At 41.8% G+C, this 72,089-nt stretch overlaps 1 protein-coding gene across 4 annotated transcripts; it reads left to right on the top strand.

Annotated features, from left to right (window-relative positions):
• Nucleotides 1-24,047: 24,047 nt before the first annotated feature.
• On the top strand, nt 24,048-67,446 carry GATB (glutamyl-tRNA amidotransferase subunit B). 4 transcript variants are annotated; one of them, XM_075421557.1, is made up of 14 exons: nt 24,048-24,179; nt 26,249-26,399; nt 39,232-39,345; nt 42,106-42,304; nt 43,299-43,421; nt 47,380-47,493; nt 48,525-48,609; nt 48,963-49,007; nt 51,058-51,247; nt 56,281-56,412; nt 58,285-58,418; nt 58,819-58,897; nt 64,398-64,532; nt 66,986-67,446. In XM_075421557.1, the coding sequence occupies exons 1-14, from the start codon at nt 24,076-24,078 to the stop codon at nt 67,112-67,114; spliced, it is 1,734 nt and encodes a 577-aa protein (XP_075277672.1). In that variant the 5' UTR covers nt 24,048-24,075; the 3' UTR covers nt 67,115-67,446. The 4 variants fall into 4 exon arrangements, with proteins under 4 accessions (XP_075277672.1, XP_075277673.1, XP_075277674.1 ...); XM_075421558.1 differs by lacking the exon at nt 39,232-39,345; XM_075421559.1 differs by lacking the exon at nt 56,281-56,412.
• The last annotated feature ends 4,643 nt before the right edge of the window (nt 67,447-72,089 follow it).

The raw sequence follows: 72,089 nt of genomic DNA, 5'->3' as shown, positions 1-72,089 counted from the left end.
GAATAAACCCATGTACCTATATATGCTGGGAAGCAGCTGGGTAAATTTCAGCCCTGTTGAAAAGAATCTGTGAAATACAGCAGACACCCAGCTGAACATGAGCTACAAATGCTCACTCACAATGGCCAAGGCAAACCAAGTACTGGACTGTATCAGCAGAAGCACGGCCAGCAAATCAAGGGGAGCTATTATCCCCCTCTACTGGGTGCTGGTAAAGCATCAGGAATCTGTGTCCACTTCCAGATGGATATGGAGAATTTGAGAACATCCAGAGCAGGATCACCAAGGTGGTCATGGCCTAAAGAACATGATTTGTAAGGAGCAGTGGAGAGAGCTGGACTTCTGTAGTTCAGCGAAGAGGTTAAAGGTTGCTAGAACAGGTACAAAGCTAACAGAGTCACATTCGTCTTGACAGTAGGAGATGAATCAACAAGCTGTCTTGACCACAGTATGCAGCTTTGGAGGTTCCAGCAAATTTGAGTCCTAGAGCTGCCTAATTTATGCCCTCAGAGGATCAGCACGCCCCCTGATCAACCCACCTTGCACCTAAAGTGCAGACAGGTAATACTGAACTTTGGCCTGTTGAATCTAACAGCCAGATAAAATATCTCTAACAGAAATACCAAGAAATTTAAAAAACAGGAACACCCAGACCAGTACGAACTCCATCTGCATCCTCCAAAACCCTGTACAGACTTACCCCAAAAACTTTTTTTGCGTACGGGATGACATGAAACAGGAGCAGAGACTGAAGTAGAGAGCGCGTCTCCCTTTCCAGGTATCTAGTATCCTGTGAAGTTATCACAAAGAGGGCTTTACAGGCCTGAGCTGTCATTGCATAATGTTTTAAAGCCATACTTTTTGTTCTGTGCTCCCTTCTAGCCCAGATCAGTATATTTTCTGCTTACAGAAGGAAAAACCCAAGGCACTCTATTTGTAGCTACTTTGTACGCCTGCAGTAGAACTGTCGACATGTAAACGTTAATGTAAACAGGTGAATATTTTAGTTTTTTCTCCCATTGGCATAATAAGTATTATTAAGACTAGGGCAGGCGGCAGATTTTTTAAAAGGCTTTAGTTATATCAATGGTAAGTTTGAATGGATTTTTAGTCTGCTGTAGTAAGGCAGTAAAATATAATACCCTCTTAACTGACACATTGTTATCAGTCTTATTATGGCTTTCTTCATGCCTGTCAGTGGATTATGGTAATTTTTTTAGTCACGGGTCTAATCAAAGTAGAAGACTGAGCTACTGACAGCTCAGAAGAGATATAACTGCTTACATAAGGTCACAAAATTCTAACACACGCAGAAACTTCAGCATCTCTCCTACCCAACTCTCCTCCTAGTAAAACAAAGCAACTTTTGGAACAACAAGTTTCTTTTCCACATGAAACAAAGCAACAAAGTTCAATGATTTCCTCCAAATTAATACAGCATTCAGAATAGGAAACTTTGTTCTTCCAGGCAGCTGCTGTGGTACAATTTAGAAATGGTTCTGTGATCACTACTGTAAACTCATGTTAATATCTATCTGTCCAAAACACTTCCTCTGCTTGTTTCTGAGGATCTGGTCAAATCAAACCATTACACTGCATAGCAAAAAGTCCTACGAAAGGTCAAAATACCATTTTCTCATTCAAGCAAGCAAGCTGCATTTACTTTATTCTTCGAAGCACCAAGGAATAGCTTTGCACAAGCATTATACAGTGGCTTAGAAGTGGAGCAGCCAGAACTCTAAATACATGCAGGGTATGCAGTGTGTATGAGCAGGCATACATTACATGAATGGATATAATCACACTGCAGTTGTGGATTGTGTCACATGTGGGGGGATTTCCATTTTCCTCAAGCTTTGTGAGTTTCTACTAAAGTGGACGCAAGTCCCAGCGTTAAAACCCTTACAGAGCATAAAGCTTTTGTGTTTAAAAAACACCAGTAGTTCCAGTGTAATTTGTACTGAACTTGAGAGGGACAGATTAAAAACTGTGAAAGCTAAATTTATGCATAGAATGTAAACAAAACACTGCATGACAGCAGTTCACATCAGCTCTCCAATAAAGTTAAGTAGAGGAGCTTCCACTTTCTGTTCCCTTCAGGCCTACCCCACGTGCCAGCTGCAGTGGTGGTCAGTGATGCAATGTATCCGTTATAAACATCACTGCAGTCAGTAACATATTTCACATTTGAAATGAAGAACAAGATAATACTAGTGCTTTATCACAGCTGATGTGAGCTTGAAACACTAACCTAGAAGTAAAAGGATTGACTGGAGAATACAAGCCTGAGATCCCATATACTAGACTGTCTACTGACCACTAAATTTAAGAAGTGGCAAAAAAAGACAAACCAAACAAACAAAAAACCCAGACAGCAGACTGGTGGCCCATATTATCTCACCAGCATTCATCACTACTGATAGTACAACAGAAAATGTGAACAAACAAAACAGCAATCCAGGAGAGTAACATGCCCTGCTGCTGAAGACAAGAGCAGCAAGTTGTTTCTGAAGTTACTACGAATGTTGCTACAGCCTGTATTTCATTAATAAGCCTTTGCATATATTGTGAATGTCCTGAAGCTTGATCTGATGGCGAGTGGCATTCCTTCGGTAAAATAATTTCTTTCTTTCTCACAAACCTGTGGGATGTCAGAACACTGAGGCACAGGAACGAAGCACTATGAAGGCATCTAAGAGAGAATCTATACGCAAAACATAGCCTTTCCCAAACATATTGGTCTGCAAAGAGGACTTTTACATTTGAGTATTTGGAAGTCTTCTGCTCCTCTTCCCCCCACTTTTTTATTTTACATGAGGTAGACTGCTAAAAAGACTATTATCAAAAACAAACTTGTGCAAGCAAGCTAAGGATTTCATCTCTGCAGAAAATAATGTGGACAGGTGCTGAAGTTCAAGTGTTGCCTGATACTACATTTGCATTATCAGCAATGGTATAAATCATACCCAAACAACATCTTTATAAAGGCAAAACATTTTTAAAAAATCCACATTTGTTTTCTACTGTGTGCAAGCTGAGGAGAGTTTCATTTTTGAAAATCTGTTTAAATTCCTAGCTACTTGAATGTCCACTGTATTATCAGTCAAGTGCCATAATAAGAACTCCACAGAGCTTCATGAGTCATAGTACTGGATCCAAAGCCAATTGATGCAAAAGGTGAAATACTATCTTCTTATTGACTTTAAAGGGTTTTGGCTCAAGCCTATAGCAAAAGACATGAAATGAAGCATTGCTAAAACACTTGAAATAAGCTAAAATACTTCTTCAGATTAAAGACAATTATGCAATACAGAATCTTCAGCACTTACTGGTTATCATTTTCGGATTAAATGGTATTTTCCACAGTTTCTATTCTGCAATGAACTAAAGTTATCTGCAATACAGACTTCTGTAAGACATTTCACCCTGCTTTTGCAAATGCTTAATCTTTTCCACCAGTTTTTGTTACAGACTTCAACCTCATCAATCCTTTTTAACAGCATACTAATTTCAGAAACTACCGAATCAAGCTTTAGGATAAGCAAGTCAAAATGTAACTGGAGGGCAGAAAGCCGTGGAATCTGAACTATCTTCCAAATAAGAGTAATATGGAGTTAGCTTTTCGTGCCTAACTCTGCACCGCAAATAGTATAATGGGGTTCAAATTATACAGGTAAACAAATACCTTCTACTAAAATTCTTCCTTTTATAGGTTTCAGAATTTACTGTCCTTTCTGCACCCATCATACAGTTATCTCATTCACTATCTTGAGGCATATGAGAGGGAACTCTACTTCATTCAGTAACCAAATTCTAACTGACCAGCGCCATACAGAATGAATTCTAACTAGTGTTAATGAAGCATCTTGAAAGTATAGAATTATAGTTTTCAATAGGTCAGTGACAGGCTCTGGGCAAATACTAATGAGTTGGTTTTGTTCTGTTTGTTTGTTTTAAATGTTTTCCTTGTAAATAAGAAAACCTAGCCAAACTGGAAGAAATTTTTTCAAAGCTCATATCAATACTTATCTTTTGTTTAATGCTATAAAAATCCATCTCATATGACAGAAATACATATATGTTACTGGTATTACAGACTAGCAAGTGCCCAGCTGCGATAGGCAAGATCTCAATATAAGAAAGTATTGCACTTCTAAATGAAAGCCATGGCAAATACCAAAACTGCAAAATACTGAGATCTGGGATTACCAGGGATAAGAGAGTCATGTGCCATACCGTAACACACACTGCTTACAAGTTCTGCTCTGGCTACACTGCGCCCCTAACTTTTAACTACACTTTTCAGCCTGGCACTTCAATTATTATTTTACATAGACTCACCTACAACGGGTTATCAGCTTCACCGACAAGTAAGTATTACCACTGAACAACAATGCAGCAAAATTAACATTTTAAGTTTGCTTTCCCTATGAACTATTCCCTACCTTCCTAGTGGTAGGCTTCCTGTGGAGGCACCTGCTAATTAAAGGTGCTGGAAGGTTTAGCGGATGGCATAACATGTACTTCTTGGTGGTATGTCTCACTGCCACTGCAAGGACAACTAACACGTCTTTCAGATTCCCTGGAACAGGAACTTATTTCTGCTACCACCCTATACGGTTCTGCTTGCAAAACTAGCATAGAACAGGAAACACAATTTATGCTGATTTTGGCCCAATAAAGGAATAAAAGCTAATAAGTAGCTGAGGGGTGAAAAGTATACAAATTAAATATGGATTCCTTGACATCAACTTCGATCAATGTCTTCAGGGGATCCAAGATTTACTCTTAAGGTATTGAGGGCTGGGTTTTTTGTTTGTTTGTTTTGGAGTGTTGGGTGGAGTGGGGTGTTCTCTTTGTTTGTTCTACTGTTGGGTGTTTTGGGGTTAAGATTCAGTAATGCAGATCAGTCAGCTGTGAAGGTGACAAGATAAGGACATGACACTAGAGTGTTTTTCTTCCTACTGTTTTGCCTGTACAGTGCACCTAAAATAACAACATCATCATATGCTACTTAGTGGAACTGAATCAATTATACGAGATTGCTGTGTTGTGTTCAAACACATGAAGCCAAATAATGAGCATTTGGTTCATTGTTCGCCCTTTTCAGAAACTCAGTCTTGTGGGAAATTGACAATCAAAATAAAACACTATATTATAGCCTGTGGGGAGTGCTTCTGTTCCAAAATCAACGATAAAGTACCACTGTCTTTCATTGTGGAGGTATCCCCCACCTGCATAGGCTACTGCTGATTAGCAAATACAGAATGAACCGCCTGTATGCCACATAACAGATTTCTGAACAATAACACTTTCAAAAACCCAGAAGTATCAGGCCACAAATGGTGCTTAAAAAAAAAAATCATCACTAGGGCAATTTACTGCATCTCACCTCAGTCTTTATTGTTGCAATTATGCAACAATATTTTCTAATCAGTCACTGAATTTCACAACAGCTATAGTTCTTTTTCACAAAATCCATGGGATCACAATAATAAAAGTAAGTATTAATAATCCACATCATAATCTCATGATCCTGTATCACCATCACTGACCTAGGGGGCAGCTGGACAGTGAAAGTCAAGATGTCACACATCTTTGTTCATTATGGAGGTCTTCTAAAAATACAAAAATAACAGCTTTCTAGTACCCAAGTATGCTGATGGAAATACCCAAGTTACTGAGAAAGGAGAAATCATTTTAAGTTTTGGGCAGTTCCCAGACTCCTGTGACAACCAGCATCACTTCAGACTTTCCTCTTTAGTTTTTTTTATTGTTATTTGGGTTTTTGGTTTTGTTTTTTTTTTTTTGTTGGGTTTTTTTTTTTTTTGGCAATTCCCTGCTTAAAGGATTAAAGATTTGCTGCTCTTCTTTCTGTTTTTAAAGTTGATTCAATGAACAAACACAGTCTACATATGCTATGACCTGGGAGGAGGTCATATTCTTTCCATCTAGTCAACCATACTTACTAGATTGCACTGTGATGGTTTCTCAAGAACTTTGGGCAAAGGAGGCTTTAAAACCTATTTATTGTATGCAGTTTGAGTGCCCCAGTCAGATGGACAGTTTGCTTTCCTGCACAAATTTCTCTCCATCAGAGCCCTCTTCGCTAATCATTTCCACCTTCTTGTTATTTTCCATACAAAGGATTGATTCTCTGTAAAAACAGCTCTTTAAACACATGCATATTCTAACATCCAAATCTACATTCATGTTTCAGTACTATACGGGAATATTATGAAAATGAAATCACAGAAAAATTAGCTAAAAAGACCCCCACATCCCTAAAATTCTATAGGTTTTTTGAATTCTAACAGACAATTTTGGATCTGACAGGACAAACTGTATTGTGGTTGCTCCATATTGTGGAAATTGTGTGATCATCACCTCTGACTGTAAGACCATTGTAAGTTTGCAAAGACAGATTTTCCAAAACAAGTCTCCTCTTCCAACTGTTTCAGAGTAGAGAAAAAAACCCCAACACACTACTTAAAAAAGAAATCTTAATGTGCTACTGAGGATTCAAATGGACTACAACAGCATTAAATTCCAGAAAAATCCCCTAGAGAAGACTGACTCACCATCTAATTTTTTTCAATTACCATCATCAAAATTATATCTGTATTGCAATCATTTCTTTTACAGGGAAAGAGGTAGAACCTGCCTTCTCTCAAGGAGAACAATTAGTCTGCTAAGAAAAACTACATAACTTCTAATAGTAATTGGAAAGTGTTCATATCACAAGTTTGAACACTTAAGCAGGAATATTTAACTGTTCAAAGCACACAGCGGAGAACAGCTTGCTAGTTATCAGTTCTGATGGAAGAATCTGGTGGTTACATTGAATCACAGATATGAATTATATAATTTTATGTTTCTTTGTTTTAGTACCATACAACAAGAAAAGCAGATGTGCCATTTGTAGGCATAAATGTAAGATGAAAGATAAGTGAAGTAACTCTATTCAGCACAAGTAACACAACAGCGAAACTATGGATTCACATCTGGGCATAACATTTCAGCCAAAACATAAACCACATGGAGAGAGAGTTCAGAGAAGAAGAGAGATAAAGGATCCAATAGATATCAGGTGTGAGTAAACACAGACACAGGACTATTTAGCTTTAAGAGACCAAATGGAAACAAGTTTGCTGACGACACCAAACTGGGAGGTGTGGTAGATACACCAGAAGGCTGTGCTGCCATTCAGCGTGACCTGGATAGGCTGGAAAGCTAGGCAGAGAGGAACCTGATGAGATTCAACAAGGGCAAGTGCAGGGTCCTGCACCTGGGGAGGAACAACCTCATGCACCAGTACAGGCTTGGGGTGGACCTGCTGGAGAGCAGCTCTGCGGAGAGGGACCTGGGTGTCCTGGTGGACGACAGGTTAACCATGAGCCAGCAGTGTGCCCTGGCTGCCAAGAAAGCCAATGGGATCCTGGGGTGCATCAAGAAGAGTGTGGCCAGCAGGACGAGGGAGGTTCTCCTTCCCCTCTACACTGCCCTGGTGAGGCCTCATCTGGAGTACTGTGTCCAGTTCTGGGCTCCCCAGTTCAAGAAGGATGAAGAGCTGCTGGAGAGAGTCCAGCAGAGGGCTACAAGGATGGTGAGGGGACTGGAGCATCTCCACTACGAGGAGAGGTTGAGGGAACTGGGCTTGTTCAGCCTGAAGAAGAGAAGGCTGCGAGGGGACCTTATAAATGCCTACAAATATCTGAAGGGTGGGTGTCAGGAGGATGGGGCCAAGCTCTTTTCAGTGGTGCCCAGTGACAGGACAAGGGGCAATGGGCACAAACTGAAGCATAGGAAGTTCCATCTGAACATGAGGAAGAACTTCTTCCCTCTGAGGGTGACGGAGCACTGGCACAGGCTGCCCAGGGAGGTTGTGGAGTCTCCTTCTCTGGAGATATTCAAGACCCGCCTGGACAAGATCCTGTGCAGCCTGCTGTAGGTGACCCTGCTTCGGCAGGGGGGTTGGACTAGATGACCCACGGAGGTCCCTTCCAACCCCTACTATTCTGTGATTCTGTGATATTGGTAAGAGTCTTACTGGATTATAAAGGACTGCTGCAAAGAGGAAGGGATTCATTTGTTCCGCCCACTCACTGTGCATAGGACAAAGTAGTAGTCTTAATCGCAGCAAAAGAGAGACATGGTAAATAATAAGAAAAGTTTTCCATTAGTAAAGATAATGAAGGACTGAAGTAAGTTGCCTGTGACGTAGGAAATATCTACTGCGAGTAGTCCTCGAGAACAGGGTAGACAAACACCCATAAGGAACACCACCAGAGTACAGACCCAAACACAGATGACTTCTTGCGATCCAAGAGTATTTCCTGATTCTTTGCACACTCCCTTCCTTTTTGAAGTGTTTTGTAACATGTAACTGTTACCCATTTTAGCCCATCTCCACTTGCTGGCCTAGAGTAGTGCAAGTGTTCATTCACTTACTGAAAGCTGTTGCAAGCAGAACTGCCAGGTTTGAGGACTCAAAACCAATGCATATTATTAGCTGAAAAAAATTTGTATTGGATAAAAATTATATAGAAAATACCCGAAAGTGTGAGCAGAAAAAAGTAGTCTAAAGAATAAAGTAATAACTTCGGAAGTACAATCCACCGTAAGATTTCTTGAGGGCTGGCAAAGGCCCGAGAACATTTTTGCTAAACCAAAGCTATGCATTACTGTGGCTGAGAAGCAATACATCAAAGTTGACAACTTATTCAGTGTCTTGTGCTTCATTTCTCTCTTTCAGAAAATTTGAAAAACTATATTGAACTATGAAAAGTAAATTCTAGGAGGACATACACATCATCTTGCACCTGACACATACATGCACATACTAATTGTGCTTAGGAGCTGAAATAAAGGAAATTAAGAAAGAGAAATTTCAAAAGTGACAAAGCAAGAACACTGAAATATTTGTGTGCCCTATCCTTCTCTGTGATCATTTGTCAAATAAATCACAGCATACCAAACAGATAACCTGACTTGCTTCTCAAAGTATTTAAGAATTATTTCATCCCTTACACATGATTTAGCAACTGGAGTATTTATTTGTGGAAGGAGGAGATGGTAGATAAGAGGGAGTTAATGAAAAGGGTTATTAATGGGTAGCACAGTAGCATTAATGAGCCTGGTGGCAGATGGAGCAAAAAAATAATATATATAAGTAATAAATAATAGAATTATTTGACGCGTTGCACACTGGTAAGAAGTCTTTGGGGGTCTTTCTCTTTATAAAAATAGCTGTTGCACCACTGCACTGATTAACCTCTTAGCTTCATTATGTTATTTATCTTCCACTAAGAACTGACAACCAACAGGATGCCTACAGGCTCCAGTAGGATGAACATTACAAAATTCCATGCAACTACACAGGACAAACATGGCAAGTTAATCAATATTATAGCTGGATTCCCACTTATACTTATTTTATCTTAAAATTTTTGCTACATTATAAGCTTACTTTTAAAAATATTTTGAGATATAAGTGTCCAGTTGAATGAATAGTCCCCATTAGTAAGAAATCAAGGAATGACCCAGGTTAAAAAAGATTGAAGGGTTGGACCCAAAATATTTTTTCCTCCATCCCTGAGATTTATTGTGAAATGAAGTAACAGTTCAACACAAACACTATTATCAGCATCTGGAACTTCATTTACTTTTGTGAAGGGCAGAGTCAAACAACATATTCATAAGGAGTAGCAATTTACACCTCAGTCTCACTGAATTGAAAGGATGAGCGTGCCATTAGTTTCACGTGCCTATGCCAAGGCATAGAATAAGCGAATAGCTTGTTCTGCTGCTGGAGCAAATGTAGAAGCAGCACAACTGGAATCCTAGACAGGATCACAAAAATCATGACTGCCTCTCAGCCAGCCCTCCTCACAGTCCAGCATGTCAGTACAAACCTACACTCTTGTCATGGCTTGTGCCAATACACCAAAGAACAGACACATGTCTCATTCTCTGCTGCAGGAGAGATGGTGTTTACGTCTGCCATACAGGTGGAGAAAACAGTAGATGTGATAAAAGTTGTCTGCCCCCCTGGTAGCAAAGGTGACAATACCTCTGTCGTCCTAGTAGAGACTCACTTGGTGACTATCTTCAGACTGGGTCAGACTATAAGAGACCATTTACTTCCCTCTTGCATAAGAGGGGAAGAACAGTTAGGGCATTCACTTCCCCTTTCCTAAGGAACTTCCCTGAAGGCCCACATATATATACACACACATTTCAATAAACCACATTTCCTCTGCTGACCGCATTTTCCCTCCATTTCCATTCCAACCTAGCTGAATGGGTTGTCAGCCACTGGCTAGCCCTGAATTCTCCTCATATGTAAATTAGACTCCCCTCTCACTTAAATACCCTAGAGAGCAATTTTCCTGCATTTAAATCATTATACCTCCCATTACATGGACAATGAATCCAGCCCCAAATGTTTGCCTACACTAATGAATATATAACTAATGAAGATTAAATAAATACTAGTGCAGTGACATAAGATAGGAAGTACAGCGAGTACTAAATTTCACTAATGATGTATTTATGAAATACGTGAACAAACTCTGAAACTGAAGGTTAAAACATCTTTGAATCAAAAACAAATATGCAACTCGCTCATTGCCAGCATGCAATACACAATTACGTATTACATCTGTAATAATTGCTGTGGCAAGTCAGCGGTCCAAGCAGGATGCAGCCCAAGCCAGAAGACGTCAGGCACTGCAGTCACCAGCTCAGTACTAGGCAGCAGAGCAGGTGCAGCCCGTTCATGAAATCCTCTACCCAATGAACAGACTTCCTGGGCTGGACACCAGCCTGGTCTACATTCATTTTATATGGCTGTAATGACACCGTCCTCATTACATCAAGGTTTGATTTAAACTAGCATTGATGAAAACCAGACTTCAACATCACCACAATTCTGTTTGCTGCCACTGATTACGTGAAGAAAACATCCAGCCATGGCTGCACTTTGCTAACATACAGGACCACTGAGAAGCAATCTGACTTCCATTGTAACTTACAAGAGCATCAGGTTGGTTTTAAATTACCTTTTAATGCAGTGGTACTTTACCAGTTTTTCTGAAGTCCTGAATTGCCAACACTTGGAGCAACAGTAATAATTCTTTAGTTCTTCAGCCAAAACCTTACCACTTCCTTCAGCTTTCTCCCACCAACTTTGGGACAATGTGCTTAAGACTGCACTACCTGAACATGCTTTTCTGCCCGGAAAATCCTCATAGGTTTAATGTTCTTTTGAAGGCCCCCAAAAATTTAGTTCTTTTGCATTGTTAATACTATTGTCACTGAAATTCAGGCCACGGGAGTTCGGTCTGTTTGCTGTCCTTGGGAGTTTAGGGAAGCTTTCTTGCCTCAGCTAAGTCTAGTTATACTAAAATTAGTATGCGTTTGTGTTATTGGTCAGCAGCTATCACATTATCTGCACCAAAACAGAGCTGAACAGAGGCATACCCTGGAACACTGTGCTTTTTGCAGTTATTTTCTCACATATAAGCAATGACGCAGGAGGGAACAATGTGAACCTGAACCCAGACCTACTGTAACTATGCTGAAAATAAAAGTAGAAACAATGCTGTAAAATCTGGGTGGAAGATTTATATTACTATTATCCTCTAGATAATTCCACAGTTGGATATGACAGCCAAAGTGATTTTCAGCTATCTCTTACAAAATTAGTCTCAGAGAAATAGCCCAACGGACAATACTGAAGGTCAGATTTTTTTGGTTTAGTAAACAGGTAGATAAATAGCATTAGACAAGCCATGTTTAGGAAGCCTAGGCCAATGGTACTTCAGTAGCAGTGTGTGGGATGAACATAAACCCAGAAACCTTAGGGTAGACAGGGTTTCTTGGCATCCTGAGCCACTTGGTAAGTTATAGTGGAGGCTCTTCTCCAGAGTGCAGAGCTTCTGAGAAAGTCAAGCTACACAGAGCCTGGGAACATGAATCGCTGCTGCTCACAGACTGCATTGCTGGGTGGCACTAATGAAACTTTGTGATAAATCCGCTGGACTCACCTGCCAATCATAGAAATCCAAGTCACATTCAAACTTTCAATTATCTTTCCCAACACATGCTCTTCTGTGATTCTGTGACCCTGCTTTGGCAGGGGGCTTGGACTAGACGACCCACAAAGGTCCCTTCCAACCCCTAACATTCTGTGATTCTGCCCCTCTGATGTTAGTGACTTCCAGCCATGCAAGGGAAAGCTAGGCTTTTGCTTTGTTCAAACAGGCATCAATGTGAGAGTTGCAGAATAGATATGAAATTCATCCAAATACGTGTGGCATGATACAGCCCTGTATCTAGATACCTGTGTGAAACCTGCTGTCAAAATCCATTTATAGCTTAAGTTTCAAAACAAACAAAGGAACTGATAGAAGTACTTAAGTCTTGACTGAAAAGAGCTATGTAGGTACCTGAGTCTGTGTGTGAGCGCCAATGTGAATTTAAGCACAAGGAAGGGGAAGGGGGATAGCTAAATCAATGTCTCTCTCAAGGTGGGGCGGTAGGCTTGCAAGAAGGCGGGGTTGGGGTGTGTCCAAAAGCATTGATCTAGGTTTTCTGTCGTGTCTGTGATGAACATGCTTCTCTCTCTTCTCTCCTCAGAGGGATTTAGAACAGCAGCCTATGAACTTCTGCATCAGCAGCAAAGAACCATGAAGGTTCAGCTATGCTCTGACCTCGTCCCATTACCACCGGAGATATTTCTGTGCAAGTGAAAAACAGGATAGACGACAGAGAGAAAACACTAGCTACCACCACTACTATACATCTTGCTGAATTTGCCTCACTAACACCAGGGCAGATCATGTAAATTACCTGCCCAGGGCCTTGTAAATTTGGTCCCTTGAGTTTTCAGTTTGGTATACCAGCTTGATTAATTGTGTGGCAGTTCCCTAATTCTGCTCTGCTCATTCAGAGGATAAGCACTGGATACTGATATTTTTTTTTAAGTCCTTTTTGAAAGCTTCTAGAGGCCAAAGTCCACTTTTAATGCATATTATTAGTTCACTACTAAAAACCAAATACCTGACTGATTGAAGCAGGTTACACATGCCCCTGAACCTTCTGAATAATCACAGCATGCTCTTGACTTGGTTTATTTCGACTTCTATCAACAGCAGTGAATCAACAGCTTCCATTATCAACTGAAAACACCTAGTGACATCCTGGGATCTCAAAGAGTCAATACTCCATACTTTTCTTCGCATTTACTTCATAACATTTACATAGAATTAGTAGTTCTGCATCTTCTAATTCTAAGGTACATTTTGATATTTGGTATTCCATTTAAAGTCCCAGCTTTGCGAGTCTGGTGGCTTCATGAGAAACCACACCCCTAAATTTGATTTTATATTATTAAAGTGAGCTTAAAAAAACCCTCACAATATTAATTTTAACAGCTTAAAAAGAGAGAGAAGCCAAGTAAGTAAGAAATAAACACTTACTATTATTTAAGAAAAGAAAAAGGAAAACATAGTCACACCCCTCTTGATTTAAGCCAGTCTTGTGATTGGGACTGGGGGGGTTCAAACTCTAAACACTAAGAACTGCCCTTTCAATGAATTCACATCACGTGGATTTGGACCCATACTTAAATGCATACTAGAAATTCAAGTCTGAACATCTAAGTGAATGCAGCCACGCTGTAAAGAGATAAGCTATGAATGAATAGCTTAGCTGGACACTTGCAAAATTAACTTGTCAAAAGTAATTACTCTATACATGATCCAACCAGAAATGTTTTATATCAACCACGACTTAAAATAGTATTTAAGCTATTCCTTGGCCTTTGAACAATATATTCACAGTGTGCTGCCTATTTACTACGCTACTACCACGGATTTGCAAATCTTTCAAGCACTCTTTGGTACAAACAGACAACAAATTTGTATTCAGTTCTGAAGAGGCTAGCAGATACAGCAACTATATTTTTCATGGAAATTTTCTCTTTCTTTCTTCTCCTTAAGTTAGAAGAAAATAATCCTGACTAAATGTATGTCTTCGCTTTCTGTGTATAACAAATATAGATTTTAAAGCTGGAGACTGGGAGACATTTAGTGATTGAGAAAGACCAAGTAAACATGACCACAAGCAAGACTCTAACTACAAGACATCAGAATTTGCACATAAACTACCATGGAAGGTAGTTTACCCATTTTCATCAAGGCTATAAGCTACTTTGCATTACCAAACACTATATACACATACTTACAATACTGTATGTCTAGACCTGCGTATTTCAGAGTACAGCTTGTATGGATCTTGTCATTTGTGTTTTCCAATCACTGAAAGAGTGCCAATAATAATATTCATTTTAATTTTTGTCCATTTTTTTCGTGTGATATTTTTTCCAATCAACATTCTGAATTCCACATTTCAGAACACTGTAAGAAAACAATAGACATACTTTGGGGAGGAGGACTCCAAGAGGAAGTTAAATCTTTCCCTCTCAGGACCTAAAAGAAATAGCAAGTTCTGCATGACTCATATAGTGGTAATAAAATGTTCCCTGAACTAGACAGTTCCTATCCAGTAGCATGAGATAGCAGATCATAATTGGAAAAATAAAATCTGTTGATACACAGATGTATTTCTTTCATCCATGCAAGGCAGCTGCATATCTATTCAAAATAGTGTCTCACTGATGTTCTATCTCAGTAACACAGGAAGCAGTAATCTAAAGTGTGCTCTTGAGGCCAGACGCACCACATAGCCTTCCAATACACAGTCACTACTGCACGGCTGGCCTAGTCAAAAGATTATTCTGTACATTCATTAAAAATATATGAATTGTCTAGTGACTTGGTAGAGTATCATTTCTCCTCATGCTGATACTACCTTGATGAAAAAAGGCTTCCCATGCAATCACTTACGTATTGCCTTAATCTACACAGTAGCAGAAAAAGAAGAGAAGAGAGATCAAAATTATTGTTAGAACAAAAGTCAGTAATGCATTCACATGCCGTTACCGCTACTTAGGCCACTGCAGTGAGCATCAGGAGAAAGAAAGTACTGCTAGGAGTAGATAGAAAGCTGTGTTACCATACTATAAATGTAAATATTTAGAGAGGACAGAGAAGAAGGGCATATGGTAAAGCTAGAAAGGTTGGTCTCTGAAGTCCCTTAGGCAAAGGCATTGTTGCAATTATCTAACACATGCTTATTCTTTAGGGTTTGCTTTAGCAGCAGTTTTGGGATCAATCCTAAACTCTTACTTAAGTCCCTGAGGGTTTTGTTTGAACAAGGCCTGTAGAAGCAGCCTTCTGACACAGTCAAACTATATTGTGCTGCTGGCTTGAACTGAATTCCTTGCACATACTGCTATACTGGACAAGGCAAGGAGGAAACATAAACTTAAAAGATTATCCAATTTATTAAAACTTAATGAGCCATTGCCCCAGTATGTGCAAAGCACACACCTCCTCTTACATTCTGGCTTCAGACTGCAATTTACTAATCAGTTACTGAAGCACCTCAGTCCCAAAGCAGTTACTGATCGATGGGTTAATAAAAGTTTTTACAGAGAGAATTTCACTTCCGCAACTGGAGTTTTAAGGGGCAAATCCAAGATTATGTTTAAACAAACAAAAAACAAAACACAAAGCCCCCAAAAAACAGCACTTCTTTTCCTTACCTGTAAAATAATAGTAAAAGAGGTATTCTACTATGAATGTATTTTATATGCTGGCATATGGCTTTAATACAGCTGTTGTCCACAAGACAGCACAATTAATTCACACTTTTTCTAAAGAATAAATTGGAGAACAGAAGCTTTATGGTATAATATGTACAAAATACCACCCCAAGAGTCTTCAATGGGGCCAAGTTATCCCATAAGCAACCACATCACAAGTTCAAAACAAAATAAAAACAATTCTGGTTGGTCAGTCACGTATGTGAAACAGGCTGTTGTTACTGGTGGGCAGCAGTTCACACCAGTCAGCATGACCTGATGGTGCCACAGAAAGCCCAAGCACAGTATAAATGACACAAGATTAAATACTTGATTCAACTTTGTTAACAGTCCTTTCCATTAGGACACGATACACAAGTAAACAAAACAGGAAATACATTTGCGCTGCTTCTGTGTGTTCTGCCCTGTTTTGTACCCAGAGGCACTCATTTCTCCAAGTTGTCACTATACGATTCTGTTTAAAAGCTCTCAGTTAACGTCTGCAACTACCATGCTATCTTTACCAGGTCCATGGAGAAATCATAACCAGGATTCAAAAGCAATGAGCCTTTCTCAGTCTGCAGAAAAAACAAACAAAAAATGAACAGCATCCCTCCATGTAATCTACTAAATAGTGGTACGTACTTTCTTCCATATTTTACTTGCCACTTTGGTATGTGATTATTTGGTGGTTATACAGGAATAAGTATTATTTAAATTGTGAGATAGATGAATAATTTCAAAAGCACTGCCATTCTCTTTTTATTCTCAGTAGGAATCAATGTTTACATTTTTTATTTCACTATAAGAAGAGTTACCAAACACATACGTATGGTATATATACACTACAGAGGGGGGAAGAAAAAACAAACACCACAAACGTTCTTGTCACTTATTAAAAAAAAGCAGAACATAAATCAGATTTTGCTTCAGATTCCACAGGTTCTGTGGGAAGATAAGGACAGCAGTGCAACTACGTTAAGTTTAAAAAAAAAAAAACAAAAAAACAAAACATTACTGTTGTGCTTTTCATGCAGTAATTCATCTGGTCAACAGTTATAGTTCAGATCCTTACTGCTTCAGACAATTAAACACAATACTTAGTGCTAAGAACAATAAAGGCAGCCCCTAGAAGCACTGTGCTAAGGCTCTACAACATATTTTTCTTTTAAAATATAACCTCTTCAAAGTGGGTTCAACTACAAGTAATCTCACATTTTAAATAAATCCCTCTCTGAAAAGCAGCACCTTGACAGGATTTAACACTTGAGACTCTCTTTAGATTGTTTTTGATTAAAAAATTAATTTTAGACTAATGTCATTATTATAACTGGCTTACTCCAGGCATTATGTTGCTTGACAACTCTTTCAAACAATTCCTTCACTTTATTCATGACAGAGAAGTCAATAACAATTGAAGGTTTTGTTGATTATTAATGCCATCTCTTAGTCAGTGAAATCACTTTAATGCATCTTCCCAATTTGACTGTTCAACTCGAATTTTTCTTCTTTAACAAATTTAGCATAGATCTTTGTGTCTATTTTTTCCTGGAGTGGGACTGTCAGCTGGAATCTTATAAATAAGTATATGAAACTGAAGCCGTAAACAATCTAAAGGGTGCCAGAAGGGACAACCTATACCTCAAGTGCAGTTTGGAAGGTATAGTTTGTCTAAAATTAAATACTTTGACAAGCATCAAGACCATGTCAGGCTACCTGCAGAAACAAAACATTAGGATATAGTCTTGTACATTGTACAATAGCATTTAGTTCCTTCCCTTATTCTGAGGTCAAGGGAGAAAGTTCTTGTTCGAGTACTCGTTGCGCGAAACCACATGCTGCTGAAATCTTATATCCCTGACTTTATATAAGTCATAGACAGCCTGCAATAAGAGTTGTGGCTCTTAATTTAGGAAGTAACAGGCCTCAGACATAACACAGCTCTTTTGAGATGTCAGTTGAAAATTGTAAACAGAAGAGCATACGCAAGAAATGCAATGCAAAAAGTAATAAAACACAGGAACAAATTAGTCTCACTTTTACATGCTTTTTCTTTATCCTTTCTTGTTCTTTACTATGTGAAATAAAGTGAAAACCAAATGCTGGAAAGACATTCCACAGGCTTTCTTGTAGATGCCAATACAATTGTATTCTCTAGAGAGAATATACTAGTAAATTCCAGATCAGCTGAAATATTATCAATCACTTTCTTCTGCGTGCTCCATCACAGACAGTACATGCATGAGATTCATACAATAAGTTTATAGACTCTTCTCTAATTTAGACACTTTAGCCTAGCCTCTACTGTTTCTAAATGTAGCTCCCATTGCTTGAAAAACATACTGTAAAAAGATACCCACCACCACCAAAACATATTCCTTAGACACCGAACTGTATCTAAATACAAACCTGACATGATTCCTGCATTTAGAAAACATTGTCTATTTTAACAGGTCTAAACCAAACGGAGCTATCACCCTGGAGGTAAATCGTACTGGTTCCCAAAGAAAATAAATTAATCTTTAGGCAGCTGGAAATCACACCAATGGTAGTACAGGCTTCAATTTACTAAACAATAAGATTAGTAGTAGCACTTACCATAAGACAAGGTTAGTGGTGCCAAACTCCCTCAAATACTACCTTTGCCTTTAGGGAATAGGCTAGAAGACTCGCCAGCTACAACAAGCCCAGTAACCACTTCGCTTCTAACTCACTCAGTATCATGAGACACAAGGAGCACACTATGTAGCAAAGTGCTAGTTTTCAGGATTGCCAACACCTGATTCAAATCACAAGTGCAGTCACTTGTTCATTGCCGCACCCTCAGGGAAGACATGTCCTGTGAAAACCAGGACAGAAGAGCCATAGTATAAGGGTTTCTCATGGCTATACCAAAGATACAGGTTCTCTCCACAATGCAGCCTTGGAGGAATAGTGAATTCACCTTCTACAGCAATATCAGTATCTGCATGTTACATTTCCATTACTGTTTATAGAAATTGCTTGTGCATACATATTTTTTGTGGCAGTTTTTTTCTAGCTGAGTCTGGCCCTTATTTTCAACTCATGAGTAATAACACTTCAGTGAAATAAAATAAAATGGCACTACCTGTCTGTCAATAGCAATTAATGCTATCTTATACATTAACACACTTTGATACAAGACGTCTCAAACCATAAGCGTACCCCCGCTCATGAGCGAGACCGGCGAACTGGCAACAGCAGATGAGGAGAAAGCTGAGGTACTCAACAACATTTTTGCCTCAGTCTTCACTGGCAACCTCTCTCCTCACCCCTCCCGAGTCTATGAATGGCATGAAGGAGACCAGGAGGGTAAAATCCCTCCAGCTGTAAGTGAAGACCAGTTCGGGACCTCCTGCAGAACCTAAACGTACAGAAGTCCATGGGATCTGATGAGATGCATCCCAGAGTCCTGAGGGAACTGGCTGATGTAGTTGCCAAGCCACTCTCCATGATATTTGAAAAGTCATGGCTGTCAGGGGAAGTTCCCAGTGACTGGAAAAAGGGAAACATTGTGCCTCTTTTCAAAAAGGGTAGAAAGGAAGACCCTGGGAACTATCGACCTGTCAGCCTCACCTCTGGGAAGATCATGGAACAGATCCTCCTAGAAGATATGCTAAGGCACATGGAGGCCAGGGAGGCGATTCGAGACAGCCAGCATGGCTTCACCAAGGGCAAGTCCTGCCTCACCAACTTAGTGGCTTTCTATGATGGTGTAACAACAAGAGTGGACAAGGGAAAACCAATGGACGTCATCTATCTGGATTTTTGTAAAGCCTTTGACACGGTCCCCCACAACATCCTTCTCTCTAAACTGGAGAGCCATGGATTTGATGGGTGGACCGTTCGGTGGCTAAGGAATTGGTTGGATGGTCGCAGCCAAAGGGTAGTGATCAAGGGCTCAATGTCCAGATGGAGACCAGTGACGAGTGGAGTCCCTCAGGGGTCTGTACTGGGACCGGTGCTGTTCAATATATTTATCAATGACATGGACAGCGACATTGAGTGTACCCTCAGCAAATTTGCAGATGACACCAAGCTGAGTGGTACGGTTGAGACACCGGAAGGACGGGATGCCATCCAGAGGGACCTGGACAAGCTGGAGAGGTGGGCCTGTGTGAACCTCATGAGGTTCAACAAGGCCAAGTGCAAGGTCCTACACCTGGGTCGGGGTAATCCCCGGTATCAATACAGGCTGGGGGATGAAAGGATCGAGAGCAGCCCTGCTGAGAGGAACTTGAGGGTACTGATAGACGAAAGGCTGGACATGAGCCGGCAATGTGCACTGGCAGCCCAGAGGGCCAACCGTGTCCTGGGCTGCATCAGGAGAAGCGTGGCCAGCAGGTCGAGAGAGGTGATTCTGCCCCTCTACTCTGCTCTGGTGAGACCTCACCTGGAGTGCTGCCTTCAGCTCTGGAGCCCTCAGCACAAGAAGGACATGGAACTGTTGGAGCGGGTCCAAAGGAGGGCTACAAAAATGATCCGAGGGCTGGAGCACCTCTCCTATGAGGACAGGCTGAGAGAGTTGGGCTTGTTCAGCCTGGAGAAGAGAAGGCTGCGGGGAGACCTGATTGCAGCATTTCAGTACTTAAAGGGAGCCTATAGGAAAGATGGGGACAATCTTTTTAGCAGAAACAGCAGTGACAGGATGAGGGGTAATGGTTTTAAACTAAAACAGGGTAGGTTTAGGCTGGATATAAGGAAGAAATTCTTTACAATGAGGGTGGTGAAACACTGGAACGGGTTGCCCAGAGAGGTGGTGGAGGCCCCATCCCTGGAAACATTCAAGACCAGGTTGGACAGGGCTCTGAGCAACCTGATCTCGTTAGCGGTGTCCCTGCTCGCTGCAGGGGGGTTGGACTAGATGACCTCTAGGGGTCCCTTCTAACCCAAAACTTTCTATGATTCTATGATTCTATGATAAGGCCCTTCGTATTACCCAGTCTATCACTGCATGCATGCACACATGGTCAGCAGATCATACAAGGCTAAATACTGTTTCCTGTGGTCAAGAGAAATACGCTTTTCCAATTTGCAAGATCAGGTACACTTTTTCGTATTTGCTATCTCCCATTATTGGTAGACGGACAAATTGCATCAAGAGTCCAGGCTGAAAATCATTGCCCTTAGTAGTTGAAAGTTGCAGAAAAAGAATAAAATTCCTCTCTTTATACCTGTAGATAAAAGAAGGCTTTCAAGGTACACAGGTGATCTTAGGGGCCTAGGAGTTTGAAAACATCCCTTACCATAGTTTGCTTCCAAACTTAACAATCCTCTTCATTACTCTTCCCTGTTGGGCAACGTCTGATTATTTGATAGATTACGGATCTACTCTTCCAAAAGGCACACCCTCCGCTTCAGAATCTAACAGAGGTTCCTGCCTGTTCCTTATTTCACATGCCGAAATAAGACACTGCAGGCAGCCTGTGAGGTATCTAACAAACACCCCAGTCTGAATACATCATTCCCTGCTATAGCAAAAGGAGATCTCACAGTCCACAAAAGGACTCAGTAAGCTTGCTAAACACAGCTTGCAAGAAAGCAGAATTTAGAGCTCAGACCCTATAAACCGAAATTCAGAGGGATCTTCCTTCAAATAAATGGGACAGCCTGCATGTTTATGGCTTAAATGATATGCTGTTGGGTTTCTGTCCTTTACAAAACTCCAGTTTCCTCTCAGGCATTAGTTAAATTCCTACAGTAATAAGAAACTTGGACTCCGAGCAAACAGTCCCCTGGTTCTACCCTCTCTAAGACAGAAGTCTACAGAGCTAGTACTGAACTATCATTGTACAAATCTTTAAGCAGTGCTAGAGATATTTTCCTATTCCAAGCCACGGCATGATCTATAAACACAGTGCAAAGCAAAGGCTGCTGCCCAGGGTATATGAGGAACAAATATGAAGCCTTTCCTACTTCAAAGTAAGCTGCTGGGAAAGGCAATTATTCCCTGCTTGTCTGTGATTGATCAGTTTCCTGTATATGGATGTGTGAGGTTTCATCTATCACCTACTTGGTCACTGGCACAGGGATGCAAAGAAAAAGGTATTTCTAATAGGATTTTTTCTGGGAAAGGAATTAAAATAGCATTGAGACAACTTAAATCACAAACAATGGCACTTTCCTGTCCTCCTCTCTACATAAGACAACACCCATACAGCTAAAAGTCCCAGCAGAATTGTTTGGGATGCGGAAGGTGTATTTCAACCCCTCTGTGTTGTCTACTCCCTTTTAAATAATATGCACAAAGGGCAGAAGTCTGTGCAATCAAGGCAGAGTAAGGCTTTAAGTAACATGATTTTAATATTCATGAGGTTTTAACTTCTTAGTGATTATTTATGAAATCTTCTATTAGATCAGGATAACAGGCTTAAAAGAAAGTAAAATAATCCAAAGCTTACCATTTTTACACCAGTAAAAACATTTTAGAGCTATATTCAGAACTATCTTCATAGCTGGGTTGAAATGATTTGTCAATCCCGACAAAGTATCAAATAATAATTAAATCCACAGTTCAGGGAGGACAATTGTTAAAGGAATACATTTGTTGCAGAAATAAAAATCATATACTAAAGCTTCAGCCTGAAATGCATTCTTTGTCACAATACATTGCATAGGCCCCCACTAAGTCCAAAAGACAATAGGAATTTCCTCATACCAAAATTATCAAAAACTCTTACCTATTCCATTGGCTTAAAGACTGCTATAGAGGCTTATGTTATCCCATATGTGAAGATGTTCACATATATCCCATATGTGAAGATGTTCACAACAGAAGAGAAGGAAAACGGTCACTCTGATGTTCTTTCATTCTCCACAGCATGTCCGAGATGGCCTGTGGCCAGTTCTTCTTTACTGGGAAGGAATTTTGTCTTTGTGACACTTTGATGTGCAAGGGAGGGATATTCCCCAAGAAAAGGAATGCGACAAACTAATTAAACTAAGCTGTATTGTACAAGTAACTGTAGATCAGTGTCTGCTGAAGGTATCTCTCAACTGGTTCTTCTTATAAAGAACATCCCATTAATTTAACTCATTTAAAATATAGATCTATTAGAAATGAGTGCTATGGAACAACCATTATAAAATATTTTGTTAGCTGGATAAATTATCTTCCACATGATTCTGAACCACCCAGCATCTCATATTTGAGCTTGAGAAGACAAGAGGGTATAAAGGTTGCAAGATCGTGACAAGTGCTTATGTGCATCTCTGTCCTCTGCTGGAAGAAATCAGTCTTACTCATACTTTTGTGACTGATTAGCTTCTATGAACAGTAGCTGACACAGAGCAAAGATGACATAAGCAACAGCTAATGTATATTCCCATTTAAGCTCCACAGGCCTGTGGCTTACGACAGAAGGTTGTTAATCCTATTGCCTGTGCAATGTAGCCGTGTAAACAGCATTTAAAATGTTTACGTATTCCCCAGACAGTGTTCTTTATTACCATGTATTTGTACAGCAGTAACACCCCCAGGCCCTTCAGAGACTGGACTTGCTGCTCTACACACATGGAGTTAAGATCCAAGATTTCAACTGCATATTACCGCACCATCTGATGCCCAAGATCTCCAAAATGCAATCTATAAAATAGCAGTTGGCTTTGTATCAGCACAAACCCAAAGGAAAATCGTACTCAACCCCTTTGAGGACCTGAGCCTTAGACATTTTAAACAACAGCTAAAAGAAAGACACAAATGCAATCACTGTCTCTTACTCCAGCATTTCTAGGACAAGCGTTAATTTTCTCAGGATAGGAAGAGGACCTGTAGACCCACGTGTTAAAGCCTCTCGAGATTCCCTCAAATTGTAGCGCAGCTGCTTCCCACACGAACGCTACCACATTTCCGGGTGCCGGGGAAAACAGCACTCCAAAAGGATGTAATCGCGAGAGCTGCGTGTGAGGACGTGCACCCGCCTGCTAACAGGGCGCCATTACACCGAGTCACGAAGGCAGGGAAGGCCTTTCCACAGCAAAGGTGAGGGACAACAGCCCCGCGTTCACCACGACCTGAGCAGAGCCAGTCTCCCCCCAGCCCCTGGTGAAGGCAGGGAGATGTGTGCCTCCGCCCTAAGGAGAAGCAGAACCCTTCCTTCACGGACCCTTCACCTCCTCTGCGCCTCCCGCGCGGTAGCTCACACCCCGCCCGCCGCTGCCGCCCTCCTCAGGTCGCCCCGTGAATTGCCGCGCTGCGCAGTGAGGGCGGAGCCAGGAGGAGGGGCCTGCCGGGAGTTGTAGTCCGCCCCCCTGAACCCACCGCTCCGCGCAGCCATCCCGCGCGACGGACTACATTTCCCAGCGGGCGCAGCGGGAGCCCTCTCAGCAGCGAGCAAGGCAAAATGGCGGCGGCGGCGAGGGGGCGCGGTGGGGTCTGGCGCCGGGCGTGGCAGCGGGCCGTCGCCTGTAACACGAGAGGCGGGGCGGTGCCGGCGGCGAAGAGCGGGTACGGTGCCGGGATAGGAACGGCGGCGGTGGAGGTGGCTCTCCGCCAGGGCATCCCGCCCTCGGGGCGTTGCTGCAGCGGGGGCGCCGGCCCCGGGCCCGGTTTCGGGCCGCCGGGCAGCGGCTGCGGGAGCTGGGAGGCGGCGGCGTGGTGGTAGCAGCAGCGTCCGCTTTAAGTACCATCTTCTGAGGGGTATAAGGCATTTCCAGCTTGCTGATGGCTGGCAGCACCTTCTCAGCAGGCGTTTATCTCGCACCTCTCCCCAAAACCCCCGAAACAGTATTTCTCTTGGCAGTAGGGCTGTGTCCCTTTGACGCGTCGGGCTCTGATAGGATTCACACACAGTGCAAGCAAATCGGAAAGCGTTAGCATTCACATGTTGGAGTATAAGTAGCCAGGGCTGCACCAATTTTCCTAAGTATTTTTTGAAGGGTTATTCTGGTCCAAGTGAAGCTTTCTCTTCCAGTGGAGAAAAGTGAAACTTTGACAGTGTACCTGGAACGGAGCATTTTACTCCTGCTCTAACTGAAAGTTACGGCCTGTTCAAGCTTTCATGTGCTGTGGTGAGAGTGAGGTTTCTCTCTGCACAGCTGGTCACCTGAGTGAAGTCCTGGAGACACCGGCAGAAGTATACTACTGATTCTTCAGAGACACAAATAAACATAGACCTTGAACAAATATGGCGAGAAACTTCAGGTTTCTCGTCAGTGTTATTAGCAGGACTTGAGAACTGACTGATGCACGTATCTTTTTATCCAAGTGTAAGCAAACACACCCATTAAGCGAAGCCTGATGTAATTTTTAATGCCATGATGTGATGGGGATGCATTTCTAAAGAATGCAAGAAACAATTAAATAAATTGGTCTCCAAAATTAAAAAAAAACAGCTTTTTTCCCAAAACTTGAGGCATTTTTATGAATAGTTGAAAACACCAAAGAAAATACTGTCTTTCAGTAAAAGACTTTAAATATCTGTACCTTAATACTTTATGATAATCTTTCTGAAGCAGCAATGTAAGTGGTGTCTGCATCCCTAGTTTGGTGTTTGTAGGCATGTCCTCAGCTGTTGGAGGGCAGACAGAGAACTAAAATCTTGGCAATGTATTATGCTCACCTTTGCAAGGAACGCTATACTTGATATATTTGTTTGATGTTTTTCCATAGTTCGCTTATCTTCTATAGCTATCTAGGTACTTATACTGCTGAAGTATTCTGCCATAGAAATGTGATTTCATCACTGAAATATTATTGTGCCACTTCATTTGTACAAGGCCAGATAATTACTTACAGAAGCTGTCAGGCAATTCATACTGTAAAGGTGACCTTTTTCTCTTGTCCATATAAAGGTTATGGATGTGAGAATTGCAATTACTTTTTAGATGATATGGAGAAGCTTTATTCTGTGGAATATGTTCAGAGAACAGTAGCTCTCTAGTTGGAATGATGATTTCTCTATTACCAGATTACTAATGTTTATGCTAATGTGCTGCTAACACTGCTCTGGAGAGCCACCTTTCCCAGCATGCAAGTGACTAGCTGACAAAGAATACATAATTTATTATGCCACCTGTCCTGTTGGAGATTTATCAAGCTACCTGAAAGTAATTGATATTTATGATGATTTTGTGATTTTCATGAGGTACCAAATTAGGGTTCATGCAGCATGCAAGTTTGCCTCATTAATTTCTCTAAGATTTCTCATGTAAGGAAAAGTTAAAAGTTTCAGACCATTAAATTTCCTTTTTACAGCATTCTTTTCTGTATATAGTGATGATACTTCGTCATACAGTCGCTTCTGTATACATTGTCAATTAATCTCAGTTCTCCAGTACTGCAGCACAGCTTTTGCCATTACACTGTAGATGTATTTACAACATAATTTACAATTTTTTTACAATTAAAGTTTAATTTTTGTCAAAGGAATGAATGAAAAGTTCTGAGTTCTTGTACTTTTAGATTTTGTCAGAGGAATGAACGAAAAGTCCTGAGTTCTTGTACTTTTAGATGTTTATCGTGTTTAATGTCATCTATATTTAAATTGTATTTCCCTTCCCCTCTTTCCTTTTCAGTCTTGCTCCATGGATACCAGTTGTGGGTCTGGAAATTCATGCACAGATCAGTTCCAACTCAAAACTTTTCTCTGGTTCCCAAGTCCAGTTTGCAGCACCTCCTAACTCTTTGGTGTCTTTCTTTGATGCTTCTTTACCAGGAACTTTGCCAGTAAGTTATGCTTCAACTTAATTTGTGTCAGGATTAATGTCAGACAACTTTGACTATATTTCTAGTATTTTGCTCTTCCCAAGATTTGGCTATAGAACTACTTTTACATATTTTTCTATTTTCTGGTCATTTGATAACATGAGATGCCTAGTACTGTTTCTTTTCAGTTTACTGATTCCCTACTTATCACTACAGATATTTGATATCCTCTGCAAAGGAAAAAAATAAGGAGTGTCTCTTCGACATACTGAATGAATCACGGTATTTCTCTCAGGCCAGAGTGGGTGTATTTGGTTATTATGCTACACAGGAAATTCCTTAAATATGAGAGATACTTAAAATCCTATGAGGGAGGAACCTCTTAGATTTCCGAGTGGCCATTTGATGTTACTTTGCCATATGTTTGTTTATGTAGCTGTCATTTGCCATTTGGAATGTCTCGCTGTGGAGGTACTTTGCTTCCTAAGTAGAAAGTCTCTGATTTAGAAAAGTGTCAGCTTATTTCAGAGCAAAACAAAATGAAAAAAAGAGAAAGTAAACTGTGTGAGACATTATGGACTAACAAGTCAGAATAGCTGGCTAGCACTTAGCAGTGAGATTTATTAGTGACAACATAATAAATTTTTGAAGTCGCAGCTTAATTGTAAATTTGTGATGGCTGTGACAGTATTGCTGTAGAATTCTCTGGGAATCTAACAAGTTTAATATAAAAATAATCGTTAAAAAAGTATAACATAAGCTCTTACTATACAGTGAAAATAAATATTGAATAGACTTAGCATTGCCTCCTGCAACAAGCATACAGAGACTGTAATGGGGTCAAATTATTTAATGCACAAATGTTTCACTGAGTATATTTGTTGGAGTGGAGGGTTGAATTCAGTTGCAGATGTATTTTTTTAATCTACTGGAAGCTTTTCATCATCATAATACAGCCTTAAATAATATTGTGAAATTGAGAATTAACTTATGGCTTGATTTCTATGGTCTTCATATATACTGTGTGATCTTTAACAAGAGAAATGAATTGATATATTCATTCTGTATTTGCAAAGGTATTGAGACCTAAGGAAGTGAAGTTTAGATTGCTGATAAAATCTGGACTTCACTCTGGTCTCAGTGGCAATTCAGGGCTGTGTTTCAGATGTAACTATATGGAAATTTTGAAAACTTTACAGAGAGAATGGGAACCTTATGCAATTGTTTGGTTTTAGAAGAATCTAGTTAGGCTTAAACACAGAAAATGAGTTCCCTTCATTTGGGAGCAGGACTAGGTTAGGGAGTTAACAGTCCTAAAATTTAAAAGGGTTTAAGATTTTGGTTTTAGACCTTCTACTGAACATTCTGTTGATGCACAGAAATCCTCGTAAATTGTCTAATCCTTATCTTCAGTCAAGTAGAAGAACTGTTCTTGAATGAACAGAAATGAGTGCTTATGAAGAGTTTCATTTTTATGTATGTTACTATTTATTGGGCAGGGGTTGGCTTTTTGCTTTTGTGAAGTGCTTTACAAATGAGGCTTGGTATGACCTTTGTGAGAAAACTGCCGTACATGTGGGCTTTGACAGAGAATATAAGTGCACCTGAGAAGCAACAAGCAGGACAGTTAGGTTAATTTAAAAGTAGTGGTGCTATGTTAGCTTCTACTGGCTGCTGTTACCTATACAAAGAGAAGAAAGATTTTTCTCACTGTAGTACTGGTGAAAATAGAGTTGAAAGTGAATGTTACAAAATACGTGTTCTTACATGTTAGAATGTGATAGAAAATCCATTCAGTAGCCATAGCTTTATTTTGCCATTTTACTTGCTGCACAGGAATTAGAGACCAATGTTTGTTCTAGAATCAGAGTTGGGCTTATTTTCTTGAAATAACTATATGTATTTGTACATGGCAACAGTATCTGAAGTAGAATTGGATTTTGGTAGATTTTAACAGAAGTAGTTTTTGAAAATTTCTAAATAGTTGTAAAAAAACATTTTAACAAATGTTAAAATTATTGCCTAATAAGTCTCTTTAGAAGATAAATATTTGACCTGTTGACTCTGTTTTGTTGAGAAACAAAAAAAATGGGAGCAGCTTTAATACAGTAGTTATGCTGTCTGTAGCAGAGAGTAACTGTTGTTATAAACTGAGAACTATAGGGACAGTTTTCAGTGTCACAAGGGTTTAAATTTACTGTGGGACCATGAGATGGTTGCGATAGACAACCATGCTAGTATTTGTTTCTTCACAACGGGAGCAGAAAGAATGGTGCTAAAGGGAGCTTTTCTGGTTGCTATACATTTCTGGGTCACTAATGAGTGTGGGCATGAGCCTTTGCTGTGCTCTGCACAGGGGATGGGAATCTAGAAGAATGTATTTAGCCCTCGTCCATCTTTCCTCTTTGTATTTTCTTCCTGTACTGTAATATAGTTTATTTTATGCTTCTACTGCAAGTAGGCCTTAGGAGGACCATCACAGTGTTAGTGTCAGCCATTTCACTGTGCTGCTCTCATAATGTGCCTCTCAGAGACAGCTAGAGGCAAGAACAGCTGTGCAGGTGCACTCCGGTTTGGCATGAGGCAGAAAAAATGATGTGGCAAAGCTCTGATTAAAAAAAGTAGATTTAGAAGTAGTGAGACTGGACGGCACATCCCATGCTACTCTGCATGCTTTTTGTGCCCTGTGGTGATGGAGCCCCTCACCACTTCACCACTGCACCGGATAGCCTCTTACTCAAATTACAGTAAGGTTCTCCTTTCTTTGGGACTACATACATTACATTTCATGTAATGAAATGTGCAAAGGCCTGGCTTTTTAACCTGGTGAATGGACTTGGCGGTGATCTTAGTCTGGTGTCTTCAGAGGACCTGTTATAAAGGAAGTATTGCGCTACACATGGTGGCATATAGTGCATCATACCTGCAGATTGATCTAAAATTATCTGAGGATCCATGAAGGTGATTGCAACCCTGGTCTGATTTATCCTCTTTGAAAATTCTGAGAATCATTATAACGGTTTATAAAGATAAAACTGGGCTCAGAGAAGGAGAATCCATGATTATCTATTCTCATGATTGAGGTGGCTGGCTAAAGGTTAATTATAGCTCAGCCACAGAAATAAGATGGTAGATCTAGTAGCTAAAGGCTGAAACCTTTTTGTCAGTGCTTAGTCTTTGTTGCTAATCACACCAGAAGATGCACATTTTACATTTGTCTCCTGCATGACTGAAGTGAAAGCCTGATCCTATTTATTTGTAGGCAAGCGTACAAAGAAATAATCTAGGATTTACGTTACCAAAGTTTAAATTAATAAGATTTGAATGAACGTTAGCCCTACAGTGTTAAGTATTTTGAAATTTTTGACACCTTCTCATGCATTTGAATTTCAGTCTTTTCACAGTGTGAACAGCATCTGTTTTGTCTTTTTTTAAAAGCTAGAGTTTTCGGAAGCGCTTGGTAATGATCAAGCTCTGTTTCTAATAAAGAAAAGGTAAATACCTTCTGACCTCAGAAGAAACAGAGTAAGAACTGTGTTGAACAGTGCTGTAGAATATCATATGAGATGCATGATTTTTTCTGAATATATAATTTTTTCCTTTTCCGCTGGATGTCCTTGAAGGCTTGACAACTCACTCATTGCTGCTGCCCCATACTGAGATTTTCATATCCTCTTGTTTTAAACTCCTTTTAGTTTTCCCTCTGTAGGTAGTGTACAAGGAAGCATTTTGTTCCTACTATATCTTCTCTTACCTCTGTAATGACATTGTGCAACCAGATACACCTTGTCATGGAAGAAAGCAGGGCTAGAACAGCTGTTGGCACTTGTTCCTTCTGGTATTGCACTACTGGCAACTTAAACCCCAAACTCTGGCTTCTTCAAAGCTGAGGAATGTCACTGCAACACTGCGCGATAGCAGAGAGCAGGTGTGTATGGTGCTGTTGCCTTCCCCACCCTGCAGTGCTGTGCTGTTAAGATGGCTGCCCTGGCATGTGACGGGACAAGGTAACACCCAGTTTGGGGTTGTAGAGGGTGCTTTAGTTCCCTTTGCTACATTGACACTGCATCAGTCCTTGGCAGTGGCAGATACCCAGTGTTTTTCCAGATGTGTTGGGTGATAGCTTATCAGACTGGACGATGAATTTCAGATGTTAGTAATATACAGAATTTACCTGATGCATTTGCTTTCGAAGTCACTGAGAGATTTGTGTGAGGTTTTGGTGGATCTGTCTGTCAGCTACACATACTGGAACAGAAACAGCCTTTGAGACCAGAATTTATACTTTACAGCTTGAAACTAGATTTTTTGATATCCTGTGCCGTTAAATCTGGTGATTGCAACAGCTGCTTTACCAACTTGTGATTTCAGTTTTCTTTTGACATTCCTGCTGGCATGCATATGAATCTACTCTCTTCTTGTACTACTTCGCTTTGAAAAAACCCTGCTTTTTAGCTTGACTTTTGATAACTACATTTTTAATTGCACGCGCCTTTCTTGGGGAACTGGACAATCTTCTGATCTTTGTATGCATGTTGGTTTAGCTTCCATTATATAAATTTTCTTCTTTTCTGTGAAAAAAATTGATGCTTGGGTGGTTGTATCCATGAGCTCTCCTCTAAAAATAAATTAGTGGCAGTGCCTGAAGGAAAAACTGAGTTCATGCTTGTTTTAAACCATTTACTTACGTCTAGGTTGACTTTAACTGCTTGTTACTTTTTTCATAAAAACTGTAACAGTTGTACTTCGGGGAAAAAAGGAGATATTTTCTTAGAAATTGATGGTATCTTTCTGTTGCAGTCCTTTCTTTCCTGATAATATTTGGGTTTGCGACGTGCATTGTTTTCATCAGTGGTTAACAGTCTTTTTGTTGCTTACACAGTCCCAGCAAGCCTCTAAAAAGAAAATCCCACATAGTTTAGAAAAAAAAAACAGGGGAGTGATACAAGCTTTCAAACCATTGCTCCCTGGGAATGGCTTTGCAGTTCATAGACCCTTAAATTTCTGAGGGCATGATGGATTAAAGCCTGGCTACATAATTTCAAGCTATTAATGAGTTCAGTGCTGCTGTGCTGGTCGGGAGAGGACTTTGAAAGATGAGGGAGGCCTGCTTCAGGTGCCTGTCACGACTGGGTTATGGTACGGGTTGTTCCTCATTCTATTTGTTTCTTTTTCATAGGATCATTCACAGCCCCGGGGTTACCTGTGGAGCTAGTCTCCCTCACTGGGGTCTGAGAAGTGTTATGCTTCCTCAGTTACTGCAGTTGCTTAGCTCAAATTTATTTCATACTTAACTGTAAATGCCATTTTTCTGGAGACGCCTCTGCTTTTGTGCTTTGAAGTATTTGGTGACATTTGTTGCTTTTCTCTCAAGCTTTGACGGAGTCCCCTGTAAGGTTTTCTTTTGCTTTTTGCTGTCTCGTTTATTTCTGAGAAATTCTGACGCTCATTCTGGTGTTTTAATCTTTTTGTCAAGGCTAACAGTTCCTGTAGGGCTTTGTCTCCTTAGCACCTCAGTAACTATTGAGCTCTCTTTCTGTTTGTTGTTCATGTTGGCTTTCCTGTTCATCCTTAACAGGTCCCTCTGGCTGATGTAAACTTGCCAGTTAGAATGGCATTGAGTTGATAAAACATCTTGCCATCACCTATTTCAAGAGATCCTTCAATGCATCAGTGATGTTATCTATGTGTTTTCTCTTATCTCCTTTTGTGTTGTTTTTTTTATTGCTTTACCTTTTGCTTTCTACAGATATTTTTCTCTTTCGTAGTGTGGAGCAGGAGTTTGCAGTATCCTGTTTTCTTTCATACAGTTTTGTTACTGCAGTTATCATGCCATCTTTGATACTTTTGGACAACACAGCCATTACACGACAACTAGACAGACTGGTGTCCCCTCTTTCTGAATTCAGTCCGAAATTGCTGCTGAAACATGCAGTAGCTTTTTGCAGTAGTTTTTCTTAGTGGGCTGGGAACTTCTTTATTTTAAGTACGAACCGTGAGTGGATATTTAGGGACAAATTTCTATTACTTCTTTTGTCAGTTGCTATATATGTTCTGGCATCCTCAAGTGTTTGCTTTGATTTTCTCCCGGAATGGAGACAAACAGTCAGGTTCCAGGTGACTCCCTTTGAGGAAATCCAGGGTAGTACATTGTATACATGCATATGAAAGCAGTGGTCTGTTAAGCAAGTTTCTGTAACAATCGTGGTTCCTCCAATTTCTTAGCATTTTAACTTTGCAAACTGACACTTACTTCTTCGGTCTTCTTAACAATTTTTTCTTTGAAGAATTTTTTAATTGAAAGGTATTTAGGAAACGTTGTCCAACAGTAATGACAGATAATTGTAGACTGGGTGTTTGTTCTCTTCATGGTTAACGGTCTCATGTATAATGTTGCATAACTGTCAGCTTTATGTATTTTGTTTGAAACTTATCTTGGTGCAGTTAGGCTGTAATTCATTCCTGGGATAAAATTAATTTCTTTCTTTGTATTCTCTCTGATTATCAGCCACCTTAAATATATTATGGCTATGATTTTGAGAGGATTATGTGAGCTTCTGCAACTAGTGTTTATTAGTTACATGTGCAGATTTTGCCACTGCAACCATTGTTTTCTATACAGAAATGCTAGTTTTGCAATTTCACTGCCAAGTTCAGCCAAATTTACCTCAAAAAATTTTAGGTATGTGGAGGTATTTGTGGATATATTAGTAAGTACATGAAGAGGAAATTTGCAGTTGAGTCTCTTCCTCCCCACTGATCTCAGCTTTATTTGGACTGCTGCTATTCAGTTATCTGTGACAATTTGTACTCGATTTATGATGTTTGATTAAATGGGGAGAAAATGGGGGAATCATGGCGGAGAGATTGTTGAGGTCACTGCTTAGGTAAAACAAACTAGGGCAATTATTTGTGGGAAGTTAGTCTTCATTGGTTCTGCAGTTCCAGAACATATTTGTTAAAAACAGAATTTTGGTTTGCTTTCTTAATAGCCTTTTGAAGACTTGTTGCGTTATGTTGCCTGTTGTTTTCCTGAATTAGTATTTTCTTGCCTCTATGTGTGATAGACCACTTCTGGTTTACTCTCTATTTGCATGTTGTGCTCCCTCAAGAGATCTAGGTGAGCCTGGAGGGAAGGATGGCTACTTCTCTGGGGAGCAAATAAGCGTGTTTCAGGAGACGGCAAATGGAGGAAAAATGAATGAGAGTCAGAGCAAAGGGCTGGGAGTGTTTAGTGTGTTTTTTGTGTGGGTTCTCAAACACACAATGATTACAAGAAGGAGCAGAGGGCAGGTAGCCAAGACTTAGAAATGAAAGAAAATTACAGTCAGTGTGTATCAAAGGTCAGAATTTGTTACAACTCAGAAAACCACAGATTTGGCCCTCACCAAGCCTACAAGCAAAGGACCATCTGTGAGGATAAACAAGGCAGGGACTGGTTTATAAACTCAACTCTGTCCTTAGTGCTCTGAATTTTCTCTATTTAACAAGTGAAGCAATCTAAGTTATATTGAAGAAGGCAGATGTTGTTCATGTTTAAAAGCCTTTTTTTAGCCTTTTTTGTGGCACTCATTGTAGGAAAAAAGGTCTGAGAATGTCCATCTCAAAGCTCTAGTTGACTTTGGATTTTATCACTTTCTGTAACTTAGGTTTTAGCCATTGCTCAGTCCCCTACCTCCAGAAGCAGTGAAGTGTATTTGCTGGATCTGCCTGTATTTAACTTGTCCTGGATCAGATAGCATTAGCAATGGATTAAATTTCAACTGGCATAAAAGAGGGAGCATCCTTAGAACAGGTCAAAAAAAGCCATGTGGCAGACACAGAAGACTGTGCTGTCAACAGGGAGGGCATGGATGTTAGGGAGATCCTGGACTTCTTCATGGGAACACCACAGAAACACAGTGTTTTGATTATGGATATCATGAACCATTGTATCGCCATTGTTTTGTCTTCCCTGTTGGTTCTCCTGCTTGGAACTGGTTCTGCATGGTAGAAGTGTATTTGGTTTTAGCTGCTGCTGATGGGATCAGAGACACAAAGATTGCTGGTTTGGGGCAATGGCACTGGGTTGGCTGCTTCCCTACCACCCCAGAAAATAGACTTATTCCATTGAGCACTTTGCCCATGTAGTGGTCTGAATGGGGTTTTCCTTGTGTGTTTTTTTTAGCAACTCCTGTCTCAAAGGGTTGAGAAACCTGGAAGTCAGTCAGTATTTAAATAGCTTTGTATCTGATGATACCTTACTGTTTTCTTACTCCCAGGGGTCAGCATTTCTCCCTGCTGCTGCTGAATTTTTCTGGTCATCACTGACACTGGAAGATGCTTCCTCTAATTCTAAGCCTTGTGATATGAGCTCTCAGACTAGCTCTTCAGCTTCAAGAGAGTGTGACCTCTTATTCTTTGAGCACACACAAAGTAATGTGTTTGGGAGCTGGATACTTCTTAAAATGTCATAGTTGCCTGGTTTTAAGATATGACTTGAACGAGTATGTGCTGCATCACCGCAAGCCAACTTTGCCACCAGACAAGGTTAGGAATAATAATAATATGTTTTGTACGACAGCAGATGTCTTCAGTACCAGACTGCAGAAAGATAAAGTTACAAAATATATTAAGGTATATTTAATGTCCTCTCCCCCTCCCCCAATCTTCCTTTGCTGCATCAGCTTCTCAGTTGCCATTTTGTTCTCTTTTCTTAAGCTGGAATCTCTTTCTGTTAATCTAAGATCTTAATTTAAAATGTCTGGTGCTTCCTCCCCTACTCTCTAGCCCATTTCCTGAGGGATAAGAACACAATGCTCATATTAGGGCAGGAAATAACGCTGTGAACAAGATGCTGGATTGAAACGGAGAAGACCCTAAACTGAAGCTGGCCTTCTTTTTAAATTTTCCCTGCAGTGAAAGACCTCAGTTTTTGGAATGTGTGGGTTCTTCGCAGACCAAACAAATTACAAGACTTATATTGGCTTGTTTTTTAAATTTTTACTGTGTTCTTGGAGAATTGGGTCTGATTGTACACCTATTGAAATAAATCGGTCATTTGGGAAATGGTTAGCTCTTCATTTATTGTAATGTACATCCTGTACATGCATAACTATACGGCAGTTATGCCCTTCTGTGTGTGGGAGGATGCCAAGGAAGAATGCTGCATTGAAGTACTCATCTGCAGTGTCAGACTGAACAGTCACAATTACGTTTGAACTAAGTAGATATGAGTGGTTTATTTTGAAGTTTAACTTATGATTGCACTTCAAAGAACCATATATTGGAGCAAGTTGGTACTTTTAACACAGCAAGAATAGTAAGACTGAATACATCCGTTAGTGGAAGCAAATAACAATCAGGGTGCTATGAAATGGGAGTACTGGGAAATATGATTAGATATATCTGTTGAGGTTTCTAAAGATTACTGTCTGATTTACAGAGAACTGGCTAAGCACGTTGCTCTACTCCCTTCTTCCAGCTGTTGCTTTGAGTGAAAAGGAGCTAATATTAAATGTTTCTTAGTAAACAGTCCTGTAGTTAATCTGATTAATGCTGATTTCTTCATGATTGTAAGCAGGAATGAAGGTCTTAAGATAGCCAATTAATATGAAATCTACTTTATTAAAATGTGTGACCTAGAATCAAAAACTTTTAAAATTTCCAGGGAATTATTTTGATTTTAGTGTTTTTAGTACAAGGAATACTTTGTTCCATAACTTAGGCTTCCTGCGTGCCACTGTAATGGCAAGGATTACTTTTTTTTTTTTTGAAGGTAGCAAAAATAAACTTTTTGCAGGAGAGAGATCTAGATGATGCATTTTTTACCCCCCAATTATCCTATATAATACTCATTACCAAAACAGGAAGCTGCATGCCCTACTCTCTTTAAAATGTAAAAATGATCATTTACTAAATATAGAAACATATATCTTTATCTAAAAGGGGGCCAGCTTTTTTTACTGTATTAATATAAGGAGTGAACCTGTTAAAGAAAAAGCTGTTGAAAAATTATTTTTGGTGGGAATTTATGCCATTGAAGGTATTGTGTATAGTTTTGTATGGCTGTTGAATAGTCTTGTGTTTAAAACCAAGGTCTTGACTGAACTGACCTTACAAATAAAGATGATAAATTTTTAAAAGGAGTCTTTCCACTTGTGAACTAGATGTAAAGAATAGACGAGTATCAGAAAAGGAGAGATCTTGGTTGGATTGTTCTTTCATTCCTTTAGCGCTTGGTTACCATGGTGCTCTAGCAGGATAGCATAGCTACAAGGGAAGCGGTGCTGGTGTTGTGATGCCATTGTTAAGATTTTTCATGAGTTTCCAATACAAACAATTTGCATTTCCTTTTGTGGTAGCTCTCTAGGATTTTCTTTAAATACCTAGGAGAGATGCTTTCATTTTAGAAGACCAGAATGTTTAAGAAGGCTTTATAGGCTCTTGTGTTTTGTCCATAGCTGTTGCAGGAACTACGTAGCTTTCTTTCAAGGCCAGCACTTTGCTAACATACCAGGCTGCCAGCTTGTCAGTTCAAGCCAGTAATTTAAATCTTTGGTGCTAGCGAAAGCTGTCAACTTAATAGCAGTTTACTGCATAAAGAAGCTTGGGGGACTTACTCTAGGTCATTAGTATGGGAAGTTTCACATACTGAATTGATGTTTATCACTGCAGATTATTTGAAAGCTAGGCTTGTTTGAAGGAAAAGTAGTAGTTTGCTTAAACAACTCTGCTTTATGTGCACAGCCTTGATCACTGGAATGGGTAGTAGTAGTCACTTCACAAATGGAGCAATATTAAACAGGCAAGTTTTGATTTTTGAGGAAGTAGAGGGTCATCTGATTTTTTTTTTTTTTTTCTTTTTTAGAGTCAAACAGGGCAAAGAAAACAGGTTGGTGTGGTAGACATCTCAGTATGCCCTAGTGGGAAAGATCTGCTTTGCAGTGCCTTCTGTCACCACAGAAGTTGATAAAGTAACTCAGGAAGTGGTACTAGTGAATGAGTAATGGTGCACGTACAGTGATTTGGCTAGTATGACCCAGTACACTGGAGACACATACACGTTACAGTCATCTAAATGCTTAGTAGTACTGCATAGAAAATAATCAATACTCCCCATTTTTGTGCCAGTTTTTCCCCAGAGCCACCAAAATAGTTCAACAGCAGTAGTGTAAAAGCTTCTCACTGGTGTAAGTCTGAAAGCATTTAATTGTTGAAAACAGGAGCATCTCCTATATAATGAACTGTGCAGCCTGCTGTAGGTTACCCTGCTTCGGCAGGAGGGTTGGACTAGATGACCCACAGAGGCCCCTTCCAACCCCTACAATTCTGTGATTCTGTGAACTAAATTAATATTTTGTGGTTACCAATTTTGCTTTATATTCCAGTCAGGACTAATAGTGTTCATTTTGTTATGGATCAGTATTTCAAAGGGAAATTGTTCTTCCTTTTTTCTAATTTAAAATTTGCTTTATATATCTTTTAAATTTTTTAATAAATAAAATATGCCTGTTCACAGATGACATGTTCTAGTTAGCCATATAGAGCTACACTAAAGATCTGAAAGTTCCTTCGTTAAATGTCTTAAATACTTAATTTCATGTCTGTATAAGCAATTTTAAAGTTTCCGTTACATTAAGAGTTTTTCATATTTTCTCTTATTATTTTGATTTTTGAAATATTAGACAAGTAAAGCAAAGAGATTCTTTATCCAGCTGAAGACGTGGGATGATGGGAAACGTACAGCTCATAATGTGTTTTCAGAAATCAGGCTGGAGAATATACTAAGTAAATACTGTCAGAAACATTGAAGAAAACATTAAGCCGTTTATGTTCTGGTCAGTGCAGATGAAGTCATGTAGATTCTTTTACATGATGTGCCCCTTTAATAGTCGTGCTGGAAATTGATTTCTTGGCAGCTGTACAGTGCAGAATAAGTTGGATAAAGTTCTGTTACTGTTTCAAAATACTGGAAGTGTGAGCATATCAGAGTTGTACCAAGACAAATTCAGTCTTTTTTTCATTTCAGTTTTAGCCATTTGATGTTAGTTAAACCAACTGTTAAACTAGTGAGAGCACATCTGAAAAAAACATAACTTTGAAGCATTGCTTGTTAGTACCTTTTGGAGTGGAATTTTCCTTCTCCTCTGGATCCTGACCCTACTGAGCAGATAGAAGGGTGTAGCGCTGAGAGTGATGGGTCCATGGTGAGAAACTGCGTTTAACTCCTTTATTTCTTCATGAAGGCCTTGCTGTCTCTTCAGATCACATGGCATTCTGCAAGAACCTTAATCCCTGGGTTACCTGGGTACTGGAAATGCATATATACTTGGGATCAGTTGATGTCTCTGGTTCTGTTTTAGCAAAGCATGTAAGTGTGCTGAATTGCATCCTGGTTAAGCAAAGCATTGAAATGTATGTGTAGATACTCATGAGTTTACTGTGGTTCTGTGATTACAGGTGTTCAGAAGTGTTTTACTGAAGTGGCACTACAGTGCCTAATGCAAATCCCTTGTTTTTCCAGTTCCTAGTGTGAGTTGACAGCTGGTTAGAAGTCAATTATCATTTGCTATGATTTGTCTCTTTGCACTCTCAAAGATTCAAAATACTGGCATGTTTGCAAAAGTAGGAAGCCAGAACAGTGCACACCTCCTTATGTGGCATGACGAAATGACTGAATGGCTTGTTTATTTCATCTTAAAGCTTTGTGGATTTGTAGCTACCACGACTTTAATGATGAATAAGAACTACCCACACAAGGAAAGAGCTCTGCTGGTGGCTGAATGAATATATACTCCATATAAGGCCATGTGTGGGAGACACGTGTTACATACTGGGTATCTGAGCGAAATCATGTGTTGTGTTTCCTTAGGTTCTCAACAGGAGATGTGTAGAAGCAGCAGTCATGACAGGCCTGGCACTCAACTGCAGCATAAACAAGAAGTCCTTGTTTGACAGAAAACACTATTTCTATGCAGATCTGCCTGTAAGTAAGTAGTATAGCTAGTCCCTTTATGGCTGGAGGGAAGGACAAGTCTGGAGTACGGATGGCTGTAGTAGGGGATGAGGGAAGAGATGCTTTTTCTATTTGCAGTCAGTGTTCCGCTCGCCCCAACAGGATGCTGTGCTGTGCCCTGATGAATAGACAGCTGTACCCTGGTGCTCACTGATTGAATATGATTGCTCTGATTGCTGACTCCTTGCTTAGCTGCACGATTCCAGTAGCTTAATGTAATTGAATTGGGAGCTGGAGCTGCTTTGCCCCTTAAGTTCTCCATTCCCGGTGTTTAGTACTAATTGTGTGTTAGGGTAAAAGCAGTCTGGTAATAGTCCTTCATTTAAAGTGAATATATGACAAACACAGGTTCCAGTGGCATAAACATAGTAGTGTCTTTTTTGTGTGTGCTTAGGGACCTGAAAATATTTAATTTCCCTTTAAAACTTTTTCAGTCAGTAGATGCAATAAATAAAAAAAAAAAAAAACTGAGAAACTGAGTCTTTGCAGTGTGGTTTGTTCATAGCTTTCATATTTGGTAGAAGGTGGAAGTCAAATACATTTTGCCACACTTGATATGGCTGTAGAAATACTGAAATCATTTAAGAACCTGACTTCTGTCATTGCGACAGGATGCAGCAGTGTTTGAGCCTTTTTTTCAATTTTAATAAAATTAAACCTTTTTAACTTTAAACTTTTTATTTCTGTCAGCTTATTTGTACTGAATGTTCAGTTTAACGCTAACCTGTCAAAGGGAGGACACTAGTGTTACTTCCTCTGATTTTGGGGTGAAGATCTAATGACTACTTTCAAAGAAAAAAATCCATTTCTGTTTTATCTGAGAAGGATTAGGCATGTTCAGCTTATCCTCTCTTTGGGTGAGGTGTCCTGGACATCCAGAGAAGCAGAGTGGGAGATTTCTCGAGTCCCAAATTAATGTGTAGAGGTGCTGTGTTATTGACAGAACTAGTTTCTGTCCCGCTCTTGTTCAGGCGTTGGAAATATTTTGAAAGTACACAAAACATATTCACATACAATTGCTTCCCACCTTAGGAAGAGAATTATGTTATAATTGTCCACTGGAGACCTGGATCTTGGAAGAGATTTCTGTTCTGTTTTCTTCTAGGTTGGGAACTTGTGGCTCTTCTGTGAAGTTGATGCAATTACTGTTTTGGTTTCTGGGGATAACTTTGCTAATATTTGTGAGCCATTAAAAGGTCCTTTTGTTGGGTTTTTGTTGACGTTGAGAGAAGAGTGACGTGGAAGGAGGTGTGTACAGCACCAGGTGGGCTGCCGTTGTCTGCAGACATGAGTTACAGCATCCTCTGGTCAGATAAGCATGGAAATTTAGTCAAGGAGATACTGACACATTTTATTACCTTGAAACATGGAATTCTGGCTTGCTACTGGCTGACTTCTGCAGTTTAAGCACTGACAATAAACTGCCCAACCTGCATTTCATAGTGAAACAGTCTAGTCAGGAACCCTGTAATAAGATGCAGAGTTTAGGCTAATGAGCTGTATAGAACAGATAAAATAAATCCAGCTCTTAGAGTTGTTTGACAATGGGATTATTGTTACTCCTGAAAATGGGGCTTTGGATGGGAAATGGGATTCTTGTTATTTATTGTCACTCACTATTTCAGGCTTTAAAAAATCATGATAATGAGATGTTTTAGGAGATGGGAAGAGCTGTGTGATTAGCATAGGCTGCATAGAGTCAGTTATTTCATTTTTCTTATAGTGATTATGGCTAGAAGGTCATGCACTTCATTGCATGTGTAAATTGAGCTGTTCACAGGGCCAGACCATTGTTCTCTATTCCACTATCTCTACGTTTTAGAGTAAGCTCATCCTCCCCACAAAATATGCAAACGCTCCTCCTGATTCATTAAAATCTAGCAGGCTTTTTTTTTTACTTCTCACCGCTGGGGGCGTGAGCAGGCTAGGAAGGAGGAAGAGATGGGGACCCTACCTCAACAGAGTAATTGATTCACTTCTGTATTTTGACGTCATTGCAGTTACTCTAATACCTTGTCACTGGCAGCCCCTTTTCTGGCTTGCAGTGTCCCCTTCAAGTGGAGTCCCAGGCATGAGGTGGCATTTATCAGTTGTGTGCCTTATGTAGGGTTGCAGTGCCTGTCTTTTAAATTGCTGCATTAGTGAAATTGAGCTTTCTCATTTTCTTGATTCCCCACCCTCCTTCCCTCTCCCTCCTCTCCTCTAATGAGTAAAGTTCCGACAGGCTGAGAGGGATATTCAGCCTGATGGTAGGATGAATGATAATACCGGCTTGGGGATGGAGTTACGGTAACTGGCTTCAGAGAAGATTTAACATGATGACGGAACCACAGGCGTGGAAGAACCTCTTCTAGTCCATTTCCTGCTCCAAGGCAGTATCAGTGAAATTTATGTCATCTTGACAAGTGCTTGTGCAGTTGATTATTGATTATTTCTGCATTAGTGTAGCATCTGGTACTTGTCTGTATTGAGGAGTGCTCTTATTTTTTCTGGATCTCCAGCTTCTCACAGTTACGTTGAATTCTAGACCCATCTTCTAGCTTGCTTCCTTTCCAGCTGAGCAAAATAACTTCTGAATTTACATGTGCATGTATTCTATCTTCTCATATAGGTCACAATGGAAGACGCATTTTCAGTTTTATTCTTAGTCTATAATACTTGCACTTAGCCCTGCTGCCGCTTTCTGAAAAGTGAATGTTTTAATGAGTATAAAGCTAATTTTGTTGACAGGCTGGCTATCAAATTACTCAGCAAAGAGTTCCTATTGCGGTGAATGGAAGTCTGTCATACAGTCTCTGCATAGACAACAAAATGAGCCAGATGGTGACCAAAACTGTGAGGATTAAACAAATTCAATTGGAGCAAGACAGTGGAAAAAGTCTCCATGATGACACAAGGAGCCAGACCCTCGTTGACTTGAATAGGGCTGGTAAGCTTGGATTATTTTCCTGTTTTTCCTCTCCTTTCTGTGTAAGATGAGTCTTTAAGGGTAAATGGGTGACAGAGAACAGGTGAAAAATAAAAACAGCCTAATGTCTCTCTCCTTAAAATAAAAGTTCAACAAACTGATGATTACACTTGAAGCAGGGGAATACTTGATATTTTTGATGGTCAGTGGACCTTTCCCGTTGCTGTTGGTTGATGGCAATTGGCAATAGCAAGTTAGAAATCTGTTGGCTCCAGTTTGCTCAAAACTGTGTGTGTCAGTCACATACAGCCACTCAGCTATTTAAGCTCTTGCCATTGTATGTGTTTTTGTTAAAAAAAAAAACAAATCACAGACCTAGTGAATCAAGTTTGTGTATAGAAGGAGCAGCTGTTGGAATTTGTCAGTCCATGAGTCAGGCATTTCTTTTAATTACTAGCTTTGAAAAAATGTAGATTCTCTCTTTAAACTTTGAAATTGTAAATGGAATGAACCAAATTAGCACACAACATGGGCAGCAACCTGGATGGCCTAGCTTTATTGGGACACAGTGCTGCGGTGTCTGTTGAAGTTAAGGGCTGTGGCTGCTCATACTCTCTGAAATCTGAATCCTGAAGCTAAAAACTAGAGTACATCTGTTTACAGTTCTGTCTGTTCCAAAATTAATTTAAATAAATAAATTTGAATCTGGAATCGGATTGGCTTTAAATTAGAATTCTCCTAGATAAAGGGAGAAGAGGAATGTGTCCTTCTAATCTGCATGTCATCAAGAGGGTGGAGGATTGTCTGTGTTTTGTATGTTTCTTTAAAAAAATAGGAGGAGAAGTTTTTATGGGAATCTGCAGCTAGGCCTATAGTGACAGTTACTAAATAATGCATGGGGGGTTTAGTTTTTCTCAAAAAAAGCCCAACTGCTTTCATGTGTTTAGCCAGTTGCACTCTAATATGCCAAGATCAAAAGCTGTTGTTGAAAATCTCCTGTCTCTTTCCCTGATAGGAGTCGGCCTCATGGAGGTTGTCATGGAGCCTGATCTGTGCTGTGGGGAAGAAGCAGCTGCAGCAGTCAGAGAGCTTCAGCTCATCCTGCAAACACTTGGGAGCAGCCAGGCAGTCATGGCAGGTACAGAAGGGGGAAGGGCATGTTCCCTTGTCACCGGTAATTCTCCTGCATTTGCAGGAGCTTTGCAGCTTCTGGTTGTTTTGCTCTGTGGTTGCTTATAATGCATAGCCTTTTCTAGCGGTTGTTTTTACAATCCTCAGAGCCTGTCCTAATATCTGTCGTGCTTCAGGTGTCCTTATGGGCCTGCCTTCCTCTGCAGAGGTTTGCAGTGCTAGATTTTATACTGCCTCACACAGTAATTTTACAGCATAAACCTAGGCATGAAGGGGTGTCCCCGGGGTTCTTGTGGTGTTTCTCCCTGTCTTACTTCATCTTGGATGTCACAGTGCTGCAGCACAGAAGATCTATAGTAAGGATTATTTACAAATATCGGAAGTTATGGGGCAAAGTAGTGGGAGCATGGACCATCTTGTAAGTTGTGTGTCAGGTCTCAGCTAGTCATAAAATGGGTGTAGGCAGTAAGCTTGTGCTGGTGTCCATGGGTGAGATGGAGTAAATGACAGTGCATAGCAGACGTGGGTGCTGGGGTTAATTTAAGAACCAACGACACTGTGGCTTTTACCCTACTTGATCATTACACACATTCACTCTGTCTCTCATCCCCTCCAGCACTGTGTCCACTAGGTCTCAGTTTCCCTTCCCGCTGTGGAGATCACTGCTGGTCTGGGGAGGTGGGCTACAAAATTGAGTTAGTTCATGCTGTGCAGCAGACTTGCAGATACCAGTCTCAGGTGTTAGAGGCCAAGGTCCCTAGGCATCACAGAATCACAGAATCACAGAATGGTAGGGGTTGGAAGGGACCTCTGTGGGTCATCTAGTCCAACCCTCCTGCTGAAGCAGGGTCACCTACAGCAGGCTGTAGAAGACCTTGTCCAGGCGGGTCTTGAATATCTCCAGAGAAGGAGACTCCACAACCTCCCTGGGCAGCCTGTGCCAGTGCTCCGTCACCCTCGGAGGGAAGAAGTTCTTCCTCATGTTCAGACGGAACTTCCTCTGCTTCAGGTTGTGCCCATTGCCCCTTGTCCTGTCGCTGGGCACTACTGAAAAGAGCTTGGCCCCGTCCTGCTGACACCCACCCTTCAGATATTTGTAAGTATCTATTAGGTCCCCTCTCAGCCTTCTCTTCTTCAGGCTGAACAAGCCTGGCTCCCTCAGCCTCTCCTCGTAGTGGAGATGTTCCAGTCCCCTCACCATCCTTGTAGCCCTGCGCTGGACTCTCTCCAGTAGCTCTTCATCTTTCTTGAACTGGGGAGCCCAGAACTGGACAGAGTACTCCAGATGAGGCCTCACCAGGGCAGTGTAGAGGGGAAGGAGAACCTCCCTCGACCTGCTGGCCACACTCTTCTTGATGCACCCCAGGATGCCATTGGCTTTCTTGGCAGCCAGGGCACACTGCTGGCTCATGGTTAACCTGTCATCCACCAGGACACACAGGTCCCTCTCTGCAGAGCTGCTCTCCAGCAGGTCCATGCATTGCTCTGATCTTCGGGCTTCTCCCACGCCTCCAGGATCTCTTTAGACAAGATCACAGCTATCTTTCTGAGGCCACTTCCTCTTTTGGGAACCCCTGCTTTTGGCACCAGGTATTCTTTCTGGAACCTTAAGATCCCGGTTTTCCCATAGGTGATATGCAGAAGCACAGCATGTGATCAGCCTCCTAACTGGTGATTCTGTCTCATGTCTCTGTATTAAATGGAGGATTCAAGTCATGACATTTTTGCTGAGTCCTAGTGTTATCAAAATTTACAACCAGCCCATGGTTACAGCCAGCAAATAGCAGCCTTCTGCTTGAGAGTTTAAAAGTACAGTTTTGGGCATTCACCCTCTTCACACATAAACCCAATTATAAGCTTCCTATTAGTATTCACAATGTAAGCTATATTTTTGCCTGTGACAGTTGGCCTCACTGTTCTGGCAACAGATTCAGTCCATAATATAAGTGGATGCATCTCCTAGAGAATGGAATCAGAGCAGTCCATATACCCAGTAAACGAGATCCAGTAAATTTTGGCTAGTGATGCAGATCTGATTTGATGTAGGGGGAAATAATAATTGCTAGACATTACGTATGTCTCTGAATCTTTTTTCACACTAATGTTACACATGTCAAATGGGGCACAGCTGTTAGCATTAAGCAGCCAGTTTGCTTGCTTCTTCAAAGGCCTGCGTGGATATAGATACATACCATCATTTATCAATACTGAATTTGGCCCTAAGATTGCCATTGGAATTGCATTGTGATATCTTTTATCGCACTGGGATTTCTGACTTTAGAGGAGATTTCCAGCGTTGGGAATATTTTCGTGGAGTACAGTTGGCTTTAAAAGTATTTGGATCTCTTTTTTTCCAACATGGTGTTTTTAGGGGCTTTCTGCTGTGGTTTTCCCTCAACATAATTACTGTCTTTCAAATAAGGGCTTTACATTCTTATATTTTACCTTCATTCTGCTTGTGTGGGCAGTGAAGACAAGTGCCCGGTTTTATCAGGTGTTATTTCATTAACAAAAGTAGATGAAAAGATTATTTCATTGAAAGTGAAAGGAAAAGTAGCTGGACTTAAAGTGGGCTTAAAGGAAAAAAAGGTTTTTAAGAACATTTGGGGCCTCGCTCTCCTTTCACTTATGCCCGATTAACTGCTTTGTCTTGTCACATTGACACCTTCTACATCCAAGCAGAAGAAGGTCGTGTCTCAAAATGAAGCAAGGGCAGGACAAGACTATTCCTGTTTTGGAACAGCTACTCATTTCACCCCAAAGAAGGAGCACATGCAAAACACTTCTCTTGAAAGAGATTTTGGGTCATTCCAGCACCTTTGTCCTTCATTTGCATGTCTGGCAAGACTCTATGAAGACAGAGGAAATTAGTGCGCTATCATCCAACCTACTTTTACAAAGTGTACCAAGGCCTCTCTAGTCAATTTACATCTATTGACCGGAATGGATTCTGAAGCTGTAGACATCTTCACAGGTTTAGCTCTGAGCTATTTTGTGCTCTCTTTAATAATGCTACTGTATCTAACCAGTAAGTGTTTCTTTTCATCTGTATTTGAAATTAAAAAAAAAAATCAATCCCAAAGAGGAAGGCTACAGATGTTTACTAAGCAATATGTGAAAAATGATGTTTCTTTTTAGTGCAACTTCTTATGTTTTTTTATTCCCACCAATTGAATAACTGTGGCAAGCCTTTTCTGCTCAGAAGGGATGTCTTTAGAGGGACAAAAAGTAGAAAGATACAATTGTCTATTACTTGTGGTTGAGTCATTAAAGATCTCTAAGGACATTATTCCATTTTGGACTAAAAGTGCAGGATGCTTTTATATATAACTTTGTATTCAGTTTCAGTTTTTGGCAGCCAGGGAAATTTGGAGCAGGGGGGAGACTGCAGTTTCTTGAAGGAGAGGAAGAAAATTACTAAAAAATATGCACTACTTCTCACATTTTGTCCTTGAGCTGTAAATTTCCAAGAACACCTTAGTAAATCTGTTCAACATAACTGTAAGTTCTTCTGTACTATGGTAAGGTAGTATATATCCATCAAACTGTAATTCCAAAAGGTATTTTTATGCTGTTTTCAGAGGAATGGAAGTTCACAATCCACCTCTTTAAATTACTTGTCTAATTCTGCCTTTTATTTAAGAGCTGTGAATCAGAAGCTTTTTTCACTATATGGCTTAGAGGATCTGTGCTGCACTGCACCATGCAGTTTTCTCTGAGAGGAGTTATGAGCAGCAATTTTTTAAAAAAAGTAGTATTCTCAGAAAATTTTGAATGATTGGAGGCAGAGTCTGAGATAGAATCACAAACAGAATGCTGTGATGAGGTGGTTGTTACTCATTTCTGAACTTACGGAAGCCTGCTATTAATGCTCTGCACATAACATGCAGTTTATTAATGCACGACGAGGTTTTTACTCTAGTTTACAGGGCATACTATTCTGTTGATGAAGTTTCCTTTTACAGAGGGTCAGCTGAGAGTGGATGCCAATGTTTCGGTGCATCAGCCTGGAGAACTTTATGGAGTGAGGACTGAAGTGAAGAATATCAATAGCTTACGATTCCTGGCAAAAGCAGTAGGTAAATGATGGCTGCTTCATTATAGGAGCTCTGTAGGTATTTTATGACATACTGAGTGCAGTAATTTGCCTTAGTGTCCTGACTAGCTTCATCTGAGTGTGCCATCCATGCACCTTGCCCATGAATCCAGAAGTCCCATTTAAGCTCAGGCTGGGGCCTTCAGATTTTGCCTGAGCTACATCACAGGTGTGCCAATTTTCAGTCCTGTCTCCTGGTGGACTTGGACCTGTTCTGTAGTCTTGTTCCCAGTCCTGTCTCTGGACTTGCCTCCTGCTGCTTCTGACTGAACTTCTGGGGCAGACCCTGGACCCAACTCATCCTCTCACCTTGTCTGAGAGCGTCAGTGGATCCTGTTAAGAGCACATGCCTCTGCCCGTGCTGTTCAGACCAGTGGGACTGCACCGGGCAGTGAAGGTGCTGCCTGTACTATGGTCACCCTTGGTTTCTGGCTTGTCCCCCAGTGTAGAGCAGCCTTGGTCTTGCTGCTCCCTGAATGAGTAAATCTTAATATGGGGTACTGTGGGGATAGCGGTGTGTTAGTCTGCAGTTTTCTTGCAGAGGTAACTATCTGCCTGCAAGAAGAATAAAGCAGATGATTCAATGCCTAGTATGCTTACTACTGAAATACGTTAGCAGTAGCTGTGTCCCCCATTGTAGATGATTTCTTTCCACTGAGTACCGTAGGTGTTGTGCGTGAAGTTCAGATGCAGCTTGGATGTGAGCAAGAAGGGATGATTATTACATCTCCAAAGGAAACTCAGCTGGGTGACAGGAAGGTCACTAGGAATGTATGGCTTGGCTGCAGTGCCCTGGAGAAAATGAAAAGATGAGGAAAACACACAAACAAAGAAACAGTGCTGGAGAGAGAGACAGTGACTGATAATTCTGCCTGTAACTACTGCTGTTTATTTCATTAAAGTTAAAACAACAAACTATCCCATTATTGCATAGCAGTGAAATACGAAATAGTGGATTGTACAAAAGCTAACAGTGCAGTGTAACAAGCTTATTTTTTCTTTTGTTTCTGTCAGACTATGAAATACAGAGGCAAATTGAAGAACTTGAAAATGGAGGAACAATTCTGAATGAAACAAGAGCCTTTGATTCCAAGCTTGGGTGAGTTTTATTTTGGAGGAACATCAGAAACAGCAGCTTTAGAGTGGCAGCGATACATAGGGACGTGATCAGGAGAGGTAACGTAGTATTGCTCAACTTCTGTCTTCTAAAGCTAATGTTCGCAAGCATGATCTCCTCACAGGAGACTTGTTGAGGCTTTCTCACTAGAGATTGTGCGCTACATCAAGCAGTGTCTGTGTGAAAATGACTGCCCTCATAGATACATGCATTCTTTGAAGTGGCCTTAAGAAGCTCTGCTGATCTTCATGAAGTGAAGTTTCTCGTTTGTGTTTTTGCCATAAAACTTGCTCTGTGGTGTACCACTTATCACATCTTACTTGTTTCGTTTTTAGGTGCACTTTACCAATGAGAGACAAAGAAGGAAAACAGGATTATCGGTATTTTTATTTCTTTTTAATAAAGTTAACATTTCAAGAACTGATAATTTATTGCATTTCTTGAGTGTAGTCAGTGTAATGAGCATATAAATTTGGTCATCGCAGTGAGTATGTACTGAAAGTTTACCTTTCACTGGAAGGGGAAGAGACCTAGCAAAATCAGTGCTAGTCTGAGCAGTTCAGATCTAGAACTGTGTCTCATCTCTGCTAAAAACCTTTCCCAAAAACCAAGCTGGAGTACCGTAGCTCAGAGTGGCTAAGTTGAAGGTTTACTTTGTGGCCAGTACATGTGTATTCTTAAGGATGCCAGACATAAAATGTAAGAATATTCCGAGTTAAGCATTGCTCCAGCTGTAAAAAATACTGAGGGAAATGGTTTTCGGATAGCAGGCCGTGCCTTTCTGTGCTTAAATGCTGTGATCATATGTCACAGTCACTGTTTGAAAACCCTAACTACTGCTGAAAGGTGTCAGCATTCATAGGCAGGTTTCTACCTTAAGGTCTTTGTAGACTTAATGAAGATGTTACCTCGCTAAGTACTTCTTGCCTTCCACCAGTGAGAGATGACAGCCATAAAACCATGAACAGCCACCCGAGAAGGATTTAGCCAGAGGGCAAGGAGAGAAGGCATGGGTCCTGTTGGGAAGCACTGCTGCTGGGAAACAAGTGCTGGGGCAACTGCAAACCAGCAGCACAGCTGCTTAGTGCCCTAGCATGGGAGGTAATCACAGTGGCGTCTGGATGGCATGGGGAAGAGCAATGCCGCTCAGTGATTGCTGATTGTGCTGGGCACCCCTTCTCCTGCTCTGTGCATGCCTGCCTCCTCCCCTGGTTAGGGCCATCTTAGCGCTGATCCTCCCAGTAGTTCCCTAGCTTTGCATCCCAGAGACAGTCTTGCTGTTACTCCCAGAGTTCACTTCCTGGCTCAAGAATTGTAGTTCTGCAGGAGAACTTTCAGAGTCTCTTAGCTTTGCCATATCTGTGTTGCTGTTAGATCTGCGCATGTTCTACCACTGATCTTACTAGAGCAGAGCAAGGATTTTGAAAACATCCCACAAACTTTAAATCTGCTGTTTAAATTCGTGTTTGCAGAAATGCAGCAACAAAGGCAGTGATCATTTTGTGAATTCCTTATTATGGTAAGGGCTGTCACGAGGCTTATTTAACGAGAATAATTCAAACAAATGCAAAAGAAAATTCATTAAAATCTAGGCAAAACTAGTGAGTCTTAAGATTTTTCAGGTAAAGACCAGAAAGTTTATTACTAATACTAAGATTATGATCAGTATTAAACTGGGTTTTTCAGGTTTTTTGTAACTTACTGCTGCACATTCATTATACATTAAACTTGAAATCTATGTTTAGGCAGATTTGAAATAGAAATTACTACGGTAAATGTAGCAGGTGCCCAATGTCCTTTATTCTGATATTTTTGAATCCCTCATTTGATCATGTAAGAGTGAGGTTTCTGCTTCAATCGCAGTTATTCGAGTGGTTTGAATTTGCCTTCTCTTTAAGGGAGCCTTTTGTTCCATGATGGCACCCTGCTGAGCACAGTAACTTTGCTTTTAGCACAGCATGAGATTTCATCAAGATTTTTGAAGTTAGTCTGGAAAAGGTTACAACCTGCCCAAATTGCTTCTGACAGTTGGCTGTCAATCTGGGTTTTTCCCTGCCAGTCCACTCCCATTTTTGTCCAGATCCACAGTTCATGCTTGAGTGGGTTGTTTCCATATCTATTCTTATTGGTTTTATTGGTTTTTTTAAATTATTTTGGGTGTAGACTTGTTAATTGCCCGTTTTCTATCATCAGCTCTCTGACAATCGGTGGCAAGTACTCAAAGAAAGAAAAGAGAGACTTTGCAGCAGTTCAGGGGCTGATCTCTTACTACTTAACAGTGATATACCAAGTCCTGAATTTTTAATATTTTGTTTAGTTGAAATAGTAATACAACTTCCAGGTGAGTATAAACTGGTGATATTAACTTTATTCCTTGTTTAGCTTCTGACTGAAAATAATTATAAAGGAGTTTTTCTGCATTCTTACTAGGTTTATGCCAGAGCCAAACCTTCCTCCATTGATTCTGTACGATGCAAAATCATTGCCAGCTAATATGAACCATCAGCAAGTGGTAAATATTGATTGGATTCATGAGAGACTTCCTGACCTCCCCAGTGTGAAGAGAGCAAAGCTTGTTGAATGGTATGGGATTCTTCCTGAACACAGCTTCACCTTATTGGTAGGTCTATTGATCAAGTGCTAAAATAAGCCGAGAAACATCAGAGTTGCACGGTCTTTGGAGAGATTTACAAATGTCATATTAACCAGCTGTCAGTTCTCATGGAAATATGTCCAATGCATACTTTGTACCTTGGAGTGATATACATAGAATAGTGGGGAAGAGAAACCATACGCAGTGCACCTAGAAGTGTTTCTTATGCAAGGTGCAGTCAAATAACTGTTACTTAATATTGATCTTGTCTGTCTACACATGGATGCACCCGTGACTGACTGCAGCAAATGTACAACTTCCTGCTGACAAATCCTTGTCTGCAAACACCTGCTCTTGTTGTTGTCTTTGGGTCTGGCACAAGGCTGGGCACATTGTCAGTATTTAACAAATTAATGGACATGTTTTCCTGACTGCAGAAGCAAAACACAAATCTTTCAGCTTCACGTGCCTGTTTATCTGGCTTCCACATTATTTTGAAAAAAACCCAGACTTAGGTAAATACAAAAAATGCCTATAGAACATCAGTTTTTACCTCACAGTGCAATCAGGGATAGATTCAGATGAGGAGGTAAGAAAGAAACGGATGTGGCAAATATATATATAGATAAGGAAGTGACAGAAAAATGTCGTGCCTTCCAAAATTTTTGTAAAGGACTTGAATGCAAACTGCACCATCTCTGTTTGCCAATGATAACTTTGTGGGGGTTGGTATACCCACCCAACATTTCAAAATTTCACAGAGCCAGCTAAGCTAGGACAGTGTCCTGCTTTGGTTACCTTTGTGATTTAGTGGAGACAGAAGGAAAAGGACTTCTTCAGAGTAAGATTCAGAGTGAAACCATAAGTACTTTAAATTGTCCTTTGGAGGAGTTCTTTTACCTGTAAATGAAGGGAGAGCAGTGCACCTAACTTAACCACCTAATATCCCTCCTTTGTGTGTCTGTAGTGTAATGCGCTTGTACAGAAACTGGTTCTACAGAGGAAAAAAAAAAAGGTTGTTTCTTCTGAAGGAACATGTTAGGAAAACTGCTTTTGTGGTGGTGTGCCATTTTAGTGAGGTGCAGATCCCTTACTGTTTAGTGGGCAGGTGAGTCATAAGACTCATCAAAGTCATGAGGCCGTGGTGATAGCATCGAGAGGGGGCACTAGTTCTTACCTTTATATTTCATTGTATAAGCTGCAAAAAGTGGTTTCACAGTCAGTATTCCTGTCCATGCATGCATTTTTTCACATCAACGTATTTCTCACATATTCAAATAAACAGAGGTGAGAAGGGTAGCTAGGTCCTAAAACCTTTTTTCTGACTTTTTTTTTCTTCCCCCTCACAGCTGCTTGCTCATTTCCCCCCACCAGTGCAACAGAGAAGAGAATAGGAAGAGCAAAAGTGAGAAGACTCGTGATTTAAGATAAAGACACTTAAATAAGTGGAGGAAAGAGGAAGGGAAAAACCCCAAAGTGATGCAAATGCAATCACTCCCCACCTCCCACAAGTAGACTGATGCCCAAGCAGTCTCTGACCAGTGACAAAGACAGAATCACAGAATCACAGAATAGTAGGGGTTGGAAGGGACCTCTGTGGGTCATCTAGTCCAACCCTCCTGCCGAAGCAGGGTCACCTAAGCAGGCTGCACAGGACCTTGTCCAGGCGGGTCTTGAATATCTCCAGAGAAGGAGACTCCACAACCTCCCTGGGCAGCCTGTGCCAGTGCTCCGTCACCCTCAGAGGGAAGAAGTTCTTCCTCATGTTCAGACGGAACTTCCTCTGCTTCAGTTTGTGCCCATTGCCCCTTGTCCTGTCGCTGGGCACTACTGAAAAGAGCTTGGCCCCGTCCTGCTGACACCCACCCTTCAGATATTTGTAAGTATCTATTAGGTCCCCTCTCAGCCTTCTCTTCTTCAGGCTGAACAAGCCCAGCTGCCTCAGCCTCTCCTCGTAGTGGAGATGTTCCAGTCCCCTCACCATCCTCGTAGCCCTGCGCTGGACTCTCTCCAGTAGCTCTTCATCTTTCTTGAACTGGGGAGCCCAGAACTGGACAGAGTACTCCAGATGAGGCCTCACCAGGGCAGTGTAGAGGGGAAGGAGAACCTCCCTCGACCTGCTGGCCACACTCCTCCTAGTGCACCCCAGGATGCCATTGGCCTTCTTGGCAGCCAGGGCACACTGCTGGCTCATGGTTAACCTGTCGTCCACCAGGACGACCTCCCCCGAACTCCCCTTGCCTCAGTTTTCTGTGTTGAGCCGGGCCTTACGTGGCATGGAATATCCTCTTGTCAGCTTGGGTTAGCTGTCTAGGTGGTGTCCCTGCCCGACTTCGTTCCCACCCCGCAGCCTACTCGCTGTGGAGGGCAGAGTAGGGAGAAGAGAAAGTACTGCTCAGCACTGCTTTAGTCACAAATACAAAATGCAGCACCCTCTTAAAATAAACTCCATCCCAGCCAGACCCAGTACGCCCACTTCTTTCACTTGGCATCAGCCCACTTCTTGCGTGTTTCAGTTTTGAAGGTATTGATGGCTTCCGCTGTGGCATTTTTGTCTCTTGTCAGCTAGCCCTATATATTTGCCTCATCAACTGCCCTTTCTTTCCAGCTGTTCTCTGAAATCCACTATTGCCTTTGCTTTTTCTCTTTAACTTTTTTTTGTTTTTGCAACGTGTAAGACAATTAACGAGCTCCAAGCTGAAATTTGGGATTCAGCTTGTAATAAGATAATGCATCTATTTGAATGCATGAAGTGAATGCGTTCTTCATTGCGGGTCTTTTTTTATTGTGCATTAGAATGTCAGCGTGTGTACTCTCCATAAAAGTTGCTTGCCTGTTCACTGGGAGACCAGTTAACCTTAATTCATCTGAAAACGGTGTGTCCATTGCTGTGTTAAGCTTACATCAGAAGTTGCAGAAGATTGCTGATAGGGCCAGATGCACAAATCTAATGAGCATTCTTTCAGGTTAGAGCGCCCAGGAGTGCTCATTAAATAAATGGCAGTGGTAGAGGGATGACTCTAAAATGCAAATTCTCTGTTCTGCACCAACTTGTTAGAGAAAACATTATGTGCCAAAGTTATAATAAAACAATACCACACTTTAGCATGCAAGTTAGTTTCTGAGCTTGCTTCATGAGCTTTATTCTCAGATACAATAGCTGCCTGTACGTACTGCAGTATTAAGAATCTGAGACTCCTGCTTTGTCTAATTACAAGATGTACTGAAATAGAAGGGGAATGTTACCTATTAATATATTTGTATGTGAAATTTCTTAAGTGTAAGCTGCTACATTTTTGGCAGTTTTGTATAAATTGCAAAAACAGATGAAGTTTCTGATTTTCTTCATGCAGAACCCTTCTTATTCATAAAGATACAATTCTTTGAGTCACGTTGACTCCACGGTATTCAGGTACTCAATTTCTGCATGCAGTTTCTACTTTGCTGTGTGAACTGGTAGGCTGGCAAATACTTCAGTCAAGAAGGATCTCTGCTAACTTTGCCGGTTGTCATACTTTTGTCTTGCTACATAAGATGTATTGGCATAGACCTGAAGTTTTGTTTTCAAAAAGCATGCTGAAGTCAGGGGAGGTCCCACCAAAAAATAGATCAGTTGTCACAGTGCAGCATTAGAAAAAACCAGTCTGATCACTTCCTTTCTCATCTGAATTCCAAATCTTCATGTGCATTTACTGTTCTCTGCATACTCGGATAAAAGTGGCAGTTCCACTCGGGCTTTGGCTTATTGCTTTAGTGGAACATTTACATTGGTGAATCTTTCAAACAGTCGGAAGTGGGATGCTGTAGGAGTTAGTTTTGGCCATTTTGTTTATGACGTGCTGTCCTCATACATGTTAGTGTGCAGGTGACTTTATGCTTATTTTTAGAACTTAAATCATTTTATAAGAAGCTGTAGGAAAAAGTTTGAACTTTTTTTGATGGCTCTGCTTGTCTGCTTTAATAGGCTAGATTTTCTGGTTTTTTTCCCTGACAATCTTGCACATTTTTGCAGCAGTTGTTACCTCACAGTTGGTCGTTGTGGGAACTGTGATGGTGAAAATGGGAATGAGAAGGTAGAAAATGACATTTTTATTTGTTAACATTGATGTCATTTTCTTCTTGCAGTTCTTTGGGAAACATTATTGGTCTTTAAAAGCATAAGTTTGCATTACAGACCCAATGTCCCTAAAGATTGTACCCCTGGTATTTTGTAAAATAATGTATTGTTTTAAACTTTTTTTTAAAACCATCTAAAATCACTCCACCACTAGTTTTTTTGACATCTCAGTACTATTAAATGATCATTTTAATCCACATTTAAGAAAGAAATTTGCATCTGGTTGAGATATTGGTATGTCAGATTTCATGCCATTGAGACTCTAATGAGTAAGTTACAGCATATTTGGTGTGTAATGGGAGCATCGAGTGGGCCTGGATCACAGACACCGTGCTGGAATTCCACATTTCTGGTTTTCCTTCTATGAAGATTAAAACATGTTACTCAGAATTAAGTGAGAACAGCTGGTTAGAGTTCCTGTAAACCAGCATGTTAGAGTGTGCAGTGGTTTTCAGCTCCCACCTATTGCAAGGGACAGAGGGGAGGGTGTGTTGGTAGTTGGAGTGAATTTAGCATAAAGACAGTTGACCAAAATGCGGAACAAATTAAAGTCAAATTCAAGTAGTACAGTATGTAAAAATTGAAGTTAATCAAGTCATGCCTGCATTTTTTTAATATGGCAAGAAAATAAGGAAAAAGTTTAATTTCTGTCAGTCATTTTGATGTTTTGACATCCTGCCGTATTCATTTCAGTCTAGCATTGCTGGGTTTTCCTACTCTTTGGCTACAGAAAACGACAGTCACTTTAAAAATCTAAAACAAAATGCAAAGAAATTTTGGGGAACGTCTATTTTTATGTGCACAAGCCGTGAGTATGGGGTTCGGTACCTGGAAGCATATGTAAGTCTGTCTGTCCGAGTATTCCTGGGCTTTTCTCCTCTTGCTGCCTGGAAATCATCTGATCAAAATGTGAAGGCTGGGTATGTTTGTCCTTGATTTTCAGAGGTCTGGCAGCAGGGTCAGAGCTGTAGCTCCAGCCAGGCTGTTGGTATCCAGAAATGTGAATGTGCCCACTGCCGGAGATACGCTCTCTAGCCTATACGTGATGAAAGCGTTGGACGTGCTGTGTCTTGAGGTGTGTAGCCTGCATTCAGGCGTGTGGCATCCGCAGACGTTGTTTTCGTGTGCACAGTGTTGTAGCTAGACGTACTCTGCCTGGAGAGTTTGTAAAACCATCTGCAGGATGTGTGAAGAAACCAGCATTTGTACGTGCTCACTTTTTCCTACCTAAATTGGACAGGTGTTTTTGTGGAAGGGAACCCGCTGTTTAAATAATCAGTGTTTGTTTGTGGTAATGAATCCTGAGGTGAATTAGAAAAAGCACAGTATTTAGTAATGCATCATTTTAGTAATTCCACTTAACACACACGCAGGTTTTAATCAAGTTTACTGTACTTTGGTAATCATGTCATTCCCTTACTGTTTTTTTTAAGCCAAATTTGTTCCTCTTAGTCTATTTAGCCGTAGATTTTACATTATTTGATTACAAAGTAATGCTAGTTAAATTTGTAAGAACACTAGGAAAGAAGGGAATTATGTCTGTGTGTATTACAAAGATAAATAAGGGGAGTTACAAGATTTGCCTTGATTCACAAAAGACTTCAGTGGCTTTCTGAGGCTGAGAACTTGGTTTCTTTGCTCATGGTCTGAAAGTAAAGGGGACAGGTCTGATTTTTGTCACACCAGTTTTACAGCACATCAACCACACAATCTAAGTACATTTTGTTCTGTTTCACAGAACAGAGAGCAGTAGTCTGCAGTCTTCTCAAAAGCCGAACATCATTACCAATGAAAAATGTGGTATCTGGAGCTGTTGGAAGTTTGTATTGTGAAAGTTTTGAGGAGGAAAGTCTAAAATTCTGCATTGCAATGGTGACAAATTTGTTTTAGAAACAAGGGCAAATGAAACTGTTTTGATAGGACCGGAAGGTCAGGCTTTGGTTTAGTGTGTACCTGCACTCTTCTTGCTCAGAACTGCTGGGAGATCTGGCTGCAGTCAGTATGTGCTTGGAAAATGTTTTTGCTGTGATGACAGTGTACTTAGAATAGCTCCTTGGCTGTCTCTAAACCTTTACCTCTCACAGCTTCGGAGAGCTGACTTGTCCTCCTGTCCATTTATGCCACACACTGCAGAAGTCCAGTGGCACTCTGGATTTGGACTCCTCCTTCAAAAAGCAGGAGCTGCCACTTAATATCTCTTCAGCAGACCTAATGAGTTCTGTGCCACAGTTAAAAGATTCATCAGTGCCTTGATTACAAACAGCACAGCATTCAACAGACTGTGCCGTATCTGTTCTTCTAAAAACAATCTCAGATTTCACTTAGGCTATAAATTGAATCCCCTACTGTCATACCTTCTGAGCATTTAGGGTGCTGTGGAAAAGCTTACATAGCTTCTCTGAAAAAACTAGAAAAATAAAACCCTGCTTCTTACAGTGTGACCTTTCCGTATCATTGAAGGGTGAATGCAAGCTAAACTTACTCCTTCAATCCAAAATAAATGGAAGCGATTGCAAGATCAAGAGTGAAATATCTGTAGACAGTTTTGGGAAAAATCTCTTCTTGGTAAAAGGCAGCATGACAGCCTGTTAGCTGGGAGTTTATATCTTCTAGCATTATACGTACTTAAGACACATGAGAAGATGAGAAAGCTTCTCCCCAAATGCTAATTTTAAGGAGGAGTTAGGAGAAGAAAGATCACTCATTGATTGGAAGTCCCACTGAAACACACAGGTTGGCAAATAAGCTGTATGTGCCTATTCTAGACATAATGTGGCTTGTTTGCTGTTACGTTAATAAAATTACTCCAAAGTCTTGTGACTTTGCAATGAATTCACAAAACCAAGTTCACTTTAGGATTGATTATTTATACTCTGGATGTAATTGTATAATTAATCATGTTTGCACTCTGGTATCTTTCTGATGCATTTAACTTTTCTTAAAACAGAACGAAGACGGATTAACAGAATTCTTTGAAAATGTGGTAAAGCAGACCCAAATGAAGCCAAAGAGAGTGATCGGCTGGATTCTAAATGACCTGCTCAGTTATTTGAAACAACATTCCCTTACAGTAAAGGAAAGGTCAGGCTTTTTGATAACTAGAATGGTGAAACAAAAGTGATCCTTTTCTCACGCACCATGAACAGTATTGTGTCACTCCATTGCTCGCTTCTGCTTTAGTCGTTATCTGTGGAGTTTGTTACGCTAGGCACTGCTGTGTAGACCTTGCCGCTGGCATGCTGAACGAAGTTAACTGAACACCTTGCAGAGAGAAGCACCACGTAGTTCAGAGTCTTCCTTCTTTGGAATGTGACAATGGTAAGACATAGTCAGGCTATCAATACCAAAGCTGAGTATAGGGTGTCGTGAAGAAAAATAGTACCTTCATGCTAAACTGTGTGATCTTTAGGCAAGCAACAGCAGCCTAGATACATTACTGCACCTTATTCGGTGAGGTAACCTCTGCCCCCTTTTTCCCTAGCCCAGTCAGTTCATTTCTCCTGGCTGACCTTCTGAACCTTCTAGAAAAAAAAGAAATTTCTTCTACAGCAGCAAAGCAGGTAAGTGCCTTTTTAATTTTACTGTACTGTGAATCTGTAGCTGCTTACTCCATTCGCGTAGCAATTTTATAATCAGTGTGTACCAGTACGTCGAGTGTTGTAAAAGGACGTTATTTAGAGTGTTGATGAAGGATAAATTCCGTGCCTGCTATGTACATACAATAGATGAAAATGGCTTGCGTGTAAATAATTTCACAAATAACATCTGCGTATTCAGTGTTAGAAGGGGGCGCAAGCCAAACAGTAATTTAAGCAATGTGAACTGAAATCAGTTCAATAAATCCTGGTTCTGAACAGACTGGACACTAGATTTCAATTTCACAGTTCGAGTCAGACCGGAGTGAAAGCTCAGTGGGAGCCAATCCATGACTTGCAGGTAAGCTGAGAGTCTCAGTTACTAGGTACTAAGGCACAGTAAGGTCTGCTTTCCCAAGCAATGGCATGTGGGAAAGGATGTAATTCACCTGAGCGTAGTCACAAAAAGAGTTCTGCTTTGGTGTACCCTGAGTCAAAAGTGGATGGGTCTGGCCTTTCTTTTATGTTTGCTGCTTTGAGCAAGTGCTGTCATGGACCCCTCGGGCAAGTACTGATGGTAAAGCTAGTTTCTCCCTCTTTTTAAATATCATCTTGCTTAGGACAGTCTGAAAAATCAGCTTTTGATAATTTGTATGTAAAACTGTGAATTTCTAACAATGGGTACGGTGACTGCAGTGTCTGTAGACAAACTTTGGAGGTTTTTTGTGATAGGGAATGATCTGTCATTCACCTTAAATTGTTGCCAGCTCATTTACGTGGAATGGATGGTCTTTTCAGATTAATTATTATCCTCTAGGCAAGTACATTAGATGACTACTTCTTCTCAGGCCTTCATCAGTGCAACTGTTAATGAAGATATTTAACGTGCCTTTGACTGCTTTCAGGCTTTTAACGCTCTGAAGTACGCAAGGCGGGTTTCCATCTTTCTAGCACATACTGATTTAATCCAAGTACAACTTTGGAATAGTGTTGAAGTCAGTTCATTTTTTTTTGCATGATTATAAGCCAAGTGTAACTGTTGCAAATGTAGCTCTTTACCCTACTTGGAGACACTTAAACTTCTGGTTTGTTGTTTTCTTTTTTGGAGATGCTTGTGGTTCTTAATTAATTAAGTTGGTCTTGTCGTTGGTCAGCTGTGAATAGCCAGCTGCATAGGACAGGCATCACAAATAAGGATTGAAGTGCCTGACTTCAGGCATGTGCATTTGGAAATTTTGGATTGGAAAAGTAAAAGCTTCAAAAAGGAGATAAAGTATTAATAGGAAAAGCATTGGAATGCAGAGTGGTTCAGTGCCTGCGGGGTTTTGGCACACCCATCAGTTTGGTGTCTGCATTTGAAAGGGAAGTTTCAGACCTCCAGGCTTAACTCTGGGCTTCCTTCTGGAGGTAGAGACAGGGTACTAATGCTCTTCTGTGGGAGTTTCTTGCCTTGTGATACATTTGTGTGCCAGCACAAGGGGTTATGAAATGTCAAGAATTTCAGAGATGCTTTTCTTGTTTAATTACCAGCTCCTTGTAATGTGCGTGTTGTCCTCGGTGTTCTGAAATTGGACACAGAGAAATAACAGTACTGTTTGCCATCACTGAGTGATGCTATCAAACTGCAGAAACATTGCCACATTTAGAAAAGTATTTTGGTTGCCTGGATGTCAGAAGAGTAACAAATGTTTATAACAATTCTCAGCAGTAGGCAGAGATACTGGATGGCCCGAGGGCAGAAAGGGCTATGTATACACAGCGGCAGATGAATTGGAGTGCTTGGGGTGGGGGAGAGTGAACTGCAGCGGTAGAGGCAGATCCAACGAGAACGGACGGAAGGGTTCGATGGGGTGAGCGCACAGACATGCGTACACGCACATGCTCGCTGCAGGAAGCTGTGAACACTCTAAATTTTTTAAGAGGTTTTGTGTTCAATCTCTGCTGTATAAGGCACTAAAACACCGGCAGATGAAAGCTGTGAGCCCTGATTATAGACACGGAACATTGTATGGTAGGATGCGTATGCCAAGGAAGGGGCACTGAGTGCTTACATAATTACCACTTAGGTAATTACAGAGCTCATGCCCAACTTGCCATCAAATATAGCATCCTACTCCAGAGGTCTCCGAAGCAGTTTCAGACTGGCCTGTCTGTGTGAAGGGGAGCAGCTCCCGGCATGCAGGGCTGTGGGGTGAGCGTGTCCGTAGCAGGGGACCTGCACTGGCACGTGCTGTGGCCCACCCCAGAGGCAGGGTTTTGAAGCCTGCGCTGGGAGGTTCCGGTGCTGCTCACCCAGGGCTGAAGCCAGTCTGGTAGGTCATGTGCCCAAGATAGGGCCTCGGTCCTCGCTTGCAGGGCTGGCAGTGAGTATGTCTCTGGCATAAGGGGCCTGCCTTTGAGTTATGGCACGGTGGGAGGAGGCCAGTTCCTGGGCTGGGGAAGCACAAATGTGCCCCTGCTGCTGAGAGCCATGCTGGAGCAGCTCTGTGTGGACACACTTGTCACGTGTTCGTTGGGGATCTGTAGCAGGGTACGGAGCAGAGCAGACCCCAGGTCTTGTTTGCTTCTGCAGTTGCGTAGGTCACCCACATAGGAGGAACTTCAGACCCACTTGGCACCCCAGCTTTAAAGTAGATAGCAGAGAAGGGAGTACACAAACCTAAACAGAACCATCTGCTTTGACAATTACGGCTATGCCATCTGGAGGACTGGACCCAGCCTGCCCCTCACTTTTGTCAGAAGCTGAGGGCAGCTGCCAGACATCGAGGCTTTCCATCACTGGAAAGGAGGGGTGCCCACAGGGCTGACTCGAGTGGTACTGCCTGCTGCTTCCCTCCCACCCTTGGCAGCAGATCACCGCAGATAGGGTTTCCAGTTGGAGCATTCTCAGGCACAGCAGTCAGCTGGCACGTTTGCCAGTTGCAAAATGTTTGATATGATGCCCGTGGCAGCCAGACGTGTAAGTCCTGATTAATTCATCTCGACCAATGGTTTGCTGCTATGTCTGTGTAGGTAGAGATCGCAGAACATCATTAAAATCTAATCACACTCAGGGAAGGATCAATAGTAGAAACTACCAAGATTTCAGTAATGGAAATGAGGCCCGAGATTCTCCTTTTGGCTCTGGAGACTTCATAATTTGATCCTCCTGTTCTGGTGCAGGCAGTTTGTGTAAATGAGTTGAAATCATTTTTTAAACTGCTTTCTTTAGATTCATACTGCTTGCCAAGTGGAGAAACACATTTTTAAATGTGCATCTTTGACAGGTCTTGGCCACATCTCTTCCTGCTTTCCTACATACCTGTAAACAAGTAAGGGCCTTGATGACATTGTTGCTCTACTAGCTAAGTGGAGATGCTTGTTACCAAATTGAAAGGTACACATGATGCAGATGTCACAGGGAAAATCTGGTGCCTTCGGGGTTTCTCATGGGCAGGCTTTTCTTAGTGCCAGGAGGCGTTTGGCACAGGAATAGCCGGGAATCAGAGCTGGATCTCTGACTGTCAAGCTGTCCTGCCCCTGATCTAAGTCAGCCTGATGTATGAGTTACTCCCGGGTAACTCTGCCATGGTTGGCTGCATAGATTTTGTTTGTTGCAGATTTTCCCCTCCTGCAGCCCATGGCATCCAACTTGAATACATACGAAAGTCCTAAAAATCGCATCTGGCTTTTTCTGGGAGAGCAATACGGCTTATCCACTGTCCAGCCCCTGACTGGTGCGGCGCTTCAGGCTCTCCAGGGTGTTTTGCTATGGGCTGCGCTGTGCGAAGAGGACAGGGCTCCTTTCGAGGGGTGATGTCCCGGCCCGGTGCCTCGGGAGGCCTTGAGGACAGAAAGCTTCCTGCCTGGTCCCTCAGGGAGTAGCGGGAGGGGGCTCCCAGGGTAGCGATGGAGCACAGCCAGAAGAAGGCAGGCAGCTGCAGACAGGTTGTATCTCTGTTGGATGTGTTTCTGTCTAGGGGTATTCCAGGTAGCACTGGCACAATGATTTTTAAGTGCCGCGCTAGAAGGAAGATCTTGCAGAAGACATCGTATACTGCACTGATTTAGATATAGACAGCTGAAAGCTTTACTTACAGCGGTTGTAGCTCTGGCTGCTTATCAGTAACTTTAATACCGTGATCTGCCTTTAACCCTCTCACAGGGAATAACCCAGGTGTAGCCGCCACAGTTCAGCTGCATGCCTTCGCCCTCTCTGAAGGGTTCCAGCAGTGGAGAGATCCCACATAAAGCTTTGGGGTACTGCTGGCAAACAAATCTCCTCTTGCAGGAATTCTGTTAACGCACGGTTCTTAAATGCCTGTGGTGGCTACAAAACTGTTTAGCTGAAGGTCTTTTGTACCAGAAAATTCTTCATGCTGAAGAAAATTGCTGGTGTAGTTACAATACCATCCCACGTGCTTCATTTTTCCCGAGTTGTCTGGCTGCCCTGCTAAATATTTAACATGCAGTTCAAATGCCCCTTCTCGTCTCCCCATCCCAGCCTCTGCCTCATCCTACAGTGAGTATTTAATGCTGGAATTTTGAGGTGACATCCATTTCCATACTGGTACACAGCAATGGCCCAAACATACAATTACATCTTCAGCTCAGGATGGAGCACCAGCAGCTGTTTTAATAAGGGTTTTCTTTCTCTCCTCCCACAGCTCTGAAATAAGAGCAAAGGGAATACAGAAAATGACTGCCTAAGGAAATTGGTTTTTTATAAATGTTCTCTTCTCTCAAGTTTATTCCAGGGCAATAGCCCTGCTACAGCGCAGAAAGACACACCAGCATTAACAAGCGATTATTCCGGAGGCCTGGGTTTGCCCAGCATTCCAGTACTTGGAGGTGATGCATAGGTGGGCTGGAGCTGCGGCGTTCATTCTGCTCGGCGCTATTTTTCTTCAGCTTTGTCACACGTATCCTCGTTACAGCTTGCTGATGAGGACTGGTAATGGGATGAGTTACCTGGGACTGGACTTGGTACAACAGTCAGCTAATAGTCAGTTCCCCGGCAGAGACATTGCTCATGGAAATGCCTTTCTTTACTGCTCTCGGGCAGTTCCTGTGAATAATGCGAGACAAGCTGCGAGGGCTGCCTTGCAGTCAGTGCCGGGCTTTGCCGTGGTGCCCCCTCTCCCAGCGAGGGAGCAGCGGCTCGGTGGATGGGGGCTGCGCTCGGCAAACTTCTCTGAAGAGGGACCACCACTGGTGGCAGCGGGCAGCTCCCGGTACTGCGGTGGGCTGCGGAGCGCCGGCTGCGAACCATTAACCTGCAGTGAGCAAAAACGCTTTGTCTTATTTCAGGATGCAGAAGAGGAGGGAGGGTACAAGAGCTCTTTCAGCGAGGCACAAAGGATCAAATTGTGGGTTTGTTCACGTTTAGACAATCTGCTCTTGCTTTAACTAAAACCTGGCTGCGTGGATCAGTAACTGAAAGGCTGCAGGTAAACAACGATGCTACGTCAAGACACTGACCTTCGCTGCTCACTGTGATTTTCAGGTGCTTGCGGAATTGTGGAAGGGAGAAGGGAAGACTCCTCTTGAAATTGTGAAAGAAAAGAAACTTGTACTGATCCAGGATCAAAAAGAGCTTGAACAGATCTGCCAGGCGGTGATTGATGGACGAGAAAATGAGGTGATTATGATGGTGCTGGGAAGCTTGTGCACTGTGGCAGACTGTGGCACTAAAAAGGGTGTTAAAATGGCCTTTTTTTTCCCCTTTTGATTGGCATTTGAGCTCCAGAGCCAGTATAGCAGCATTAAAGCTGCCGCTCAGATATTATCAGGCTTTTCTTCTCCTTTCTTATTGTACTGAGCAGTTGTTTGGAAATTGAAGCATACACAAACTGATCAGCAGAAGAAGTTACCAGCCTGGCTAATGTGCTCCATCATTCTGAAAGACCGTAAAAATGTAATGCAGGAAGGCAAAACTGTGGGCCCCTGTCCCTCTTCAGCTTTACTGCCATTAACCCGACCTGGCCCCCCGGCCACAGAACACTGATCATTATGTCATCTGTTGCGATATTAGGGCAAGCCCGTTAAACTGTTCTGAAGCTGCAGATGGAAGTTATCTGCCAGCAAGGCATATATTAGTTACGGAATTAGAGGCTGTATCAGAGGCTGGCAAGACAAAAATTCTGCTTGCATCTGTCTCTTCGCCATCGTCTCTCCTTGTGCTGCCAAAGAGAGGGGTCTAGCTGGCTCTCCTGCCTGACAGTGTCTGTGGGGTGGGGAGGGGCCGGACCCCCGGGGCAGCGGCAGCCGTGCCTCCAGCTGCTGTGCTGCAGGGCTCTGGCAGCAGCACCCAGGCTGCAGTGGGAAAGATGGGGTTTGGGCTCTTCCCCGTCTCCTTGGAAGGACATGCCTGCATGGCTCATCGGTCTAACAAGGTCCGAGCGGGGAAAAAGGGAGAAAAACCCTTGTTGATCATGAAGGCGAGGAGTGGGAAGGGATCCTGACAGAGTCTAAGATCTGTTTTATAAAAAGCAAAACGAAAACAAGTGCTTCTGTGTTCTCTAGAGCAAAAATGTAAAAGCAGACGTGAACAGCTTACTTCTAATATAAACATTGTCTAGGTACATTTGCCATTTGGAAAAAAACATTAACATCTTTTGAGAACAATACCACCCACCCCAGATCTCATTGGGGGATGCTAACAGCTCTGCAAGAGCTTTTGATAAAGAAAATGAGCTTGCAGTAGGTCGGCGTGACCTCCATCAGACTGACTCATTTGCAGAGGCTGATAAAAGTGCTGCTGTATTTTCAGACTGGGACGGAAGCAGAAGTGTGGATAGAAAGAACATTAGAACTGATGGGGAAGCGCAGAAGCCAAAGGTCCATAACTGCTCTCCCATTTCAATAATAATGCTTTCTCTGAGAATGTAATTCCTCTCTGTTTTCCACTGTTTTAGTCAGGCCAGATGCAGTAGAATGGCCTCACTTCCCTACTTTTTCAGGTCATCTTGGAGGCCTGTAATTGACTGCTTTAACTTGCTGCGGGGGAAGTACACCTTGCTTTTTGATAGTAACTTTCTTTAAAATGAACTACCTTGTAAACAGCTGCTGAGGGCAACACCGGGCACTGTAGGGAAACACAGTGTCTGGATTGCACTGCACTCCACCCAAGACAGGTAATTCCCAGCAGATCAGGAGTAATGAGTCATTTCCATATTGTGACATGACAGAGAAGATTTTAGACTGCCAATAATTTGGATACCGTAACGAGTAGCAATATTTGCATTTGTGCTTGGTATTGGCACAGCGGGTGGTTCATATGTTTGCAATCCTTCCCTTAATATCTGTAAATACGACATCCTGCTTAATTGAAGCTATTGTGTTTTGCCCAGTAACTGTGACAACGTAGCGAATGTCTTCCCTGCCACGCAAACACCACGAAGGCCAGAGCTTGTCTTTCAGCGGTAGCATCTCCTTTAGAAATGCCCAAAAGTGAAATTCCCAGTGCTTTTTCCAGTGTCTTTACTTAGCTTTTAAATATGGCCCTTGCTACTGTGCAGGTGATTGTGCATCAAACACTAGCTGTCTGATAGGAGGTCATATTTCTGATCAGTTAATTAATTGCTGTGTTGCAAAGGATTCCTTGCTTAAAGGAAGTAACATGCTGTTACAAAAACACCTACGTCTGCGCTTGAAGGACCTCACAAGCATTATCAAATAGATTGTGATTTGATGCCAAATAGTTGTTATAACTGAGCAGTATGTTGAGTAAAAAGGTGGATCCTATTAGCAAGCAGCAGCCAGTCTCATTTTCCTGGCTCTTTTCCAGAAAGTCGCTGTTCAAGTTGCATATGCTGTTAAAATCCAAAAGCATTGTCTGACTTTCTCAATAAGAGGAGATCTTTCTGTTAGTTGTAAGGCCTTGCTGCTGCAGGGACTTGCTGTTGTCTCCTGGGAACAGAGCAGGCACTTATTGCAAGGCTGAAGGCAGTTTTTATAAATAACCTCTTAGCCCAAAATAGGGTATTCTACCACAGTCGTCTAAAGGACAAAAATATTCTTACCTTGGCTGTGAAAGAGTGAAAATGTCCAGGTTTACTGTAACAGCGGTGTCTTTGGTTTTTTTCTTTAAAGGTTATAGCAATAAAAGCAGGAAATCGAAAAGTTCTAAATAAGTTAATTGGCCTGGTACAGAGAGAAACACAAGGAAGATCCAATCCTGTTCTGGTGAAGCAACTGTTAGAGAAGAAGCTGTTGGAGTAGCCACAAGAGAAAACCGCCCATGGATCTACAGACCTGGTTCTGCTGGTTGGCTGCAGACAAACTGTGGTGCCTCCTTGTGCCTCACCAGGGTTACTGGTTGCTCTTCAGGCACGATCACGTCCCAGCCTGCCCCGCACGCTCCAGCCAAAGGCAGACAAGCAAAAGAACAGCAGGAGTCAATACCATCGTTTGCACCTCCCTTTGTTCCGTGGGGCATCTGGAAATGCGATTTCCACACAGCCATGGGAAAGAAGCTGCTCCCAGAGGCGTCCGTGAGTACGCAGAGAGCGGAAGCCGTATTAGTTAGTTTTTAATAAAGCAAGTGGAAACTCGGGTTTTCTAGCTGCCTTTTTGTGAGAAGGGAAATTCACAGATACTGAACGCAAAATCTGACGATGCAAACTAGTAACTGACTGTAAATTAGTGTGAGCACACTAGTAACAATGATTAAAACACCTAGCAGTAATTGATGATGGGATGTGCCTCCATGCCTAGCAGAAGGGAAAAAAACCGTCCACTGCTGTCATTATTCTTCTTTCCTGAGGGATGGGGCTAGGATGAAGTCAACGGCTGCTGGCAAGCACAAGGCTAGCGCCACAAACAGGTGTAAGCACCTACATTGAAGAGTTGGCATCGGACTGTTTGCTCGCCTTCTGCGCGTTAGGTGCCCACGCACCCACTTGGCCTGCTCCGAGTTGTGTGGGCTCTGCCGCGTGCCTGAGCCCTGCCGAGGCTCACAGCCTGGTCTGGCTGTGGTGCAGCGGAGCAGTAGCACTTCTGCCAGTCCCGTGCTCTTCCGCAGTAGCTCAGTAAAGGGACCTTTTGCTCCATTTTTATTTTTTTTTCTTCTTTGCTGATGAGAACTTGACCCTGTGTTAGGAACACTGCGAGCCCGGGGCTGCACGCTTCCCTGGCACGCGGCTTTCTGCGGTCACCTGGAACCGCAGCACTTGGTGGAAGGAACGGAACATGCAACCGGCTTCCAAAACTGAGCCCCATTCAGCGGGGGTCCAGGGTCTGCTCCTCTATTTAACCCTAAGGCATGTTTTATGCTGGGGTTTTTTTGTACCTTCCCTTTTTCCACTCCTATCTTCAAGTACCCACTGAAAGCCAGGGTCCTAGAGTTAACTTCCCAGTCCCAACCCACTTTAGCTGATCAAACCCAGAAGAGGAAATGCAACCGGAGGCCGCCTTTCACATTTACACTTAATAGGGAAAGCTAGCCCATTTAGTACCCAAGGTTTGAAGTTGTTAAATCCGTTCTGGTGGCTGCTAAGCCGTACATTTTAAGGATCACATTTGTCTCAGCCCTCAGAGATACTTCTTCAGAATTGTTCTTTAGGACCTGCCTGCAGGGCAGACATCGCAGCGGGGCGCAGCAAGCACGGCCCTGGAACTCCAGTCACCTGCTGCAAAGGTGGTCCTTGCAACACAAGTTCAGTCTGGGTTGATGGCAGATCATTCCCGTGAGGAGCAGTGCTAACGGGTGTCTCAGGGAGGACAGTTCTGTACAAACTGGCTCGCGGTTCAGGTGTGAACTCTTAACTAGAAGGAAAAAAACCCTGTGGTTTTCAAATGCATTTAATGAATAAAATGTATACTCATTATTCACATAAAAATTACAATTCAAAAGTCATACAGCAGACAAAAAGCAGTAACATGGTTACAATCAAACCATGACCCTTCAAAACAAAACAAACCTCCAAAAACTCCCACCACCTCCCCAGCTTTTCATGTCACCTGACCTTCACACAAAGGCTTTTACTGTCCCTCTTCACATCATGAGCAAAAAGTACCATTTTTACTTCAAGTGGTGTGAGTTTTCAGGTAAGTGTTCAGTCAATACAGGTTTAGATTATACAACAAACTTTAAATTCTGGAATTCTGGTCAACTCTTGCCACGGCAGCAGGAAACAAAAAAGGCACAAGGGCTTCCACATGAAGTCTTGAATCTTAATTTAACCCTGCTCCCCCAGGCTGGTTCCGAAAGGTGGTCCTCCAAGGTTAGTGCTGCTTGTGGCACAGCTTGATGCTGCTGTGCCGAGTTTCCCCTCTGCTGCAGCGGGTGCCTCTCAGAAAGCAAAACGACGATGTATTTGGAAGAGCCATAATGAAGCTGTATTTAAAAGGAGGAAGGATCTCCACTACTGTAGCACGGCTGCTGCTGGTAACAGTCTTTTTAATGGCTGCTACTTCTTAGCCACTCTTCCTACGTAATTACACTTTGCTAATATGGTACAAAAATCTGTTAAAAATCATGAGCCAAGTTCTGTATGAGTACAGCATCAGATCTTTAAATGGATTTACTGTAAATCAGTATATTTTCACCTCCACCTGCCAGACACGATGGATAACAAAGATTAAAAAAGGATAATTGCAATATTCTTCCCCTTCCAGGGAAAGGAAAGAGCAGCTATAGTCTATAAATTTTGCACTGTATGATGAAAGAATCATTTCTCAAATTTTTAAAGAAATCTTTTGCAGACGTACAAAAAATGTAAATTTCTTTCTGATAGAAAACAGTGGTTTGAGTCAAATGAGATGCTGAATCTCTTTAACATTTGTGGAGATACCAGCTCCCACGCTGGCAGTGCCAGGAGCCAGTGCTGAGAAGGCTCAGCAGGGCCAGCTGGCATTGCTCCCACCATGGCAGCCTGCGTTACAGGCCTCATCAGTCACCTCACACCATTCTGACTGAGCCAGTACACCCAAAACACAGAGCCTTTTTTGCCTGCCGAGGGACTGATGCAGCAGCCTAAATACAACCACCACCTTCCTCTGTGTCCTACACGGAGCTAAAGGCAAACTGAGTGCCCCACAAGTGAATCTGTACCGTGCAAAGCCACTTTAGCTGTAGTCGATGGAGCACATCAGAAGACGGAAGCAGCAGCCTCACGGAATTCAATGTCTGCTGTTGTAAAGACAAATTAAAGAAAAACCCCACAGGACAGGTGGGTCCACCAGGTAAGAAGCAGAGCCTGACTATGAAACGTTCAGTGTCAGAACATTTAGCAGACCAGGAGGCCGTTCTAAGTGCAGTTGTATCAAGGCTAGGAACTCAAGATGGAGGTTTTGACCCCAACTTGCAAGTCTTGCTTAGCTACGGCAGTGCTTCCTGAGCCACTGACTTCAGACGCCATCTGCGCAGCAGCGCGGGGCAGGGTGAATCGAGGACAGTTTCGTGCAGATTTTCAGCTGTAACCGTCCACGAACGGAGGGCCAAGGAAAATGCTCACAAATTAAAAGCTGACACCAGACACTCTTACGACAGCCTCATCTACTCACTGCTGGAAGTCCTTCAGGAGGTCACTCCTGAGGGTAGAGAGATGATACTTGCTATCCTGTGTAGCTGAAGTATCCCGTATCCGAGGGTGCAGAAGCGGAGAAGAAAGTTGTCTAAAAAGATGCTGGCAATGCTGAAGTAGCGAAGAAAGAATTTCTAGCACTCAGCCTTGGCTGCAGAGTTTAATTTTAACCATGTTAAAAATAGAAGCATATGATAGGAACCTTAACTAAAAAATTTACAGCTAGAGTATTCACACTGCAATTTCACTGTGGCCCCTTTCCACCCCACTTCTGCGGCATGGTGCCAGCGTACCGTAATGTTCTCATTTCTGTTCTGAGCACCCCTCTACCTACACGCTTTCACAACCGCTGACCTCCGCAGCGCCTTCTCAGCAATTCATGGCCTTGTGTGTATGCTCAACATGTAAAGTGTTTGGTTTTCTCATGTAAAGAAAAACAAACCGGGTTTTCACTCAACTCTCTCTTCTCAAAGTGTGCGAGGGAGAAGACAGAACAGCATGCTGCTGGTCATTTTGCCCTCATTGCCTGCATCTTCCTTGCAATGCTGTTTACAAATACTCCAAAGCTCACTGGATTCTGTTTCACGTCATGGCCATAAAACAAACAAGTGACAGCAGATAAGAGGTCAAGATTTATCAACCCAAATGCTTGAAGGCTTACCTGCACTGGGTTGGCTGTTGAGTGCAAGTCATCCCTGTCCCCTCAGAAACTGCAAGCTTTCAGATACATACATATATATAGAGAGAGAATTCTATTGCTAAACAGCATGAAGAAGGCAATAAAATACAAAATCCTAAGTTGTCACGACCTGTGATTTGCCACACCGCCTTCTGCCCATTGCGATGGCAAATTTAAACTCCATCTAGAAGAGTCCCTGGGCCAAGCCAGATCAGCCACTGGGGATGGCTGCAGCGGAAACACGAAGCCACCGGAAACGCTGCTTCCCTTCTGACTGCACTCCAGCACACCACCCACGTCAGGCCACACAGCCTGAATTTTAACTGTACTAAAGCAAACCTACAGAAATGCTCAGGTGCTGCCATGAGGCACCAAAGATGCAACAAAAGGGAGAGTTTCATGAGGAACGCAGCTGCGCAGTGTGCTAATGAGTACTGACCGAGTCTTCCCTCAAAGACTGCCCCAGTCCCCGACCCTTACGGTCTCCAGTAGGACACACAGGCATTTCACAAGTGCCTGCAGCGTTTGCTGACCAGTTGCACGGACAGGTGGGGAGAGACCCTGACCTTTGCTGTGCTTCCCTTCATCTGTGTCTGTCAGGTCCAGCTCACGACCCTGCAAACGACTCCATCTCACCTGCTGGCGACAGCCATGCCAGACGCCACGTTACCCCAGCACACCTGCAGCCAGCCCGTTACTTCATGCCACATCTGCTGCCTTCTCACCGCAGCCTTTGGAGAGAGGCCTAGAGCTGGGCTCAGTGCTTAGAGCTGCAGAGGCCATACCACCATGAGCCAGTCCTAACAAGAGCACTTGACAGCCAGCAGTTTTGCTGTAGGGAATGCTCCCTCCGCGCACAGGCATTTTGTGTAAGCACGAAGCAGAAGTTCTCTGACATGTGGTCAATTCAGCCACAGCTGTAATTATCTAAGGCATTTACACCCACTAAGCAGGTACAACCATCAGTAAGTTCTGTTTTACCTTCTCATTT

The sequence above is a fragment of the Opisthocomus hoazin genome, chromosome 5 (assembly GCF_030867145.1).
Source record: "Opisthocomus hoazin isolate bOpiHoa1 chromosome 5, bOpiHoa1.hap1, whole genome shotgun sequence".
Lineage (NCBI taxonomy): Eukaryota > Metazoa > Chordata > Aves > Opisthocomiformes > Opisthocomidae > Opisthocomus > Opisthocomus hoazin.
The sequence above is the reverse complement of the archived record's forward strand: the minus strand, read 5'-3'. Positions and strand labels throughout refer to the sequence as shown.

Coding starts and splice junctions, on each gene's coding strand:
- GATB (XM_075421557.1), top strand. CDS start 24,076: ATGGCGGCGGCGGCGAGGGGGCGCGGTGGGGTCTGGCGCCGGGCGTGG. Junction 47,494..48,524: donor ATTCCTGGCAAAAGCAGTAG/GTAAATGATGGC, acceptor TGTTTCTGTCAG/ACTATGAAATACAGAGGCAA. Junction 51,248..56,280: donor AACACAGCTTCACCTTATTG/GTAGGTCTATTG, acceptor CTTGATTTTCAG/AGGTCTGGCAGCAGGGTCAG.